Source organism: Papaver somniferum, unplaced genomic scaffold (genome assembly GCF_003573695.1).
Source record: "Papaver somniferum cultivar HN1 unplaced genomic scaffold, ASM357369v1 unplaced-scaffold_132, whole genome shotgun sequence".
Classification (NCBI taxonomy): Eukaryota; Viridiplantae; Streptophyta; class Magnoliopsida; order Ranunculales; family Papaveraceae; genus Papaver; species Papaver somniferum.
In genome coordinates, this window is record NW_020622381.1 from 275,594 (window position 1) to 347,682 (window position 72,089).

The 72,089-nt window shown below is 35.3% G+C and overlaps 4 protein-coding genes and 1 pseudogene across 9 annotated transcripts; 1 reads left to right on the forward strand and 4 right to left on the reverse strand.

The window, feature by feature from the left end:
• Window positions 1-10,690: 10,690 nt before the first annotated feature.
• On the reverse strand, window positions 10,691-16,162 carry LOC113333160. Of its 5 annotated transcripts, XM_026579668.1 has the most exons (7): window positions 16,022-16,114; window positions 14,825-15,002; window positions 14,392-14,635; window positions 14,062-14,146; window positions 13,818-13,872; window positions 11,553-11,691; window positions 10,691-11,072 (listed from the first exon to the last, which is right to left on the reverse strand). In XM_026579668.1, exons 3-7 carry the CDS (start codon window positions 14,569-14,571, stop codon window positions 10,956-10,958), a joined length of 576 nt encoding a protein of 191 aa, XP_026435453.1. In that variant the 5' UTR covers window positions 14,572-14,635; window positions 14,825-15,002; window positions 16,022-16,114; the 3' UTR covers window positions 10,691-10,955. The 5 variants fall into 5 exon arrangements, with proteins under 5 accessions (XP_026435453.1, XP_026435451.1, XP_026435455.1 ...); XM_026579666.1 differs by lacking the exon at window positions 14,825-15,002 and having other exon boundaries at window positions 16,022-16,162; XM_026579670.1 differs by lacking the exon at window positions 14,825-15,002 and having other exon boundaries at window positions 10,691-11,057; window positions 16,022-16,159.
• A 145-nt stretch (window positions 16,163-16,307) lies between these two features.
• On the forward strand, window positions 16,308-27,637 carry LOC113333161 (annotated as a pseudogene).
• Window positions 27,638-27,940: 303 nt separating this feature from the next.
• LOC113332701 (WUSCHEL-related homeobox 8-like) lies at window positions 27,941-30,410 on the reverse strand. The gene is made up of 3 exons (XM_026579221.1): window positions 30,041-30,410; window positions 28,850-29,374; window positions 27,941-28,279 (listed from the first exon to the last, which is right to left on the reverse strand). The coding sequence occupies exons 1-3, from the start codon at window positions 30,291-30,293 to the stop codon at window positions 28,197-28,199; spliced, it is 861 nt and encodes a 286-aa protein (XP_026435006.1). The 5' UTR covers window positions 30,294-30,410; the 3' UTR covers window positions 27,941-28,196.
• Window positions 30,411-59,297: 28,887 nt separating this feature from the next.
• Window positions 59,298-64,873, reverse strand: LOC113333095 (SWI/SNF complex component SNF12 homolog). 2 transcript variants are annotated; one of them, XM_026579585.1, is made up of 4 exons: window positions 64,617-64,873; window positions 62,479-62,556; window positions 59,926-61,515; window positions 59,298-59,686 (listed from the first exon to the last, which is right to left on the reverse strand). In XM_026579585.1, the coding sequence occupies exons 3-4, from the start codon at window positions 61,494-61,496 to the stop codon at window positions 59,614-59,616; spliced, it is 1,644 nt and encodes a 547-aa protein (XP_026435370.1). In that variant the 5' UTR covers window positions 61,497-61,515; window positions 62,479-62,556; window positions 64,617-64,873; the 3' UTR covers window positions 59,298-59,613. The 2 variants fall into 2 exon arrangements, with proteins under 2 accessions (XP_026435370.1, XP_026435369.1); XM_026579584.1 differs by lacking the exon at window positions 64,617-64,873 and adding an exon at window positions 64,227-64,357.
• A 418-nt stretch (window positions 64,874-65,291) lies between these two features.
• LOC113332776 lies at window positions 65,292-70,691 on the reverse strand. Its single transcript, XM_026579291.1, has 6 exons — window positions 70,264-70,691; window positions 69,495-69,708; window positions 69,113-69,195; window positions 67,088-68,899; window positions 66,785-66,959; window positions 65,292-66,142 (listed from the first exon to the last, which is right to left on the reverse strand). Exons 2-6 carry the CDS (start codon window positions 69,577-69,579, stop codon window positions 65,508-65,510), a joined length of 2,790 nt encoding a protein of 929 aa, XP_026435076.1. The 5' UTR covers window positions 69,580-69,708; window positions 70,264-70,691; the 3' UTR covers window positions 65,292-65,507.
• Between the last annotated feature and the right edge of the window lie 1,398 nt (window positions 70,692-72,089).

Here is a 72,089-nt window from a genome sequence, read left to right on the forward strand (position 1 = left end):
TCCAGTGAAGTTGATAAAGTACGAACAAATATTCATTAAGCTTAGTCATTATATTTTGAGAAATTCGTAAACTAAATAATTAGTTCTCGACTCGAAATTCTTGCATATGCAAGCTAGTCTAATTAGTTATGCGACAAACATCTCAAGGATAGAATAGTGAATATAACTTGAGAAATAGGTGTTTCAGTCTTCACTTACCTTTTGTTGATGAAGTTCTACAAAAGCTTCGGTTGATCTTCGCCTTCAAATGATAGAACGTAAATGATGACTGGTTCGTTTCTCAACTACACTATCCTAGACCTAGACTTAACTAATTGTAGACTAGAAATCAAGATATAATGTTGACAACTAAATTTGACAACAATTTTGAGATAACAACACTTGTGAGTTTGACCGAGCAATGATCTAACAATTATATCCAAGTATTATAACTCAGACTGTCTAAAAACGACATTGATTCATCTTAGCGAAGAGTTTGTGCGATATTAATAATGAGAAGGTGGTATGGAGATGCACCAACTGATCTTGATAATAGGTACCAAAATATCATCAACGAATACTAGCATAATTTTTTTAGATGTGACTGAAAGACTTCATTCATCAAGGCTTGAAAAGTGGATGAAGCAATAGTGAGTTCAAATGGCAAGACCTTGAACTCGTAGTAGCCTTGATGGGTACTGAAAGCAGTCTTGTCACTTGTGTATGTCCTTCTCGTGCACTCTGATATGGTGATATCCTGATCTTAGATCAATCCCAAATAACACTTTAGACCCATAAAACTCATCCAATAACTCATCAATGCCGGGAATGCGAAATATTTCCTTGACAATGATGTTATTTAGTCTTATACAGTCCACACAGATCCTCCAAAGGTTTTCTTTCATTCTTATTTACTAGGAGAATGGGAGAAGCAAACTGACTATGACTTGACTGAATAATACCTGAATTTAGCATCTTTTTGACGAACTGTTCTACTAATACTTTCTGTATATATAGGCACTTGTAATGCCTTTAATTTGTAGGTTCTGGCTTTGGAGGGATAATATGATCCAAACTTTAAAGTTCAGGTAATTTTTTTGGTTCATCTAAAATATCTTCACACTCCTATAAGAATGAGTGGTAAAATTGGTTCAGGTATTGATGAAGGGAAAATTTGTATATTAGTGAAGAAGATTTGACCAATAAGATCATAAGAACTCTTCATAAAAAAATTCGTTACTGCACTGCCACTCATCATCATTAATGAAGGCTTCTCAGTAGCACATTTTAACGTAATCTTCCTACCCACCCCCCACCCCCACCAACTCCACACACGCCTGCTCGCGCGCACACACGCCTGCTCGCGCGCACACACATTTGAAGGATATACTCAGTTTATAAAGATAAATATTACACCACAGATTTTTTTCACCAATCTGTACCATGAACCATATCACAACCTTCTAGAGGTGACAGTCTCAGATCCTCATTAAACTTGTACCCTCACATAGTCCACTAGAGTTGTAAGCAAATTTTAGGGCTAACTTCTCTTTCCCATTGGACATCGTGACCGACATATAAGCAATGAGTCCAATTTATATTTAAGTGTCTTTGCTAGGGCACAATTAATGAAGCTTTATGTGCTCCCACTATCCACAAGAACAAAAATATGACATTTTTTAATGACATCGGGAATCATAATTGTGTCACCACTGGCATTACAATTAAGGCATATAGAGTGATTTCAATCTCAAATTCCACGTGTGATTCTATCCGCCTCCTCATATATCTCATGTACCACCTCAATATCTGGAGATTCTGGTTGTTCTACTTGCACGATGAAGAATTGTTGCCTTCATTTGCATAGATGTCCAGGTTTATGACTGCATCACAATTATAACATAACTCTTTTTCTTTCATTAACCTCATCTGCTCTTGAATCAGTGTTTTTATTGGTGGGCTAGACTTTGAAGGTGTAGTAGCTCCATACACTGGAGTAAATGAAATGGAGGTTGAAATAATTGGTGAAGTAATAATTGGATTAGGAGGAAAAGTGGAGGTGGAGTTGGTCTATCAGGGGGAAATGAATCAGCAAAGGATTTTGTTAAATGGCTTCACAAATTTAGCTTCTAAATTACTTTTATGCTTCTGCATTGTAGCTAGGAAAAATGCTTGTGAAAGGGTATCATAATTAAACATTAAAACATAATTTCTCATCTCATCCTTAAGACCATTAATAAAAATCAAAATGAAATGCTTTCCAGTCAAGTGAGGATTATCAATAATACAAAACAGAAGGGGTTTTTGAGTCACGGATGACCGGAAAACATTTTGAGAGATAAACCTGATGATCCGACCATTCCAGACTCATCCCAGCCAATCATAAATTCATATCTTTTAAGTTAAACTAGGTTAACTTTTTATTTTATTTACCAAAATGTAATTATTAACAACCATAAAAATCATAAAATTTTATTAATTTTTATGATTAAAAAGGATGATGATAAGTAAACTCCACCTTATTTTCTTTTCCCCCGCATAATCTAAGTATAGTGATTATTGTCTTTAGCTCTTCTTCTGTAGTCTTTATCCATAAAGAATCATGTCGAACATCGATCTGTTTGAATTTTAGTTGCAGGTTATCAACATATATTCACATATCAACCACACAAGATCCCTGACTCAAAATCGGGTAGTTAGGTAATGTCTTTCATACTACCCCATGATAATTTTTGGGTGAACAACAATAGAAGATAACACAATTGAGAAATATATCTTTCACTTTTATATGCCGATCATTCATTTCTTAAAATTAAAAACCTATGTTGTATGATCAAACATTATTATTTTTACCGCAAATGAAACAAAAAAGGTTCCATTAGTCATGGCCATAGGTTGGCTGAAAACTAATTGTTAGTATCTCTCTTATGTTTGTAGATTTTAAACACCAATTTTATGTAAAAAGAATTTGTGTGCATTCGTGTTTAGTTATGCATATTACATATTAAATACACAATTATAGAGTATTTATGGCTTCCTTTTATTAGTACATAATAATATCTAAACATGTGGATGGAAGCAAAAATAACTCATACAAGTTCAACATAGTTTAGTTACATTGTACATAGAATAAATGAATGTCGTGTCGTTGCGGCACAGGTTTTTTCTAGTCACTTAACATAAGGGCTTCAAATTGCTCGAAATAATTCTCTAAGGTAGTGATTAGAGCCAATTTGTTAAATAAACTAACGTAATTATCATCGATAGGATTTTCAAATTGAACATAAACACCCTCGGATAGGATTTTTCATATACCGATTTGACAATTAATAAACCATTTATCAGCTTTACCATCCGAAATACATCAATATGCTTGAGCTGAAAATATCTCGCACTTTTCTGAACCCAACCTGATTAACGCCCATCTGGCCGTTGATTTCTTGGTTCCTAAGCGAAGTGACGTCTTATTGAGTTATTGTTGACTTAATTTAACCATTTTTGTTTCCAAATCGACAAACTTTTGTTGATGATTTTTTGAATATCTGAGACTTCTTTAACTGGACGATTTTTGGTACCACCCATTGTAACAATGAAATGGCTTTGATGTAAAATTTGAGATCAAAACTTCGAAAGAAATTGAAGAAATGATGAAGCACCAAAATACATCTTCTTACACATTTATAATTTATACCATAAACACCTTGTCACCATACGGAAGACCCAAAAAAAACCGTAATATAAACTAACTGTCCAATTATTACTAACGGTTAATCCTACTGATACTCTTAAACTCGATAAAAAACAAAGGACCCCCCAGTCACATGACAAGTGCTCTACCGAAGTTGCAGATAATCGCTTCCAGGGCCGTCTCACACTTTCTGGAGGCTCTAGGCGTGCCTCTGAATTTGGGCCTTTTAAGTGCACCAATATATTATAATTTTTTTAAAAAGAAATTTAATGGTCATACCTATATGAAACTAACAAATAATGTTTACAGACACAACTTTTGAAGCATATTTTTACTCATATTCTTATATATTATTGTAATACATATCACTAAATGTAAGGATATGTAATATTTTTTACGAAACAACATTCTACTTTTACGCTCCTATGAAAGTTTATCTATATAAAATATAAAAAAGAGTTGCGATCTTCGTTTCTTGGGATTTAGAGAATAAACAACATTTCAAATTGATATTTTTTTTATGTGGATTATTTGAAATGAGATAAAAAAAATTTAAATGTTTACCAAAAAATCTATAATAACATTATGCGAAAAAATATTTAAACGAAAATAAAAAGAATCATATTGTACTAGAAAAACTATATGTAATAAGATTTTATCACGAATTGTCTTTTTAATACGTTGCATATAGTAAATACATTAATGAAGATAATTGAAGGCCTTATCGCGAGTACCGTCTTCTTTTCTTTTTTAACTATTTTTTTTTGTAATTAATATTTTTTCAGCAATAACTACTTCTATATATTATCATTTATTTAATTAAGTTGTTCATTGAAGATAACTGCAATAATTGATCTCTATGAATAGATCTTTGATGTATTGTTTTCCATGATATTTATATTCTACCATTTTTTCATTGTGGTCAATCTCATGATAATCTTCAAAAGTTATGCTTATAACGTTCATGTTCTTGCTTGAATAAGTAAAGATGAATAATTTTGATAAATGATCCTTGTCTTATATCTTCATGTGAGATTTGTAAAAATCCGAGATAAACATTTTTCCAGTAAAAACATCGTCTTTGTTGTTCTATTTTGAGAATGGCATTAAATGGAGGTGAGTTTTTAATTGAACTAGAGATTAATTAACATATTTTTGGGGTGAGTGTGTGTGGAATTTAGGAGAGAAAAGTCCCTTTAATCTATTTAAGGTGAAATAAACTAAGTTGTGAAACTTAGTGGAATCATCATTGACGACATGATAGAATTCTTAGTGTCAATTGTTCTCATAATGACTCAATTCACGAGGAACCCAATTCTCATCACCTTTGTCAACTTTGTGACAAAGAGGGTGATAAAAAATAATAGTTTACTACTAATGACATATGGCTTTGCGAAACATTATCTTAAGGGGGAGTTAATTAATATGTGTGCTCATCGTCCCATCTAGCAAAAATTGACATGTAAAGGCTAAGAGGGAGTACATATCAAAATAAGAATTAGTATCACTATATGTTTAAAAAAGTATATTGTACTTAAAAATGACAAGCGATAGTACTCATAGAGATAACGATTATACGCAAAATGAAAGTCATCCATGCAAATTATGAAGGGTAGGAATATCAAAGTTATTATCTATCACTGCCGAATCTTCAATTACTTGTATTCAACGAACACATGAATAACCATAGAAGAATAAAGTTGAACTTTAAAGAAATCAAGAAAGTATCATGACGTTTGTACCGAAAGTTAAACTTGTAAAATTCCATATGTATTTCAAAAGTTTTGTCATTAAAATTGATAAAAGGGAGAGATTTTCAGAGAGAATGCTCGGTTGAACCTCCACGCATTGATATGGACAGTATGTTGTCAAATTTAGATGCTAAAACTATTTCTCGATTTATAACCTACTTAAGTTAGCTTCGATGTAGATTAAATTAGGTAGTAAACTCTTAGGTTCATCCCAGTTACTCGTGAAGATTACATGAAGAAATTCATCAAAGGTTAGTAAAAAGGATTGATTTTTCTTTCAGAACGTTTTCCTTGTATCTATCTATCATAGAAAAATCAAAGACTTTAGTAAATAATCAAATTGCAAAAAGATGGTTCTTATCATAGATTAGATGTTTGGCTAAAGTTTAGTGAAGTTTCAATGTCAAGTTCATGTTTGTCACTTTTTCGAAACTAACATCGAGTATATATTCTCTCATGAGTTTTGAAAGTATAGGTTCACAAAATCTATTTGAAATTTATACGTATTAGATTGCGAACCTATGTTTTAAGTTCGAAAAACTTGAAGACAAAGAAATTTTTCCGCACCCGGCTTGGTTTGAGTTCGCAAACCTAGTGGAGAGAGAAAGATTCCTGAACCTAATTAAATTTACTTAAATTCGCGAACCTAGTGTTTGAGTTTGCGAACCTTGATTAGAATAGATTCTCCCGACACTTTTCTAATTGAGTTCGTTAACATAAAATCTTAGGTTCGTAAATCTAAAGGTACAAAGCGTCCAAAAACTTGTTTCGACAATTGTTGTACTTTCTGTAACACTTGCACTTTTAGTATGGCACATGCTCAAATATGCGTCATTTGAATGAAATGAAGCGTTATCTCAAGATAATTTTGCGTTCTAAGAGGAATATTGGCCAAGGGTCAATATCATTTCATCATGATGCATTATGCAGGGTACATTAGCCAAGAGCTAATATCGCATTATCATGGTGCATCACTCCAGTGGGTGACTGGACGAGAGCAATGTTGCACCATGATGGCGTATCATTCAAGTTGGTCGTCGGGCCAAAACTGGACTTTGCACCACCATGGCGCATTACTCAGGATGCATAGCAAAATGACCATGAATAGTGAAGCAAGCATGTCCACTGGTCCCCAAATTTTAGTTGTAAAAATATCAATAAGACATATATAGGGAGGGGTAGTTGGTTGAAGGTGCATATAACATAGATGCACTAGTAAGATTCAAAGCTTAGACGATAAAGCCTATATGATGCGAAAGCATCATTATGGCGCGTTACTTACTCGAGAGATCTTTTTGATGCTTAGGCATCATTGTTGAGGTGTTGAGAAAATAAGGATGCACCACCACGGTGCAAAATAAAGAAAAAGCCAATAATGCACATTCTTTCTTATCATTTGTAAAAGAGCATTGGCCTAAGCAGACTAGGTTATGCTTGGATTTTGGCCTTACAATACGAGTTGGTTTTAGTTGCTTGTCCCGAAGACTTATGAGTTACAATATGTGCTTCATCCCTTCTTCGGAGGGTACGTAAGCAGACGCAATTAGTTGTAATATTAGTGGTTCATCATTTTGTAGATCATATCATCTAATTGGGGATATGGTTGCGATATTTTGGTAACTCGTATCATCTGGCTCGGTATCACGATGAAAGAGATGATTGTTGCCATGCTTGATGGGGTGGATGCTCATGAGCCAGACTGATACACCCTTGGCTTGAGCAAGACCAGTGCATATTTTTTGCTCAGTGCCAAAGCGAAGCAAGGAAGCGGAAATAAGCTTGCAATGGTACGTGCGCAAGTCCAAGGCATACATTATGACTGGACGGTACTCAAAAGTCAATGATGCATACCAAGAATGCATCAGCACCAGCCTTTAAGGCATTATACCTTTCGCAAAATAATGGTAAGTTGGAACGATGAGAAGCTAATTATGGAAATACACTTAAGGTAACATGCTTGCGAAGCATGCTTGTAAAGAAAAATGGACATGCATTTTCCCAGTGCAACCCTGGAGTTTTTCCTACGATGGTATCCTCATCAAAAACAAGCCTAAATTTCAATCTCAATTAAAATAATCGATTCATCCAATTCTTGACGGATTGATCACTTATTTACTAAAAACTCTCTAATAGCATAAAGTTTATCTCTAACCATCAAAATACATCAAATAAACATGAAAATTGCATTTTTCTAGTTCCTCTTAATTGCTTTGATACGCACCACAAAGTACTTTTGATCTGAATGGACGATCAAGTTTCGTAATATTTGTTCAGTTGCGAGAAAGAGATCTTGATTTCAAATAATTGATACTAGACGTGTTGGTCTTTTCTAATTTTGATAACTTTTGTTGTACATACTTTTTTTTTCTATTAATTGTAACATCAAACTAATAGTGAGAATTTTCTGCAGGAATTGCTCAACTGCCACGATCCTAGCAATGTCACAACCTTTGGGAATAATTATTGTTTTAGTGGCGATACATGGAGCATGCTTCTGTTTGTTAGAACAACAATATACAATAGAAAAAAATATGACTCAGAAAACCTAGTCAATATCAACACCAGAAGGATCAAGACACAATGATGTGTGTGGCATATGATCAAATGAGAGACCTATTGCAATCATTCAGCATCATACAATGCACTACATCTATAGAGAGGCCAACTAGGGGGCGGATGCACTAGCAAATCGGGCAGCAATCAGAAGTCATCGAGAATTCTTTGAAACCACCTTTAGGGTATAAATATAAATACTTTAAATCAATATAATATTCTTTAGAAAATAGTAGGACTTTGTCAAAATATGATCTTCTTTCAATTGTATTCATCATATTTTGAGTCTCTCGTATTTTAAATGGACTTACCGGGAAGGAGATACTTAAATTAGTTCAAAGAGAATTGCTATAAATATAGTGAGTTCTAATGTTTTTTTTTTTTTTGATACTAAAAAGAAATTTTATTAGATAGTAAAGTTAAGTCACCATTCATGTCAGCTTATAAAGCTCCCACAATAAAGTTTGGTGGACACTGAATCCAACTTCTACTGATTTGAAACAAGCGTGAATGTCTTACCAGCTTATCTGCTGGTTTATTATTTTTCCTATTAATAAACTTGCAAGTCCAGAGTGGGTACTTTCTAAATAAACTAATAATGTATAGGACTAGGGTTTGAGCTTTCCATCTAACTTTCTGATATTCTCCTTTGGCTGTTGTTACTACATTTTGAGCATCGAGCTCAAAACACACTTGGTGAAGGTTGAGTTCTTCCGCCCATAGCATAGCCTTCCTCAGCCCCTCTATTTCTGCATGCTTCGTGTCTAGGTGTCCACGTTCATGGATGCAATGTCCTTGTTCAAATTCACCTGCAATATTGCGAAGTATTAGACCCACCTGTGCGATTTTCAGTTAAAAAAGATTTAAACGAGGCATCACAACATATAAAGTAAGTAAAAGCAATGGGGGGTGTCCAGGTATTCTGTGTAATATTAGTTAGGCTGTTGTGATTTCTGAGTTATTGCGTCCTCTCCATTCCTGACCCTGTTGTTTGATTGAGGTATTGTATACTGCGAATAACTTCCACAGGGTTTGGCTTCTTTCCATCAAAGACACATCTACAACGTTCTTTCCAGATTCCCCACCTGGCATTGGCCATCTTAACTACCTAGTCTTTGTCTATTTTGGTGAACTCGTTCACAACTGGTAATCCAGTCATGCACAGTAGTATCAACAACTTTCATTCTCCTTCTAGCTCCAGGTACTGAAGTCCAAACAACACGAGCAAATGGACACTCCTATATTATGTGTTTAGTTGTTTCAATAGCATGATTACACATGCTGCAATTATCCCAACTGTAATACGTTACTCTTCCCATGCGTTCACTTGAGGGTATTATATATTCTCATGCTTAAAGTTTTCCTGGCATCATCTGGTGAGAACAATTGGTGGATGATTGAGACTTTCCAAGCTTTAGTATTTGCATCAATTAGGTCACTTACTGTGCTATAAGTGACTGCTAATTCAAATTCGGCAATGGAGACAGGTGGTTCTTGTTTCCCTATGATCCAGTTGTTCTTCCATGTGATTATCTTTTTCCCATCTCCCAAAAGCCAGAAGCTGTGTTTTTGAACAAAACTAATCTCCCCAAAAATACTTTGCCATGCCCACGTTCTGTTCTTCTTTTTTGTTGCGTGAAGAATTAAAGTATCAGGCAAATTCCTCTCCTTCAGAGCTTTAGCCCACATCTGATGAGAATTATGACACAACCTCCATACAAATTTTGCTAAAAGAGCTTTGTTAAAGCATTCTAGATCTCTGAAGCCCATACCTCCAACTGCTAAATGTAGTGAGTTCTAATGTTCTTATATAAAAGTGTAGAAATAAAAATAATGACTAACTGAAATTGGAAAGTAGTGCGGGCTAGTTACAAAACAAACGGCTTTCAATAGAAGGCTATTATTGGGGCGTCACACTCCAATAGAGGGGCTTCACTTGGATTCTTAATGTCCAAAAAAATGGTTATGAGATATCCTAACATATATACAAAATGTCTAGATTACCCTTTAACTAAAATAAAAACTTAAAAACCGTATAAGTGATTTTACGTCCAGGTTTGGATTAATTCCAACCGTAGAATTTTATTCGCACGTAGTTTTACGTCCAGGTTTGGATTAGTTCCAACCGTAGAAGCTCATTTTACGTCCAGTTTTCTTTTAATTCCAACCGTAGTCCGATTTTATGTCCAGTTTTCTTTTAATTCCAACCGTAGAAGTGATTTTACGTCCAGGTTTGAATTATTTCCAACCGTAGAAGTGATTTTACGTCCAGGTTTGGATTAATTCCAACCGTAGAATTTTATTTGCATGTAGTTTTACGTCCAGGTTTTAATTAGTTCCAACCATAGAAGCTCATTTTACGTCCAGGTTCTTTTTAATTCCAACCGTAGAATCTGATTTTATGTCTAGTTTTCTTTTAATTCCAACCGTAGAAGTGATTTTACGTCCAGGTTTGGATTATTTCCAACCGTAGAAGTGATTTTACGTCCAGGTTTGGATTATTTCCAACCGTAGAAGTTTATTTTACGACCAGTTTTTCTTCCCATAAAAACTGTGTCCCAAAATTCATCAAGTATACAATAAAATTCATTAATTTAATTTTTATCTAATTAAACTAAATTAAAATTAACTAAATAAGGGTTGTTTAGTCATTACAAAATTATTTTAGATAAGGGTTTTTTGATATTACTTATGGGTGACCCGTTTTTTGTCCTATTAGGTGACGCCCCTTTAATGGAATGTGACGCCCCAATAATAACCTTCTTTCAATAATAACCAGAAAGTATGACTATCAACAAGAATGATTGTAGACACTATGTCCCAACACTACTTGCATGATAAAATTACAAAAAATTAAAATTTCTGGGCCTCAACAAATTGAGGCTCTAGGAAACAGCCTAGCTGCCCTAGTCCACAAGACGGCTCTGACCGCTTCCAGCTGGATGAGTTGCTGAATCAAAGGTATACACACAAAGAACGTGATGTTATTGGTCCTGGACAACTGCACCCACTCTTTCCTTGCCATCACTGGCAGAACACACAGCTTTCCAAACACAGACCAACATCTTCATCGGAGGTCGTAATTTCTGCAGAAAAAAAATCTAGATCTATAAAGTAAGCAAGAAATATAGAATTTTAAGTCAGCTGGTAGATTTTTTTTTCCTGAGTAAGAAGTTACTAAAACCACGAAGTTCGAATGTTTCGGCTCATGTATACCAGTGGGTAAAGAAGAACCCACCATGTACAAAGGAAGAGTTTTAAATGGTCAGCTAAATGGTTTGAGTTGACTGTTTCATGTTCCCGCCAAATCACATGGTGGGTATTGCTGGCACACTTTAAACATGCTTGGTATTTTAATGAAATAGCTCTCTATCCGGGATTTAGGTTGGGGGAGAGTTGACTGTTTCATGTTCCCAGCATTTAGGTTGCAAACATGTGGGAACTAATCAAAGATTTTTGCATCTCCAGGTGGAAACACATGTCAATTCTGCGTAATTCACAAAATTGTTCCTAAAAGTTCAGCAGGAGAAAAAGTAATGATTGATGACATGGATAATTAAAAAAAGGAGGAAAGAGTTTACCTGGAACACTAACAACAGCTCTGCTTCCCCACGCACGACCAACCCCAAACTCCAGTAACAGGTAACTGGAGTGACACACTCACTCAATATGGGTTTTAACATCCCTCCACTGGGAACAAAACGGTGAACAACTCTCCCGCTACAAAAACAACTGTGCTTAGTAAAACAAACAAACAAAAAACGAAAAAAAAAACAGAAACAATATCCAAACTTGGTAAGTAGACACGGACCCAACGTTGCGCAAGGGGTCTACTGACCCCACTAAGGGATTGAGTCTTTGGTTTTTCATATAAGCCCTAAGGTTTCTCATGATATTACATAGAAACACTTCTTTTCTTTACTTTTGACCCCAGTAAACCAAATATGTTTAGTCTTGCCCCTACTATCTCAAGTTTCTAGGCCCATTACTGACTGTAGGAACAATATGCACAACCATGCAATTGAAAGCAAAATACAACAGTTCAGTCTAACAAAAGGGATCAGCTGAATGAGCTATTTAGAGCAAAGCTATCTATAATTCCATTCATTTATCCTCCCCAAAGTAATCACCATCTTAATTCAGAAGACCTAATGCAGCAGTTTTGCAGCTTCACCTCCCAGCATCCTAATATCTTCTAATATCTTCCATGGTTCAACCCACTGCTGAGCAAGTCATCGTTGCTTAGTCAGGTTCTCGTTGACACCTACAAGCCACCCTGCTCAACAGCGCCCACACAACGAGATGGGGTAGAGCAGTATCTATAGGCCATGTAATTGAGTGTTCTCTATACAGTGAAAATCTACAGTGAAAATCTACAGTGAAAATCTACAGTGAAAATCTAATCACTGTACTGTTGCCTTTTCAACAAATTGTAATCAGTTCTAATCAATCTTAGATTACTTTAGACTAAGCTGGATTAAGGTTTGTTCAAGTGTTTAAGTTTATCAGCTTTAGCTTAAGGCTTATTTTAGCTTTAGGTAGTTGGGTGTCCTATAGCCAAGTAGTGAAGTGTCTATCCAACTCATGATGGAAAAGCTGGAAGACACATGGCTATAAATAGACTCTCTTCCAGCCTCTTGCATATAAAAAAGAATTTCTGTTTTCTCTCCATCATTTAAGCATGAAGAAATATGAGTAGAAGTAGTAGTGATCATGTCATCCAACTATTTCTTCTTATAAGATCAGTTCTCACTCAATGTTAAAGCTGCAGAACATGGTGTTGGTACTACGAAGAGGTTTATGCTGCTGTTTATGACGTTGTCTATGATGCTGATTACTTCAGTTGTAGTATGAACTGTGTGTACCTTATACGGTGTTGTTTAAGTTGTAGAACATGTTAATACTAGGGGTAAATATCTATTTCGGCACAAGGTTATGGGTATAATCATTACTAAAGTTTAGTGATGATGATTAAAGAACTGAAATTTTAACACGCATAACTAGATTCGTGGAATCATTCTTCTTTGCCCAACCAGTCATTCTGTGAGAAAATGATACTGCGAAAATTATGGGTTAACAGAACCTCGTCCAGGTGGCCTACATTAAGCAGTCTGTTCCCTAGGACAATTGTAACTAATCAAATTCAAAACACCCTATAACAAAGCAAAGACTCAAGAGAGAATATGCCAAATCAGAGAAAAGATTATCATCAAACTTCGCAATAAGAGTATACTGTTAGCTTTTGTGGTTTCAGCAACAAATCACATTTTGTTATAGTAAAACCGGATTAGTGTTTATCCTAATCAAGTGTGTATTTAAGAATCAGATTAGGTATGAAAGTCAAAACCTGTTATGCTTTGAGGATATGGAACATACAGATAAAGTACTTCAGGTATTACCCATAAAGTGGCATCCTAGTAAATAATCTGAATGTGATGGCTGAGTGAAAGATACATGTCTATGTCGATAGTGAGTTGGTCTCTCTTCTAATCTTGTTTAAAAACTAATTTCTGCCATCAGTGAAGGATAGAGATGTATAAGTGGAAGCCTACCTCCAGCTGAAACAAAACCTATCATAAAGCTGTTTATCTATCAAGTTCTTGTCTACTCTTCTACATCAAAGTCAGGTATATCTGTCTTATGATCCGTGATTGCATTTATGTAGTTGTAGGATATAATGATCCTAAGAATGTGCAATAAAGTATCAGGATGAAGTAATTATTTTTATATCTAATCATGTTGTAGTAAAGCATCAATCATGTTTAGGTGTTGATTTTCTAACATATATTTCTCAGTTTCTCGTTCTCCTAAGCAACGTAACTTCTGAGGAAACACATATTTTTTACCTTCTGAAGTGTGTTTCAAGTTGAACTCCAAGTCCTGGCATAATCAAAACAGACTCTGGAACAAACACAAAGATGGAGATAGCATAATGTGACATTGCTCAAAAAAGAGACGGTTGAATTCACTTTCAATTCATAAAACTTCATATGCTTGTGAATGCATTTCCTCCTTCACAAGTATGCTGCTCTATAAAAATCAGAGAAAGAAGGCCTAACAAGATGAGTACAACGAGTTTGCTAAATTTACCTTTCTCAATTGAGTTCCAGTGCAATGACTTGACAATTATGATACCAAATAAATTGATCCAGAAGAACAATACACCTGGTGTTTCCTGCCATTACAAGATGACCATGTTAATAACAATTACCAGTATCTGATAACTTCACTGCTGTTTTCCTTAATTGGAGAGAAATATGCGCACACTAAAGCTAATTTATTTTATAAGTAATCTATCATCTCGAATACCTCGAGGACAATTCAACTCCTGAGACATGTTAGGACATTTCCTCCATCAAAAGAATACTTATCAAAAAGATAAATATAGGAGAGCAAAAGGAAATAGAAACCAGCAATTACCTGAAGCAGTATGAGAGATACAACATTCGCCAACAACAGAAGAATGGTGACGTATAATAGGAAACACTTCATAGTACTCTGCTGGACCACAATATGATGGGAGTCGATCACATTGCATGACCCAGTTTGCTCATCATGGTAGTAGGAATATCTCCCGTTGGAAATAGTGGCAACAGCCATTCTTAACCGAATCTAAAATTTTTTTATATCATTCAGCTCATACTTTACTAAGCCGCATCAACAACTGCGAATTAGAAATTGTCAATCTCTCAATACATTTGGGAGAAAGTAAAGCACTTGGTTATTTTTTTCTTACATTATATTTTTTTTGCTTTGACATTATATGGATGCACAGAGCCACAGACTGATATGAGAAAGGAATGCAGTGAGTCTTTTCTAAATTTTATCCGTGAATAACTAGAAATGAGGATACCAGGTTACGAAAGAATACTGTAATTAACAAAAAGGCCTTCAGTACACAACTCAGTACAATGGTGGAGAGCAATTTATGTGAATTACTAAATTCCCTCCTTTTGTATTGTTTATGCATTTCAACAGTGCCAGGAGTGAACTTATGGTAATATTTTAAACTCTCATGTTGAGTTAGTTCCCTGCTCAAATCAGAAAAGAATACACTAGATCATTGTCTCTGAAAGTAATCAGAAGCCATAATACAGAAAGACTGGTAAACATTCAGAAATTACTCATACGTATCGTATTACCAAGTATGTACCCTTTGACAGTCTCTATTTATTTATTTTTAATCTAATGAATATAATTCAATGTATAATACATTCTTTTGAACTAAACCTTTCTCAAAAAGAATAAAGAGAATGCCATAACAAAGAATAAATACAAAAAGATCCACCCAAAGAATTAAATTATGCTACTTATGACAGCTACCCCTTCAACTACCATCATTGTGCCTACAGACAATAGTTGAACCATGCCTAATCAAGTAATCGCTGAAAAAAATAGAAGTGTCTAGAAAACTTACTTAAGAACAGTTTACTTGAAATGACATACCTGGCTAAAAAATCAAACAACTGACATTCGCGAAACAAAAAAACAGGTGAAATCTTTTACTGTCCGCTGTCATAGTTGATAAAGCTTGTAATACTCATTTCTACCAACAGGCACATGCCCACCAATACAATTTATGTTCATCGAAGTTACAACATACAGTTTGATCACAAATAAGAACTGTTGATCATATTAGACCCAGAGATGATAAAGGATGTATTAACTGAGAAGAAAGGTTGCATTCAAAAACCACCTAAGGAAAGCTATAACCCTCTTATTACAAGGGAATCACAAGCTTGAAGAAGATAAAACGTTCAAACATAGAACGTTTGTTAATCCTGCTATTCATTTAGAAACATTAAAGGGTCTGATTCTTTTCCTCACCTCTTCGTCTAATTTGGTGTTATTTCATTATCATCAGCAGGATATATACCAAACTAAATTGCTAGCAACTAACTACGCCCCACCTACTAACCAGTATCACAAGTATTTGCGACATTAAGAATTAAGAGGGTTGAGAGACAATGTATCGAATACTTAACCTACCATTAAAAAGAATAGAAAGAAAAATCGCAAGGAAGATTAGAAAATTTGGGCAAGAACATACCTTCAAAGTGCGGCCATTAGTAGAGATCGGGACTGTTATGCGAGAATAATGTCGTCAAATTTTCATGGAATCTGAAGCAACAGTGATTTGGGATTGGTTTTTCTTTTTGACTAATTGAGATAGAAGAAGAAGAGGGTGGAAATAGATAAGGAGGTGTGGAAAACAGAATGTTGGTCCCAATAAGGGGCGCCCGAAATGCAAAATGTGGGTGCAGTTTCTCAGCGAACCGTATAATGGAAGGTGAAATTCATTTTCCCTCCCCAATAAAAAATTTCTAAGATCTTCCCGCCAAATGTAAAACCCTTAGAATACAAGAAAAATCCCTCTCTTTTTCTCTTTCTCAGAGCTTAAGCAAAACAAAACCCTTCCTTAATCTCTCCCCCACTCTCTATTTCTGTAGAAAATGGAAGAGTCTCCTGCAACTCCAAAACCAAACCCTAACTCAAGGAATATACACCACATAGGTGGTCTTAAGTTGAGTTCCCACTTCCCATACAAGCCATATGGTTCACAGTTAGCATTTATGGGTAGAGTGATTTCAACCCTAGATCGAGGTAAAAAACAAGGTCATTGTCATGCACTGCTTGAATCTCCAACCGGTACTGGAAAATCGTTATCACTTCTTTGTTCTGCCCTAGCTTGGCAACAGAATTATAAATCCAAGAATCTTTATTCCAATCTTTATCAATCTAGACCAGAAGATCCTTCAGAGGTTTCTGCTGATCCTCTTGTTTCTGGTGGTGGATTTATACATGAACCCCAGCCTTCCAGTAAGTACATAAATTTGTAATTTGTTTGAGCTTTTATTTAAATCTGATGCCAAAATTAGGTCATCAATTTTTGTTAGAATAGTTCTGTGGAAACCATTTTGTCAATACATAACCGACAAATCTTCAAATTTTGCTTGTTTCATGATTTCTGATAGTAATCATGATATGGTAATGGTCATGAGTTAACTTCTAAAAGATGTGAACTTTCTTGAGATTGCTAAGCAAACCTTTTTGTATTTCTTAGCTAAATTGCTGGTATGGGATTTTGTACAGGTAACTTAGAGTCGGGTTCGTCGGCAAAACCGCCAAAAAAGAAGAAGGCAGCACCTACTATCTATAATGCAACGTAAGTTATGGTTTTCTGCTAACCACAGGGATGATACCGTTTCTTGTTGTTTCTAGACATCAAAATGAATTACTATTAGGAACGTCTTACTGCTAACGTATTACAAGAATTTAGTATTAGGAACGTCTTAGTGCTAAGGCACTACAAGAATTTTGTATAATCACGTTCATTACACTTGCTTTACATGAAGCATCACCCAGTAAAGCTTTTGAGTTATCTAGTCCTTTCCACTTGAGTTTCTATCTTCTTAACAACTTTAGTACTAGTGTTTTGGTTTACAAATTACAAGGAGATTTATTTACTTTGTAAGGAGATATTACTAACCAAGCATGATTCAGCTTATCCCATCATGAATATGATTAACTTATCTGTCAACCTTTGCTGATAAAGCTTTATGGGTACTTGACCAATTTTAACTTTTGTTTCGTGTTGATCTTCAAAAGGAGGACACATTCACAGATAAGTCAAGTAGTTCGTGAATATCGCAAGACATCATACCGGGTGCCAATGGCTATTCTGGTAAGATAATCTCGTAGTCTTTTTATAATTGTACACACATGATACATGGCATCGGGAAGGATCATATATGTATTTGGAATTTTCAACTTTTGGCAACATACTCATGTTTGAGGAAGTCATTGCAGAGAATCAATCCTTAACTTCCTTTTTCTTTTTGACACAAACCAATCCTTACAGTAGGAACATCATAGGACTTCACGCTTTAAGCCTTCAGTGCAAATAATGTATGGCTTCATACATCTTATAATTGAAGAAGATATATTATATACTTGAGTGATTGGAGTATACGGAAACTAACATTTCTATAATATTTGAATTGTGCATTCCTGCTCTATTGCCACTTCAGAGTCATATAAAGTTTTTGAGAATTTGTCTGCTCCATTCTTGTTTTCTTACTCGAATTACCCACCCCCTTTACCCTGTTGAATTTTCAGGCATCAAGGAAGAATTATTGCACGGATGGAACTGTGTGTGGGAAAGAGAAAGTTGACGAGGAATGGTGAACTTCTAAACTTCATAGTATCCCTGCATTTTTTGTTTCTACTTATCTTCAATTAATGTGTGTCATTTCCAGTAAGTTGCTTTTGAAGGAGGATCGAACTACAGGAGGAGGATGCTTCGAATTCAAGTAAGTTCTGTTTCACTATTTCTTTTTAGGGTAGTTTGGTCCATGTGGTAGTGTTTTCTGTATCTGTAACATGTATTACTAATGAACCAAGTAACACCCTACCTCTTTGACGAACAGAAATGCTCATAAAGTGAAATGTCATCCATCCCTTCAGAAAGGTGGCTGCAACGAAGCTCATGATATTGAAGATCTAGTGAAAGTTGGATGGCTTGTTAAAGGTTCATTATTCTTCTATTGTAAATTGTAATATGTAAGAATATTGGCTTTGCTTCCCAAGTCCTTACCCAGATTTCTTTTGGCAGGCTGTTCATACTTTGCAGCACGTTCTATGGCAGAAGAAGCTCAACTTGTTTTCTGTCCATACAACTACATCATCAATTCAGCCATCCGGAGGGCCATGGAAGTAGATCTTAAAGACTCAATTGTGATTCTCGATGAAGCTCAGTATGCTCCTAGCTCTTATAGATCCTTAACAATTTGCTTGCACGGAACTTTGTTGACATATGTTGTATAGCATGTCACTGTAGGTACACATCTTACATTTAGTTGTAAGAAACAATTCACCACTTGCATGGTCTTGAAAATACTCGATTTAAAAGTGACTGCTCCACCATCATTATGGTTGTCTGGCTGGCTTTAGGGTTGGATCTCATTCTTTTTTAAAAAAAATTTTACCCCACGGCTTTCACTCTCTTTTCTTGTGAAGCCATTAGTTGAATAGATCTGCAGCTTTAGTGTACCAGTGTCATGAGCTTGTAGGATGCATGCGTTTGCATTCATTATTATCTGCTCTCAGTCTTCACTATGATCTTGCATATACAGAGCTTAAAGACACTGGAAAAGGTTCCACATCTTGCCTGTATATGATAGAGAAGGTTTTTCTTACAGGCGTTGAGAGTTGTACTGCTGATCTCCTAAAGTTCACTATGTTTACACCAAAGATGAAGCATTTCAAAATAAGGATCTCTTATCGTTCATTAGTTCCAAGCTCATGTAGCTTTTTAATCATTTATATCCATTTTCTTACTAGCTAAATAAGTTTTGGTTCGATGCTAAATTTGGTTTGCGTTCACTGTATAACAGCAATATAGAGGACATGGCACGCGATGCTGGTAGTGTGGATGTTGAAGAGGATGTTCTTTGTAGTAAGTTATGCGTCCGTTTGGTATTCCCTCTATGCAATGCCCTTTATAGAAAATGATATATTCTTGTCAATCTGTATAAAAGCATTGCAGACGGAGTTGGGGCAACTTTGCTTTTCAGATTCAATGATTTACAAACCTCTATATGAAACAATTCAGGTACACATTGCATTATGAAATTACTGAAGGATTATTTCATTGAAGGACACATGTTCAACACTGAAATATTTTGAACATGTAGGGATTCGTAAGTTGGATGGCGCACAGGAAAAGCACGTTAGTGAAGCATGAGTTTCAGCACCACTTCTCATGGTGAGTTAGTGAAATTACTTGGATACTGAGCCCCTTATCCAACTTCGGAGCTTGGTGATTGAGGTTGTTCAGGTGTCAATATGTATGTGGATGAGTTTGTTATAGACGCTATGCTGAATTCCTTTCCCACCTTGCTGGTTGTTGATTGTTATATCAACTAACTGCACATATCAACCCTTAGAATCGTGAAAGAACTTACCTATACACAATAGACCTCAGTGCTTGTCAGCTAAAGCTGCTACTAAATTTTTTAATTGGAGGTTGTTGATATTTAACAGTTCCAGAACTTCCAGTATTTTCCACTTATTATTTCTGTTATATTGGCGGGATAGTTGGACAGGTGATAACGCTTTAAGAGAGCTTCGAGAAGTTGGCATTTCTCAGCAGCACTTCCCAATCTTGCAGGAGTGTGCCACGAAGGTAGTTATAATTATTTTTGCTAGCTGAACTCTTACCTGTTTGATTTTCTAATTGATATTTTGGTCAAGGCAATCAAAGCTGCTTCTGATGCTGAGTTAGGGTCAGCTTATTTAACTGGCCTTTCAATGATAACACTTGAAGGTACTAACTGATTCATTAATAATTAACCTCTAGAACTTAGATCTGATAAATTATAATAATTAGACTGAAAATGTCATACAGGACTCTTTTCTTCTCTGGGATATTTTTTTGCTGGAGGAGCACTCAATGCACTTGATTATCAGCTTGTTTTAAGAAGATATGTTAAGAGAGGGGCTGGTAAGTATCTCAGAGCTCTCATTCGATTTTATAGATGTGGTTGGTTAATTTTGATTGCAATTCTAAATCTGCGAAATCTTGTTTTTACATCATGAGCGAGACTAACGATATGCAATACCTAGATCTATTGTAGTGGAGTTACTAATATCATTCAACATTGATATTTATGTAACAAAAATATGGTTTCAACATTAATAACATATGAACCATCTAGTCAGGTTACCACTACCATTTTACTAGGGATCCTTAAGCATAGTCTGAAAGAAAGGACTGGGGTCCCTTGGAGTTTTATGGATGACGGATGTGTTGGTTTTCGAGTTCAGGGTTCTGAGTGTGTTGGTTTTGCAGATTGCTTTTATTCATTCAAAATAGAGGATTACTAATTTGCAAAGTTAAAATAAAAAAAAAATATATTGGTAGCAGCCTTCTGTGTAAGCTTATTGAACAGTTTGGTACTTTCGTTTTGCTAATCACATTACGCATAGGACAAAAATCTGGTGAATGAACATATACCTTGAGCTTGTGGTGCTTGAATCCCGCTGTTGTCTTCAGAGAAATTGCTGATCTTTCCATGACCGTTATTCTTACATCTGGGTAAGCCTCCAAATCTATACTGTCTACTGTCCGAGCGTTCTCAATTTCTCTGTTATTAAGAATTAGTATGCGTCAACTATGCAAGAGATCATTGCTTCATGCATCTATGATTAGTCAAAGTTTTTGCTTTAGATTCATATTCATTTACCATCGAGATCTTCTCACCTGGTAAGCACTTTGAGTTCAACTGTATCCAACTGTTTCATACAATTTTCAATGCGTCTGAAATTTGTTGTGCAAGGTGCATGTATAATGATACTATTCATCTCATAATTCATGTCAATGTTAAACGCGTGTATCACAAAGCACGTAGAGCACGATACCTTGTTTGTTCTAAGTGGTGGCCTATATAAAAGACATTCTCAATTAGATCTGTAACATTAGTGTGTTTTCTGCACTTGAGCAAATTTTGTTTAGGGATATATTTCGCTACCACTCTTCCCTGTACAGAGTGTAATCTTTATTTTTTAACTATCAGAACTGTTGTTGAGACCTATCTATGCCTACATTTTCCCGTAACACTATTTACACTGTAGTTCAAGCTAGTTTTTGAGTATCTCCTCACTTGTATGTTTTGTGATTTCAGAACGCTTTCACCCATGGATTCATTTTCATCTGAACTCGGGGTTCAGTTTGAGACTTGCATGGAAGCTCCACATGTGATAGATGTGGGATCACAGGCAAGGATACAGTTACTTCTTGATTATAGCTGTCTCTATCGATGCACATCATGCACCATTTAACTTATTACTTTCATCCATTATAGCTGTGGTCTGCTGTAGTTTCCACTGGTCCATGGAATTATCCATTGAGTGCAAGCTACAAAACAGCTGATGCATATACTTTTCAGGTATATATGATTACTATAGTAAATTTGACATGTTAAGACTGCTATCCTAACTAGTATGTACAGTCCTAATATTCAATGATTTTAATTTTGAAGGATGAACTTGGTGCTTCTTTGAAGGAAATTTGCAAGATTGTACCAGGTGGTGCTCTTGTTTTCTTTCCTAGTTATAGTTTGATGGACAAGCTTTGTAAACGCTGGGGTGAAACAGGTCAATGGTCTCGATTAAACGCTCAAAAATCCCTTTTCGTCGGTAAGTTTTTCTATAACCATAGCTTTGAAATGTTGTTTACTTGGTTGAACAGAGCAAAAACAATTGGGCCTTAAAAAGTTATCCTGTAGGAGATATACTACAATTTTGTTTGCTTATTATGTTGCTCGTGTTGATATGTTCTTTTAGTTTCTATGAGTATAGCTGATGGTTGTTTTCATTTTCCAGAGCCTAGAGGAAACCAGGATGACTTTGAGTCTGTTTTGAAAGGTTATAAGAATTCAATTAGTCAAGGTAAAAAACCAGCTCCTTCTAAAATCAAGAGGGGGAAAAAACGTGACCTACACCACTTTTACACACAAGAGACCTCTAATGGAGGAGCTGCGCTTCTGGCTGTCTGCCGAGGAAAGGTGTGTCTCTTGATTTCACACAGTTATTTGCTTGTTTATCTTCTGTTGTAGAATAGAAGACTCAGAAGCGGCTCAATACGAATTGCACTTTTTGCATGTGATGACCCCCTTAATTATCTACTAGGATTTCCTCGAATTCTTGCTTCACCCTTTTTAATAAAAGGTGTCCGAAGGTTTGTCGACATCATCTTTATAGCGAATCACTGAAACCGTAAGGGGCCCTGGTTGATAATATTTCAGCTCGTAACTAAGTAGATTAGAACCTTCAGTTTTGAGTTCCCCAAGAAGTATTATCCCCAACAGATAAAAAAAATGGAGTTATGTGCTATACCACAGTTGGGCTGTGATGTTGATTTTCACCACTAAATGTTGAAGTGGGTATTTACAAATTAAAGATGGTTAAGAAAATGGAGTTATGTGCTGGGTGTTGTTCAACAAGAAAACCTTCAGTTTGGAGTCTAAGATTTATTATTTGCAATTCAACTTTTTTCAGGTCTCCGAAGGGATTGACTTTTCTGATGACAATGCTCGAGTGGTTGTATCCTTCCATTCTTTCTTCGGATCATAGCTATTCTAGAAAACTATAAAATATCCAGTACAGTTTCAGATTTTACTCAATCTGGAGGCTAGTCAAATAAGTGACCCCGATGAAGAATCTGGTCTGTGTTTGTTGCAATTCTCTTTAATTGTTTGTTTTATTAAGCATCGGCATCTTTCTGGTGTACTTGTCTGTGCATTCTATTCAGATTTAGTAATCCTTGACTATCTTAGGTAATCGTTGGCATCCCATTTCCAAACACGCAAGTATTTTTCAATATGTATTAGTCAACACAAGGTATCACTTACCTGGAGCACAATTTTCTGATGGATACAATTTTGTTTGCAGGTATGATATTCAGGTTGCACAGAAAAAGAAGTATAATGACACATACAGTTCATCACGGAATCTTCTATCTGGGAGTCGTTGGTACTGCCATCAAGCATTTCGTGCTTTGAATCAAGCTGCAGGTATGTATCATGTTTGTCTTTCTTCACTATTTTAAGTGTTAGATCTTAACTCTTAACCTATATATTCTTGGATCTTTTGCAATACCTGGAGGAGGCAAGTCATTGAAAGTGCAGCTACTAATTATCAATTACATTGTGTAGGTCGTTGCATACGCCATAGGTTTGACTATGGAGCCATAATCTTCATGGGTATTTTCCCTCTTCTCTTATCATTTTGTTTTGTATGGATGTATATGACTTAAAATATGATATACGGGTTAACCGTGAAAGGTCAAACATGCACACCTTTTTGATTCCATGTTTCTGTTTTTATTTGCATTTCTCGCCATTATAAATAGTGATAGATTGCTTACTCGTACTCTGGCCAAGGATAGTTGGACATCAAAAAAAAATTGATATACTATACATCAAGTACAGTTGCTACTCATACCTGCGTTTTACTACAAATCTTTCCTCTTCAAGTATGTCAGATTTTTTAGCTGTTATCTTGTTACTATCGAAGTTAGAAAAAGAAAATATTTCTAATTCATATCCTACAAACTACTTCCTGTTGAGGGCAGATGAACCCCTTCTCATGGGAATTTTATAGCAAGTTGATTCACGAATCATAGAACAGCCTCCTTCAAACTAGTAGCCCAGAGTAGTCTTACATTAAAAATGTATATGTTGCACAAATATGGCTTATCCATAAATTTCTGGATGGAGATTTATTTTGTTTATGTATTAGTATAGTTATACCTAAAAACTGTCCAATATGCATCCATTGTTACTTGGATTATATTATTGAAGTACAGAAGAAATTATTTTCAGAGAAAAATAAAGCTCAAACCCAAATTTACAATAGATTTGATTATAATAGCCGATAAAAAAAAAAACTGTTTTAAAAGTCTGATACATCTGCATACCCAATGTATTTATCATTATATTTCTGGATCCCAGCTTTCAGACACCATCTTAATCTCTGTGAGTTTCTTCTCCCACTTTTCTTGTCTTGTCTCCTTGGTGTTTCCAGCATTGCCAGTATTCGGAACACTGGACATGGCATTGGTTATATACTAAGTCCTGAATATTGCTAGACAAGCATTTTAGTTGTTCTTCGGAGTCCAGATTTGTAGTTTTTGTATCATCTGTTCATATTGTCCTTTATATATTCCTAGCGTACTTGATTGTTCAAGCAGATGAACGGTATAAGGAAGAAAGGAATACTGCATATGTTTCAAAGTGGCTCAGGAAATCCATTAAACACTATGACAACTTTGGCCATTCACTGGAGGGGTTGCAATCATTTTTCAAAGACGTGAAGGTCCTATGCCATTTGATATATCACCATGCTTTTAATTTCATTGTCTGAAATATCAATTTTTTTGAAAAACTAGTTTGTCTCCTTTGCAGGAATGGTCTAGACAAAAGTATATTGATTCGACGGAAACTTCTGACAACAATGTAGAAGACAAATCTTCTACAAAGATAAACGTGCGGAGCAAATTAGCAACAAAAAAGGGCTACGAGGAGGATATTCTTTCTAATACTTTGAGCAAAGGAGCAGGAAAGCAGAAAATAACTGAGAAAGTAGTTTCCAAAAACTTAGTAGCAACCGAAAAGGGACGCCACTTGCCCAAATCTTTAACTCAGGTAAAAAACAATGATGCTCATCACAAACTAAATCATCAGGGGAACAGCTTGGTGGAGACTATAAAGTTTGCTCGTGCCGATGAAACTAAGACGGCAACATGCAGAGAATATATTGACTTGGAGTGCAGTTCCCAGAAACACTCGAGGTATATTATCTTTTTAATCACGCTTTACTGCTGGTAGTGTCTTTCAGATAAAATGAGAATAAAATTGCCTATTTCATTTGTGCTTACATTGAGGTGAAAAAGGTTGATACACAGTGGTACTTTCTAAAAAGGCCACAATCCAGCAGCTGATACTTGCGAGGACTTCTGTCTCACATAGGCTGTTAAAAACAAGACATTTATTTTCTACATACATCATCCTCTGTTAGATTGAAGCACAACACTGAAGCTGTGTGCATAATTTCCATATCTCAGGTTTGATGGTAAATCTGAGGCATCTTCAACCAGTAGCCCTGAATCACCTGCAGTCGAGGGAAACTCTGGTGTTGCCGACACAGACAGCAATTCCATGTCTAGTCCTGCAGATATAATATATAGGGAAGGCCACATAAGTTCTACTGTAGTTGAGGCCACCAATGACTTATGGGATCAACAATCCGCCCATTTGAGATCACTGGAAAATTCAAATGGAGCCATTTCCCAGGGTACATTTGCAATGGAGATTACACCTGAAAGAGGGATTAATAATGACCCTGTCAATCTGAAATCAGATACAGAAACATTTCTGAGTATGAGCGTCAATTCTCATTCACGGAAAAGGAGAAAGCTGGTGGGTTCATTATTTCCCAATTCCCAGACGGATCAATTCCGAACTCCTGATGACAAATCCAACAGTAGCATGAGAAGTATTGGTGCCTCTAACCTTAGAATCAAGCTTGGCTTTGATGCAGACTGCCCAGGATGTGACTGCGAGAAGCTCGATGTTCCGGAAAGGGTTGTGCTTAACAACTCTAATGCATCATCTTTGTCATCCAATACTGCTACAGATAAGATCCTATATATCTGTTGCTCCCTCTGTAAAAGCTCATTAGGTTTACCCGAGAATGATTACCTTGTCACATGTTCATTGACCTCATCTTCCAAAGTTTACTTGACATCTGCTTTAAGAAATGGATTAGACAGTTTATCGATCAATGAACCAGAATCTGTCCCTGTTGTGATATCTGATGTGTCTTCTGTTGATCGACGACTTTATAATAGACTTCCTAGTGATGATGCTCCAATGCAATACCTGGTCTGCAAAAGATGGATGCGTGTTCAGTACTGTTTTCTGCCCGTTTTGTACCGCTCCCAAGAGTCTCCTCGGTCTACATGTCATGGCTACTGATGCACCAAACATGCGGTTACTAAATAAGGTACTTTATAAGTTTCTTTTGTGAACATATAGTAGATGGTGCAAATCTTCATTTTGGAGGTCAAATGGAATTTTAAAACATTACAATAACCTGTGCTTTGGTCTGAAATGGAAACTTTCTTTGGTTTTATTGGCCCTAATGTCTAGTGTTCGTTTTTCTTTCTCCGAGGCTTGAAAAGCGTGTGTTACTTTTTGTATATACAGATTATGTTTTATTTCAACAGCTTGGAAATCAAGAATCTTGAAGCGCCTAAGAAGAACGAGGTTAGCTCTTCTTACAACTCAGTGTGCTCTAAAACAAGTCTGTTTAACAAAATTTTGCCGGAACTAAATATGGGTGAACTTTCACATGTTTTCTTTTTGTCTAGCCCTGCTTGCCTGCTGGTGGTTCAAATCATGGTCGGTCTATTGACTCAGAGCTTTGCCAAGTTGCTCCTGTCTGGCAGTGGAGATTTTTCAGATGTAGCTCAAATTGATAAGTTTGCATATGTTAAACAAGAGCAGGATTCTGGAGGGTGGAGGACAACAAGATCCAAGGTCTGGCATCTTCTATAGAGATTTTTTCCTTCTATTTGAGTTTTACTTTTAATTTTTTATCCTCTGCTAGTTATATATAAACCTTTAATCTTTAATTAATTTGATTATCTTGCAGCTTAAACTACCAAACAGACGTTTTCGCTCTATGACGTAAATTATGTTCCAAAATAGATGAGCTTTGGGGATTTTTTGAGGTTGATGCCACTGATTATTATTGTTCATCACTGCCAGAACAAAAAGCAATCTGAAGGATGAGATTAACCGAGTATTATGTTCATCCAAATGCATTGTGGTTAATTTTGGGTTAGGATACACTGTAAATTATATTTCTTTATGCTCCTGAAGCGTCGTTGCTACTGGAATATGCCCGTGATGGTTGCAGTCTGCTAGACCTCTGCCTCTATGAACAGGAGATTTTTTGGTATTTCTGTTGCAGATGCCTTTCAAGACGCAAAATGGGTATACTCTCGTTGCAAACTGTAAATATACACGAGGAAAGAGCCTCTGGTTATAATGTTTTTGTATGCACAAGACAGTTAAATACTAATATATGTAAATGTTTATTGCCATCATATCCATAATAATAGTGCAAAGGTTACTCTTGAAATTCACTTCGCTTACTGCACTGATAGATATGTCATGTTAGTCTAAGATAACATTTGGTCTTACAGGGGGACAAGCCATGAATTTCTATGCTACAATTTTACCTATGAATTCTGGCCTTACAAGCATTTCAGGTTTTAGACCCATATTGACAGCATCAATATGCTTCACATCCTCTAAAAACACACATTTGGTCCATATGCGAAAAACCATTTATATTTATATGAACTAGCAATTGCATTCTGAAGTGAGGCACAAACAACTGGAAGAAGATTCTGATCATTATAAGCCTTAATCAGCATACTATTAAACTTAACATACAAAGTCTTAATTAACTTATCTCTGTATGATTAGTAGAAAAAGACTAAGACACATAACAAACCTAAAACCACATATATATTTGTCAAGAAGATTATCCTTCAGCTTTAACTGTTCTATATTGCCCATCAATCTCGAGTCATAATCAGCTCGGATTCCTGTCATTAAACAACATCATGGACGTTAAAGATGCAAATGTCATCACATCAGGTCATAGTTTTCTCCATGCCTATTCGGACTGTAGTTTCCAGGCATTTCCATCTTTCCCATAAGTTGATCGATCCCTGTTTTGACAAAAACAATTCATAAGAAGATACTATTCAATAGCTTATCATATACAAGGGCATGTTGCGGTGCTTATTCTAAAATAGCTTATGGTGCTTATTCTAGAATAGGTTATGGTGCTTATTCACTAATAAAGAAAGATGGACAAAGCAAAGTAAGAAGAGATGTAGAGTGATCTATAAGTGAATCACAAGTAGATATGGCGCAACGTCTTCAGAATGCCAAAATGGTAACGAAAGAAGAACTGAAAGATCAAAACTTGATGGGTGTAATAGTATCCTACAAATCATTTTTCTCCTTTCCAAAATTATTCAAGATGTGATGTTCCTACATTTGTAATTGTACAAGTAAGGTGTTACACCTCGATAACAACATGCAGGCTAATAAACATGATTAAGAATTGTTCTTCTGGGTTCTAACTTCTAAGCTAAGAGTACTTATTTCACAGTCACAGGGACTTCTCTTTTATTGAATGACATTTCCATCATTGGAAAAGGATATTGTACCTCAAAATTAAAAGCAAAAAATTAAGACAGCTACTGTACTGAGTTGTTTAGGAAAGAACTTACTCGGGTTTGACAGTACATTTTCGTAAAAGGATACATGACCTAGACTGCCAGAACACTTCGATCCACTGTCAGAAGGAAACACAGAATCTGCTGCTTTATTAGACTGCGGATCCAATGAATGCAGATCAGAATTGTGGAAACATACTTCTTCCACTCTTCTCATAGATGAGTTTTCGTGTGGGAAAGTTCTATCAGGTTTTGCCTTCTTTTCTTCAGGGGACTCGACCTCGGTCTCAACCTCCGACTCTGCGCTATTTGGTGCATTACCCAGTTGCTTGCGCTTCGACCGTGCCCGCCTATTCTGAAACCAATTATAAACATTTGTTTCTACAATTTGGCCATGTTGAGTCAATTCACTGGTAATGTCTTTGATTTTTTGTTTACTTGGAGTTCCATTTCCCTGCTCAAAGATACGCTCAAGAATTTGCAGCTGAATAGGTGTTGGAGTCCAACGTTGCCTAGTCGTGATCTTGTGACTACCAGATGTCATCATTGGATCACAATACAAATTTCCAAGTCGCATTCCTAATAAAATTAGAGCTTAAATAAGCCGATAAACATTACAACAACTAACTAGTAAACTAATCTAGTCGACTAAGAGAACAACAAGAGTACAAGACGATAAACCACAAACACCGTGCCCCAACTTAGCTACTGTCAAGTGTTAACCAGCAGGAAGCTTACAAATAAATATCTAAAGGAAAATTGAGATGAAATGTATGCAATAATAAAACGCCAGCTTCGTAAGAATCAGCTAGGATGACGTTCTGATACAAACAAGATCATGTGGGTAGCCATTATAATTTTGCCATATGTATTGAAATTATTTCACAAAATGACTTGATCAAATCTTTAAATATGATTTAAGATTTTTAACCACATCCTCCTTTCAATTAATGAGAAGTAATAACATTATTCTCAAGTCAACAAGCATATAGACATGGATTGAGATACACAGGGCCAGGGGTTGATACAGATTACCCTAATTCAAATTCCAACTCCATTAAGATTACCAAAGCTTTTCATTTCCACACTTGAAGGGACACCTAGAAAGTTTGTTACTTTATAATAATAAGAGCCCCAACTCAAAAATTAATCACAGAGCTCTTCATTTTGGCCAAAACCCACAAAAATGGACTCCAAGACAACAAAAAAACAAAAGAAAAGGAGAGAGTGAAAGAGAACCAAAACCTGAAAGATCTTGCTGAGCAGTAATGGCTTTATGCATCTGAACAAGTTGTTCACAAATAGAGGCATAAACAGAAATTTGTTTCCTTAATTCTTCAATTTGTTCATCAGTCATAACTTTAACATAAATTACTCCTCCATTATTCTCCTCTTGTACTTGTTGTTCCTGTTGTGCTGCACCTGCAGGTTTATCCCACTCCATTATTCTCCTCATGTATTCTTCTTCACCATCACCGTTTCTCATTATACCCATCATTTACAGTCCACTACTCAACACACTCTTCTTATGAAAAACAAACTTAGAAATTGTCTAGAAGCAGAAGAATCGACACTGAGAGAGAATAAGGAAAAAGAAAAGAGAATAAAAAAGCAGTCAGAGAGTCAGACATGCAGAGTCCTAAGCTTATTTTAGCGTTCTCCTTTTCCTTTCCTGTGTCTGGATGGGCGTATTTTAGCGTGGTATTTTCCTTGTGTCTTACCTTACCGGCAGTATATATATTTCTCATGGGATTCTTCAAATTCCCGAGATATTCATACATCATCGAGAATTTCGATCATCCAAACGTATCGTGGTCGTACCGTACAATATCAAGGATATCTCGTCTTAATAACTCGTATCAGCGATATCTAGGATTCTATAGAGTTAAAATATCATCCACTTGAACTGACAACTTCCTCAATGGGTATAGACCAACAGATAACCATGAAAGAAGTCAATCCGACGGTACGTATGATAGGACGATGGTCAGACGGGATCCCTAACGAGATGTTTCGTTGATGACTTTTTTAAGGATATCGGAGACACTAACTAAAGTCACGCTTGCCGTTTTGGAGGGATTGTTTGTTCCATTTTACGCCTAACATTTATCGGCAGAGACAAATATGCTCGGGCAAACTAAATTTACCTATTATTCAGAACCGAGTTGAGTTTGTTCAGAACCGAGTTGAGTTGGTTCTCCAGATACTAATAATAGACCGACCAGTTAGCATTTTATTATTATCGGCGGATAGAACCATTTGAAATCGATAGGCTCCTGTTCAACGCGCTAGAAGTGGAAGTCTGAAAAGGTTAACACTTTTACTTCCAGAAGTTATTTTAAAATTGTGTACTCAAACTAACTTCCAACGTTTTTTTTTCTTATTTTATGTTTTTTTGCCAATTAACAAATTTTAATTCATTCAAATCAAAATAGTGATTACATGTTCGCTTACAAGATTAACAAAAACATCAAGAGAAGCAAGCCACGAACTAGTCATCAAAGATTGAAGAACTCACCCCACAACGACGAAGAAAAATCTCCCCAAAACGGCGAAGAAACATGTCGAAAGACACAAAAAATGACGTACATACATCTTATTCAATAACTATTACCTAAACTGGAAAAGAAAAAGAAATCCTTACTCAGATCTGGTCTAAAAAGACCAAATCTGAGCAAGAAAGACGAAAAAACTCTTGGGTTTTTTTTTCTTTTTTTTTTGAGAAGGGAGGAGAAAAGGAAGAAGAAAGAGAAAAGGATTTTAAAATGTTAGGCCCAGTGGTCGTGGTTGTTAACGCTTTTTGACGGATCTGAGTATGTTTCGGACAAAAAATGCCTTATTTAGGAAATTCGTTTTTTATGCGTTATTTTAAAATAATAGGTGTTATAACGGTTAAATAGAAAATAAAAATAAATTATGACCTGGAATTCCTATCTAACAGTTATTTTCAAAAAAACGGTTATACCTGGCATGAAAACGGAAAAAATGGTCTAAAAAACTCGCGTTAAAATGTTATTTAGAAGGAAAAAATTCCGGAGACCCTCACGACCGTCGTATACGGGTGTGACCGTTTTTGCATAAAGAAAAACGGGTGTTTTTCAAACCTTGATCCAAATAGGCCATAAATCAGTCCAACTGATACACGGTAATTTAAAAAGAAAAAACGATAACTTAATCATCTTTGTCCAACCATTGAGACACCTTCCACTACTCTAAATGGGAATAACCAAGCAAAATTTTGACTCGGAGCAGCCCAAGGCCCCAAGCTACTCAGAAAAAGAATTGTCCCATTGTGAAGCAAAAGTTTTTTTCATCCATTGACACTATTCGATCATTGAAATGATCGAATAGTGTGAAATTTTTTTGGGCTTTTTGATAAAGTACTCCTACTTTTCACTTTACAGTAAAAAAATGCCCCCGTTTTTTACAAACTTTCTAAAATGCTCTTTTCTTGACCGTTTTATCCAAAAAACGGTAAACGGCAGTTAACAGCCGATATTACTTAGGTGGCAGCGCAAAAAAGTCTAAAAATCCCTTTGAACTAAATAGAGTTGAATCTACTTGAATCGTTGAGTTGAAACGCCGATTCGACTCGAGTCAATAAGAAACACGTGGCATCCATCTAACCATCAATGTAAAAGAAAAATCAACGACCCACAATAAGATCTAATCTCCCGACGGTCTTATTCCTAATTCCATCTTCTTCAACCTGTATAGATACAGATGATCTTCCATATGTTTCTGCAACTCAAAAAAATTCACTATAAGCTAAGAAAACTCAGAAACAATGATGGGTGGAGGTGCAAAAGACTCTCCAGGTAGTAGTAGTAGCAGCAACAACAACAACAATAAGGTGAGAATGAAAAAAAACATCATTCATTGTGCTATGTGTGAACAAGGTAATCATGACGCAAAAGTGTGTCCTTGGCTATATTCCATGTGCAAGCATGTTCCCTGTAATGGTGTAAGAGCATTGCTTCAATCGACAACAAATGAAAACTATGGGAAAATGTTCTTAAAGTGCACAATACCTACCTGCAATTATTTTGAATGGTTTGAAGATGCTTCTAACAATTGTAAATCCAAGTTGGTGTTGTTACCTTCAGATAACAGCTGCCAAGCTTGTGGAGAAGATGATCACTGCATTGAAATTTGTCCACTGCACCATCAACTTTGCTTCTCTTCAACCTGCAATTTCAGAATGTAGCTGAAGATATGCAACAATCAACATAACAAGGCAATAGCTTACCTTACCTGCCAAAAATGTGATGCTTTTAGATGGGCTACAGATGCTATCTTCCTTGTTGCAAAGGAGAAAGTTAGAGATTCAATACAACAAATGATTGATTTAGGTACAAAATTAGGAAAATGTCTTAACATGTAAACATGTTTCATTTCATATGTAATATATGATTTAAAAAGTACTATTTCATACATAAAGATGTTCCAAAATAACATTGTTGTCCAAAATAAGAAAGATGAAACTTTAATACTAAAACGTCATAACCCTATCTACTGCAAAGCACATAGTGCCATTCACTTCTTTGTCTGACTCATGTTCTGTTTCTTTGAAGTTGTAGAAGCTTTAGCAGGAGCTTTCTTAGCTTTAGAAGAAGATGCAGCTGCTGTTTTTCTAATGCCAGATGGTTGAGATGATTGCTTCTTCTTAGGAGAAGGTCTGTCAAAAAATGTGAAGGTAGCACCATCTACTTGGGTTCTTTGCCTCTTAGCTTTTGGATTCTTGCCAACATCACCACCTTGACATGTACTTTTGTTATGACCAGTTGATTTACATCTTGAACATGAATATGACTTTGTAGGTGCTTTAGGCTCATCCCATGCTCTCCTCCTCTTAACTCTAGGCCTTCCTGATTTCCTGATCTTGTTAGCAGATTCCAATTCAACCTTTTCATGTTCTTCCAACTATAAAAATAACAATGAGTTACAAAATGGAAATACATTTAAGAAGATCTAAATAACATGCATTTGAGTACAAAATGGAACTACAAAATGACTGCAAATACCTCAGGCCAATCTTCTTGAGGAGGAAATGGAAAGACAACTTGAGCATATGTGGCTCTGTATGCAGCAACTGTGTAATAATGAGAGCAATACCTGCAAAAAAAAACAAAACAACAACAAGGAAGTTAAAGTTGACAGCATACAAACTTAGTAAAGTTGAGATGCAAAAAACAAATTCTGATAAAGTATATACTTACTTTGTCCAATCAGGTTTGGATGGCTTCAAGCAACAAACAACATGTTGACAAACAAACCTTCTGAGTTGCCATTGTAGACAACTACACTGCTTTTCTTCCAAGTTCACAATAAAAACTGCCTTGCTACCCTCATTTTTAACTTCATACAATTTACCACTCACACATGGGTCTACTTTAAATGCACCAACCAACTTACACAATTTACCAATCAGTTTCATAGCAGTAGGAACCAATCCATTTGGATTCCATTTTGCACTTTCTTTTCTCCTTTTGTGAAACAACCTCATAACCAACTGATTATAAAGAATTCCTAGTCTACATATTGGTTTGTCCTTAAGGTTTTTTGCCATGGAATTAAATGACTCACTAAAGTTGTTATTTAGGTGTTCACACTTACTAGTGTCATCAAAAAAGGCTCTAGACCATGACTCAAAACCAGCCTTTTCAAGGTACACCACAGCAGCATGATTCTCCTTCTTCATATCTTCCATATGTTTCTGCATACAACAAACATAAACCATAAACAAATTAGCAGGTTATAACACATATACAAACCATAAAAAAACCATAAACATATCAACAGTAAGAAATGTTTTTGAGATGTTACATAGAAATGTTTCTTCTTGTAGCATTTGGCTGCATTCCACAGTAATCTATACAACTTTTGTCCCTTAAAGTGCTGCTTGAAATTGTTATACAAGTGCCTGAAACAACAAAAACTTATAAAAAGCTAGCACACTCTAAGAAAATTAATGATCAAAGCAAAGAAAATCAAGAGAATCTCACCTCCAACAATATCTGTGATGTGAGTCTGGGAACACAGCAGGAAAAGCTTCAAGTATCCCCTTTTGCCTATATAAAATGAATGTCAGTGGTTGTTCATGGCTTAAGAGTAATGGCTTCAAGTCAGTGAGGAACATAGTCCAATTCTCAATTGTTTCAGCAGGAAAAACACCAATTCCTAATGTGGCTAAACCATTTTGACCATCTAACCCAGTTGCAGCCATCAACACACCACCACACTTACCATTTAGATGACAAGCATCTAACCCAACAACTGATCTACACCCTTCCTTCCATCCTTTGGTAGCTCCAGCAAAGCTTATTGTCATTGACTCAAAAGCCATGTCAGTATTACAATATGAGAAAGTTGCAACTGAATTCTTGTTGGAGTCACACACCATCTTACAAAACTGAGAAACTAGTTTGTAGCTCTCTTCATAACTCTCATACTTAGCTTCCATCACTAAGTTCTTAGCCTTCCATGCTGTATTATAAGTAATATCAATGAGATGAGAAGTCTTGAAATCCTCTTGAATTTGTCTTGTTCATGGAATTACTTTTCCAGAGCCATTCTTCAACTGTTCTTGTATAACTTGAGATACTAATGGAGGGTCTGTAGATCTATTCATTATCTTGTCTTCTACAATCCTTTCCTTGCAAGTATGGTTAAGTTCACAGACCTAACCTTACATGTAGACTTCTTTGGTAGTATTGAAGCAAAAACAAACCACTCACACTCAACCTTTCCTCTATTGTCAAACCTATTTTCACACCAGACCCTAAGTCTTTTTTTGTCACTCTTTTCAGCCTTAAATTCACATTCATTTTTTACACATAAAAGCTTAAGATTTCTTTGGAATGCATCTTTATCGGGAAAGGTAGTACCTATTATCATTTGTGAAGGATCAAGTGGTTGAACAAAATCTGAGTCATCAAAAATCTCACCAGGTTCATCCTCAAACTCAGGGTTATCATCTTGGAAATCGTTGTAATACTGTGGGTCTTCTTCACCCTCTTTACCTAAACAAGTACAAAACAAAAATCTCTAGTTAGTTCTACACCTCCATCAGTCATATAAACAAGCCATAACAAAACAAAAACAATAATGGGAGCCCAACAATAATATGCTACAACCATAAAAGCAAGAACATTAAAGTGCCATGTCAGTCTTCTACCTTGGTCATTTACTTCTGCACCATCATCACTTGCATCATCATTATCTGCATAACAATAACTTGAATCAGTTAGTACAACAATAACTAATGCATCAGTACATATTAAATGCACAAAAGTACAAAACAGTAACTCAAGTGTTTAGGTTATAAGCACCTTCAACTGCATTTTCACTTTCAGCATCACTTGAATCTTCATTGTCTTCATCACTATTATAAGCAGCTGCAGCTTCAGGATCTTCTACAGGATGACACTCATCCAGTTCTTTGTTCTCAAGTTAAATTACAGTCTCATCTATTTTATTTTCTTTCATTTTCTTTAACCAATATTCATCATCAAAAAATTCATCATCAACTAAAACTGGTTCCTCATCTATTTGAGTTGGTGTACTACTTGATCCTTCTCTCAAATTATCACCAACAACACTTGCTTGAGTAGGTTGTGAACTGCCCTGCCCAAACAACTTCCTAGCAGTGGCACCACCATCACTTTGATTCTTTTCACCTCCAAGTCTTGGGCTTCTTCTCACTTGAGCTGACTTTGATACTGATTTCTTAGGTGTTACATCCCATTCTGGATTTTTAATCTTGACAACCAACTGAATGAAACCATTGCCATTTACCACAGCATTGTCCCAAAACCAAAAAAAGATTGATCATTCTTTAGAGTCCATGGATGTCCATGTTCTGATATCCACATTAAAATAACTTCATCTATATCTTCCAAACACAACTTCCTGTGAACCATTTGCTGAAACATCCTCAGATTCATCTTATCTCTCTGTAACTTTTTGAAAGAAAAATCAATCTTACTGTCAGTACAATAAAAACTTATGTCTCTAAACTTGCTTTTTCCCTTATCAATGTTGCCACTGAAATATACAGAAATACAAAATAATATTATAAGGCATTCATACAAATACAAACCAAATACAGACTCAATACACATACAAATACAGACCATATACACATACAAATACAGACAAAAATTCTAACAAAATTAAACAATTAATATTTTTTTTAAATAAAAGTGTTTCATCAGATTCAACTGCAGATTCTCCACATCATCATTTGTATTCAAGTTTAAGTGACAGACAAAAACAAAAGGAAGATTCCCTTTGTTTTTCACAGACAAAACAAAATAAACAGATAAAAAATGATGAAAAAGTGAGGTTTTCAAAAAATAAAGTTATGGGTTTCACTTCATATTGATCGAAAAAATTCCAAATCATTTGATTAAATCATGCAAGTACAGATCTAACAAAATCAAAACTTAGGATTTCAAAATCTCTTACCTGGACATCACCTTTTCCTTTCCAGTCGTCGCCATCGATGAAACCATTCAATTTAATCTTCAATAGACTGATCAATAAAATCAGAAACATTTATCGATTTAACTAACCTATCGATTCAATTGAATCGCCAAATTTTTTTCTCTGAGACAGAAGAGAAGAGAAGAAGAAAGAGAGTGTCGGTGAAGATATTTCTCACTTGGATATTGGTCTTTGGTACCATCCAAGTTTATTCCTTGTATTTGATAAAGACTCGCAGATTTCTATTTGCTTGAGTAAAGATAAAATCAAGAGAAGAGATATTAACTTCTCGATATACTTTTACCTAGATTGAGTCTAAATGTCTAGTTGATTCTCTAGAAAGTATATTGGAGTTAGTCCATACAAATTTCTAATCGAAATATTGGGTGTGGTTGTTATACCCCCGCATTTTCAATTAGTATCAGAGCAGGCAAACACGTTCAAGACCTCAAAAGTCTGTGTTTGTAGCGATCTGACTTTATCGACAGAGGTGCTATCTCTATTAACGTACCACGAGTCTTCGATGACTCTAATTACTTATGGTGGAAAATTTCTATGCGAGCGTTTCTTCAAGCGCGTGATTTTCAATCATGGGTATATGTTGTTAATGGCTATGATGATCCCGTTGTTGCAGTAGGTAACGTTAATGTTCCAAAAAATATTGGCGAATACGATGCTGCTGATATACTTGCTGCGAAGCAAAACTCCGACGGTTTGAATGCCATCTTACATGCCATTACCCCAAATCTTCAGCACTATGTGTCAAATTGCACTAGGTCTAAATATGCGTGGGGTATCTTAGAAACTGTATTCGAAGGAAATACCAGTGAAAAAGAAGCTAGGCTTCAAAACCTTAATTCCGGTTGGGAAAACCTTCGTATGGCAGATGAGGATTCATTTGATGAGTTTAATCACAAAGTGTCTGAAATTGTTAATGCATCTTTTGCATTGGGTAAGACTATTCCTGAAAAGGACATTGTGATGAAAATTCTCAGATCGCTGCCATCTAGATATGATTATAAGAAGCATGCCATCGTTGAGGGAAATAACCTTGATAATCTCTCGAGAAATACACTGGTTGGGAAGCTTAAGATCTTTGATCACGAATACTCGTCCAAATCTAAGGATGTTGCGTTCAAAGCACTAAAAGACACAAAATTACTTGATAGAAGTAAAAATGTGTATATCTCTGACGATGATCACTCTGAGACAGATTCATCAGATGAAGATCTTGAAAAATCAGTCTCGATGATCACAAGACAGTTTAGAGATCTTATGTTGAAGAGAAGTAAAGGGTTCTCTAGAGATAAGCCAAAAGCATCATTCAAACCTCATAATCGTATTTCTCCTAAAAACAGGGACACGGATGAAATTGATGACGAGGATATGCCTCAGTGCTTTAAGTGTAAAGGATTTGGTCATTTTGCAAATGAGTGCACAAATCGTAGAAAATACACTGGGAACAAAGGTCTTGCTGCGACACTTGATGAGATGTCTGACAACTATGATTCTGATGAAGAAAAAAATCAAGTGTTGCTCGTCTATGTGAAAATATTGATTTTGATAATTGTAGCAATACATACATCAATCTTTATAATCTTCTAGAAGATATCCCAATCAAGATGGAAGAATCAATTGACCCGTCTTTTGGAAACCCTTTGCTTAATGTTTCAGGATCTACTTTGTGCCTAGAAGCTTGCGTTTCAAAGGCCCATGAACCATCCTTTGCGTTGACATGCTCCTATTGTTCTCTCAAGGGACATGAATTTTCAAAGTGTTTCAAGTAAAAACACAAGATGAGATATGTCAACAAGCTTCAAAAAAGAGCAGATCGTCTAACCAATAAACTTAAACTCGCGGAGAAATAGCTAAGGTATGTAAGATCTTATGCTCTTCGAAAAGACTAGTTTCCAAAGAAAGATATAGACCATTAGAGAGGAAAACCTGGTCTAAACATGCAGAAAGGAATAGCTCCATTGATTCCGTACAAAAGGGTCATGGTGGACAAATCATTGTTCACCACAGCACAACCTGATGGTGTTGTTTTTGTGCATCTTGTCTCATGTGCCTGTTCAAAAGAGACAAGATCTTGCACACCTCAGGCTTTAAAATAAATAAATAAATAAAATATATATATATTTTTTTTTTAGCTTTGAGTTGTTTGTCCTTGAGATTTCTTCATATCACTATTGATATTGGAAGGGACCGATTTGCCAAAATAAGAGGGTTATTATCGACAATTCCACTATTTATAAGGTTGTGAGTTGGACGTGTACGAACCTGTTTAAAGGTTTCAAATACCTACATTCCTTTTTCCTTCTCTGATATTCTTTATATCTTAAGACTGCTTGTTGAAGTTGAATTGTGAACTCCTCTTACACAACCGTGCTTTCATGGATACTCCAAGCATCATGTCTTCAGATGGAAAATATATCAATATGATTGTTAAGCCATAAATCACAAGGATAAATAAAAATCTCCGGTGTCGCCATCCTTGAAAAGAAAAAGAAGGAATGTGAGGAAGTCAAGGGCAGTTCCTTCTAACTCTCAGAAGTTCTCTAATGTTCTTGATGAGTTGAAAGAGACAAGAAAGGAGATTCGACAAATAAAGGCTTGTGTGTTAAGATCTTTGGAAATTCAGAAGGCCCTGGTTCGAAATATTCAGCCAAGACGGTTTGTTGGTATTGACTCCTTCCTCCACGAATCTTATGTTCCAATGGCTGTTGACGACAAGGAGTTCGGGAATGATGCAGAATTTCTCAAAGATATCAATGTATAGAAAGTCTTCTTATGAGAATTTATTTCTTATGTCTTAGGAAGAATAACTAGAGTTTGGAATAGCCATAATTGTGAGCACACATACCTATGTCCATCGTTTTTTAATCTTTATTTTTTTAGGTTTATTTATTTAAATTCTAAAAATTGTTTGGAAGATGATTTTTACAGTATTAATCTTTATGGTTTTATATATTGCAATATATTATGGGATATGTGTGTTTGCGTCCATGAACTATTATTTTCCCATATGATGTCAAAAGTTATCTCTTTTATATGTCGATATGCAAGTATTGATACAAGATCGATGAACTTTTGATAAACAAAAGTTAAGCCTATTATGTCAATTATTGATGGAAGATAGGTTAAAATCTTTTGTTTACAAGGATTATGTCTATTGTATGTCATTGTGCAAACAGTGATGGAAAATAGAATGAATCCTTGTATATGCCGCGGTATTGATCATTCCCCGATCCATATCTTATGTGTATACTGCAATGCTCCATAAGTTTTTTTTGTGATGAGCATAAGACGATTGAGTTAATCATTCTTTTATGGTGAACTTATTCGTAGCTTTGTAAGCTCTCGTATGTCGAGCATTTCCAACTAGATTAATCGGAGATTCGTTTGTGGTTATTTTGGTTGTGTATTCCGGTTAAATTAATCATGGTTTCTCTTGTGGTTAGTTTAATTGAGATTTTTGGATATATAAAATAATTTCTTTATGGTTTTTGGTGTCTAATAAATTCCTTCTTTTCTTGTAAAAGTAAGGTCGCTCTTGTTGTTCTCTTAGGAATGACATCAAATGGGGGAGAGTTCTTTGAACTTGCACTTAATTTCCATATCTTTGTGGGGAGTGCGGCTGTGGAATTATTTAGGGGTTATCTTGTATATTTATAAAATCCTTTATGAATGCATTTAGCCTCGGCTTCATGATTGCATCTAAACAAGTTGATATGTACTTTTCTTTGGTCTTGAAGCGTCTTCGTGGAAATTTCATTAGGATCCCGTTTTTGTACCTTTGCCATTTTTTTTGACAAAAAGGGGGAGAATTAATGTGTATTTCACACTACAAATACATATGATTTACGTGCTTTACGGGTCATTATGTAAGGGGAAGTGGTTTTCATGTTGAGACGAAAGTATTGACTAAGGGGGAGTGATACATATCACCATAGTATTGTTGTCGAAGTTGTGATATGAGAACTTTGATGTTGTGTAATAATACCATGACATTGTATAACAATGATCGAGAACTTTTGTTTTCTCATTGTTATGGCTACAGAACTTCAACAACTATGATGCTGAATTGAACATCTATGGAATCATGGGAGTACTTGGAAAAGACGAAGTTTTCAAGTAACGTTGAATCACCAAGGAGATCAAGCATGTGGACGAGAAGCTACAAAGTTTTATTTATTTTGTAATCCATATGTATTGATAGTTTTGTCACTAAAATTGACAAAGTGGGAGATCGTTAGAGCATTGCTCGGTCGAACTCGCATGCGTTGCTATCTCAAGCATGTTTGTCAATATTAGTGATTAAAATTATATGTCTTGATTTCTAGTATACTTATGACTAAGTCTCGGTCTAGGATAGTTAGGAATAGTTGAGCTCCAGACTCCATGGCGATTATCTTGCAAAGACGAAAAACTACTCAAGGAACCAGTGGAACTTCATCCGACCAAAAGGTATGTGGAGACTTGAACTCATCTTGTCACTCAAAAGTCTATCTACTCTATCTCCTACTCTTGAGACAAAAGTCGTATAAGTATGATAGTTTTCATACATACACATTTGGTATTTTGAGCCGAGTTTACTCACTATCTTTTTCTCAAAATACGTGTTGGTAAGATTTTGCTTTAACCATCTTCATCTTTACCCGTGACGAAAGTCATGATGACGTTTCAATCTTGAAAATAGCTTTGATGACGATAGTCGATTCTTTATGTCTAACGACTGTATAACATTATATAAGAATGTTTCAATGATTGAAATGTAGAGTTGAGAATATGTAACCACATATGGATGTAAGAATATAGTGTGCTCGCACATTAGTGTATAAATCCATGTGCCGGAAACCAAGTGCGTGCATATGTGTGCATGCGATATTGGTGAAGGAGACAGGTTGGGTACGCGTACCGGCAGAAATTCACGTCCGTGAAATTCTGCAGAGTTTGGAGTTTACGAACTCTAAAACCAGTCACCTTAGGTACACGTACCCGTACGCGTACTGGCGGAACTTTTTCACCCGAAAAAGTCTGTTGAGTTTGGAAACTAAAACCAACTCAAAATCCGGTAGCTAAGGTACACATACCCGTACGCGTACCCAAGCTAGTTATTTTTCAAATCGGTAATTCATGGACTTAAAACAATAATTTATAAGGAATGCAATCTTTGCAAACCGTGGGTATATTGTTCATGAATTGATTCAAATGAATCAAACCGATTTTGTTTCAATTGTGTTTATGTATAAAGACCTAAGCAATTGAACAACTCTTGAACTAGTTCTTATGAGTCATTTGAACTAGTTATGAGAAAGGTGAATATGGTTAATATGAGAGCACTCATATGGCTAACCATTGGTCAACCATCCAATGTACACGTTTAGGTACGGTTACTCAAACCTAAATGAATACATTTCATTTGTGTGTGACAAGCTAAGTTTCGATCTAACGGTTGAAAGATATTATCTTGGATAAATCAGGTTTTTCATCTAACGGTGATTATTGAATCCTTTGTTACCAAGGTAACCTAGATTGCAAACCCTGATTTGAAAACTATATAAGGGGACGTATAGCAACTGTGCAAAAATAATCCCCACACCTCCTGTGTGATACTAGTTGGTTTGCTAGAGTCGATTCTCCTTTAATCGTATGTTTCTTCTCGAGACCATGTCGATTAACGACTTAAAGACTTCATTGGGATTGTGAAGCCAGACGAAACTACTTCTCTTGTAGTTGAGCGATCTGATCTTGCCATTTTCTATCGTACGAGTTCAATTGAATAATTGACTTGATATTATATTTTCGATAGGGCAAGATAAAAAGAAATCACAAACATCTTCGTCTCATCGTTTGTGATTCTGCAATATCTAGTTTCGCTACCATACGATTTAGATTATTGCGAGGTGATTGATAATACTAGGCTGTTCTTCGGGAATATAAGTCTGGTTTATCAATTAGTTCTTGTTCAGCTTGATTTTTATCAAAAGACAGAACAAAACTTTTAGGTTTATCTGTGGGAGACAGATTTATCTATCGTTGTAGACTTTTCTGTGTGATACAGATTTGTTTACTAAAATCTTCGACTTTGGGTCGTAGCAACTCCTGGTTGTGGGTGAGATCAGCTAAGGGAATCAGGTGCGTAGTATCCTACTGAGATCAAAGACGTAAGGAGCGCAACTGTTCCTTGAATCAGTGTGAGATTGATTAGGGTTCAACTACAGTCCAGACTGAAGTTAGTTTGTAGTAGGCTAGTGTCTGTAGCGGCTTAATACAATGTGGTGTTCAATCTGGACTAGGTCCCGGGGTTTTTCTGCATTTGCGGTTTCCTCGTTAACAAAATTTCTGGTGTCTGTGTTATTCCTATTCCGCATTATATTTTGTTATATAATTGAAATAATACAGGTTGTGCATTGTATCGATCAATTGTGAAATCCAACCTTTGGTTGTTGATTGAAATTGATTGATCCTTGGATATTGGTCTTTGGTACCATCCAAGTTTATTCCTTGTATTTGATAAAGACTCGCAGATTTCTATTTGCTTGAGTAAAGATAAAATCAAGAGAAGAGATATTAACTTCTCGATATACTTTTACCTAGATTGAGTCTAAATGTCTAGTTGATTCTCTAGAAAGTATATTGGAGTTAGTCCATACAGATTTCTAATCGAAATATTGGGTGTGGTTGTTATACCCCCGCATTTTCAATTAGTATCAGAGCAGGCAAACACGTTCAAGACCTCAAAAGTCTGTGTTTGTAGTGATCTGACTATATGGACAGAGGTGTTATCTCTATTAACGTACCACCAGTCTTCGATGACTCTAATTACTTATGGTGGAAAATTGTTATGCGAGCGTTTCTTCAAGCGCGTGATTTTCAATCATGGGTATATGTTTTAATGGCTATGATGCTCCCGTTTTTGCAGTAGGTAACGTTAATACAAAAAATATTGGCGAATACGATGCTGCTGAGATACTTGCTACGAAGCAAAACTACGACGGTTTGAATGCCGTCATACATGCCATTACCCCAAATCTTCAGCACCATGTGTCAAATTGCACTAGGTCTAAAGATGCGTGAACTTGAACAAGTGATGTTGTCTTTGTTTTCATTATTAATCCTAAAATAAGTAAATCTAAAACTAAAACAGGAAAGTCTAGCCCATAAATATTACGGTCTAAAGCTAAATCAAAATACAATGAAATCTTATCAGCACGACAAGCATATATAATAACCGTTCTGCAACGTTTTCGTGGAGTTGAAACCAATTTTGAAGTTGTTTCCAAAACTTTTTTTTGCACTGAAGATGAGATATGTTTTGATTGCTTTTGTGCCACAGAGCACCAACCATATCTGCACTAACAACCTTTTTTGAATAAATGTGGTTCACATCTTTTTTAGCAGCAGGTATATTAAGAGCTCGCCGGAAAACTCCTTTGAACTTCTGCCCGCCGAGAAAGATATTTATCATTACCCATAAAGTATACAATAAATATACCACTAAAAACATCCACAATGTCAAAACATAAGGTAGGATCTCAATAGAAACAAATATCGTTAATCTAGCATTAAACCCATGATCATGTAAAAGTAAAAATAACAAAAAGAAAGATTAACACAATTAAATATAACACTAACACGGAAACATAAAAAAAAGTCGATAACAAATGAAGAAGTTGATATGTGCAGAGTTGCCGGAGATTGAGAAGTAGCCGCAGCTTTGGTGAAGATCAGACCTGGAAAGTATTGATAGCCTTGTTTTCTCCCGAACAACAGAACAATGGACTAACAATTACTAATCAGTCAAAGAGTTAAAAAAAAAAAAAAAAAGAAATCAAGCTCGAAAAACATAAAATCAAAAACTAAACACACTCAAAATCAGCAGCAAATAACAACAACTTGTGAAAAAGGTTAACACGATCTTGGGATGATGGTTGATCTGCTCATATCTGCTCCAAATGATCCGATCTGAGAAGAACTACGCCTCACTCCTTTAGGGTTTTCGTTTCACCGTGGAAAGAAAGTATAAATATAAAGCTTTTTTTCACTTCGCGTTAAGCTTGCATACCCTAAAAGTTATATTAGGGATCCAAATACATCATGACTGATTGATTTCCGTAATTACCGAACATCCATCATGTGACCCCAATATAGTATAGTGATCTAAAATTCATGCGTAACTTAAAACACGTACCCTAACCTAAAAATATCATTCTAATATAAAATTTATGCCTTGTAGATTTAAATAATACCACGTAGCTCAACAAGGATTTTTTTAGACATATGGTCTACATTCTCTGGCCTTTACAATTCAAAAAGATGTATTATCCTTGGAGGCAAATTTATTGTTGAATTAAATCAACGGTAACTTAAAGGTTTTTTTTTTTTTAAAATATTGTATTATATCTAAAAGTGAAAAGCTAAAATAAAATGTTATGTTGATCTATTTTTTCATACTGTTAATTAAACCTATCATTAAGTGTCTTTTTTTGTTGTAAATTTGTAAGGACAAAGAGGTGTTTGGCAACCATAGATACAAGTGCTTATGTTCTTTAGGAAGAATTTCTCAGCAATCAGAAGCAGAGTTTTTTAATTCACACAAAATATTTCTTTGTTTTTAGAATTTATTCTGAAAATGAGTGTCCAAATTAATTTTTGACTTTTCGATTATCAAGAATAATGACTTATGTTACTTATCTTGCCGCCATGTTCTTTGGCAATACCAAATACGGGAGACAAAATTGAATAATTTACAGAAACAACCAAAATAATGATTGGATTAATTAGAACGCGCAATTAGGGATATAATAATAGGATGAAATAGGGATTTAAATAGTAAATCAGAGTCACCCCCTTATCCATGTATTTTAACTAATTCCTAATCTACCCTTCATTAATTACGTTTAGTGATTAATTTTAATTAACTAATCTATTAGATTATTTGATAAATTATTAGTATAAATAAATCATAATCACTTCACTTGGGTGAGAGTAGAAGGAAATTTTTTGAGATAATAAAAATTTGGTTAAATGAGTACTCCCAACATACAAAATGCCGACAAATGTTACAAAATGTACTGAAAATGGGTACTCCAAACTTATAGTGCCGGCATTGTATGTTATTTATCGAGCACGCTGACACCATTTTTCGGCATGGTTTTCATCACTAATACAATGCTGGCAATGTAAAAAAAAAAAACTCATTCCCGGCATGGTCATCATCACTTCCGACATGGTATTTATCATTTCCGACATGGTATTCATCATTTCCGACATGGTCTTCATCACTTCCGACATGGTCTTCATCACTTCCGGCATGGTCTTCATCACTAATATAATACCAACGATGTAAAAAAAATGTTTTCAAAGTGAGGAGCCGACAGCGAAGGAGAAGAGAATTTGAAAGGGAGTGGGGAATATTTAGGTTTGATTTAGATTTTGTTTGTTTTAAAGGGTATTTTAGTATTTTCACCCCTAAAAATCACCCCTTAACAGAAACTATTGGATGGAGATATTAATTCATATCCCCCAATTGTGCTTTCATTAATTATGGTGGAAAATAGGTGGATAATTCATTGAATATGAAATACTTTTCTGTACATTCAATAGGAGTTGTTGTAATGAGTTCTACATGTCAACAAAAACACACACACACATGAAAATAAGCTCTCGTTTCCCTTTTTATATCTTTTAGATCATTTGATTACATATTGTTCATGTTTGAATTTGGTTGATCGGTCTATTTTGTCTACTTTTGTTTAAAAGTATCATCAAGTGTCTTTTGTTTTAAAATTTTAAGGACAAGAGAATGTTTGGAAAGAAGGCACAATTGGATACTCAAAAAAAATAAAAATAAAATGTTATGAAGTAATATAAGAAGCCCTTATTCAAACACCTTTTAAAATGGCTAAATTATCCTTTAGTATCCCCCAAAGGTATTAACAGTCGGCATTGATTAGTATTTCCCGACAGTGCTGACTGACCTGTCGGTATTGGACTCATAAATAAAACAATACCGACTATAACAGTCGGTATTGCATTCAACCGGCCAAAAACCCTATTTTCTACCTCAACCAATAGCGACTGCAGGTTCATGTCTTCCTTTGATATTTCTGATCAATGAATGAAGCTAAGAAAAGAAAACAAGGTTAACAGTCTTATTCAATTTTGCATTAATACAGAGGGAGGTGTGTTTGTGAAACATAAAAAATGACGAAGTGTATTATTAGGAAAGACAAGACGAGACTCAGTTATGTCTTTGTTTGGTTATTTGGTTCAACAAATTATTTGTTTATAAAATTTTCAACTTTGCATGATAGTGCTCATGGTAATTTCATGCCATCCGGTATACTGTCGATCACCCTTTTGGGATCTGATTTTTGTGCATACATATATTATACTAATCTGATTGTGTTTTGTCAAAAAATCGGAATTCTGGAGGTGCAACTACCCGGTTTGCTTCTATTCATTTGAACCTTTGTAACCCTAATGATTCCGTTGATTATATTGTTACTGAATCTTGGGGTGATAAAGCTTTCAAAGAAGTTAAAAAGTACTGTAAGCCTAATATGATTTGGTGATATGATGATTTTGTTCCGGCAAGAAACAGATATGATTTTTTATTTTTATTTTTTTTAATTTGGTGCATAATTGGGGGATACCAGATTAAAAATGCCCCCTTAGCCAAAATCCAACCCTATATAACCGTGAGTATCCCTCAATTGTGCCTTCTTTGGAAACCAGAAATACAAGTGATATTGTTTTTCAAAAACATTTCACATAAGTCAAAAGTAGTATTTTTTTTATTTCACATAAAAATAGTCCTATGTTTTGTGTTTATTTTAGAATGCAGATTCACCACTATTATTGATAATTGAAAAAAAAAACAGAGAAGAAATTTGATGTGAGAATCACTTGAATTTCAAAATTGCACAAAAAAACTTCCAATCGAGCTTAGAGTGTTGCAGATGAATGAAGATATGCCATATCTGTCTTAATGGAGTTTACTTGATGAGAATTTACCAGCGCAAGTAGAGAAAATGGGTATAAGAAAGCAGGTTAAAAAGTTGTATGGAAATAAATCTCTTATTGAACTAATTAGTATTTTACTCACTCTCTCTTTAGAACTTCCCTTTCTCGCTGAGAAAATCTCTCTCCCTCTAATGTGAGATTTTTTGAGAAGAAGTTCCGGAAAAAAGTATCATAATAGAGGTTTTAGAACATATCTCGTATGTGCATACCTTATCTTAGGTATCGCTAATATTTGGAGTTATGAATTTGCTTTTTACTTATTGTGTGAATGTTAAGGGGGTTTATTATTCGTTTTTAGTATGTAATTGTTTATCTTATATGATATTTATAGTATATAACTTATTTATGCATTACTAATAATAAAATAATAAGTAGATTAGTCAGTGGGTTAAACCATATAAAGTACGCTTTATGGGTGAGGTTTGAGTCATATGCAACTTTTTATGTAAAAAAAAGAAAGATGAAAGGTACCAGCATAAATTAGTACTCGCATGTTAGAAAAACATTAAACTCTAACTTAAAACGAATTCGAGTTTCTTTTTAAGCTAATAGAGTATATACGTTATGTTCATATTCTCTATTATAATCAAAATTCTTCTTAATTTTCTAATATGCTTCTCTATCGTAAAAAGCATAATAATAACTCCTTTAGAAAATCGTTTCACTCAAAACAGTCCAGGTTGCGAAGTAATAACATGATTTCATAGCAAGAAAGAAACTTGTATGGACATTAATACCCTTATCGTACATTCCAGCATCATCAAATTTTCCATTCACTGCTACTACTTGTTATATCTTATTTCCTCGTTTTCTGAGATTTAGTTGTATCTTCAAATCTGAAATAATTACATTTTCATGCAGGAATACCTTTTTACCGCATCTTGTTCAGATTGTACGAGGAAGTATGGTTCAATTTTATTTTCTATAACGATTTGAAAAGGCCAAGATTCGATATCTGACTGAAGAGTTTTTCCCCGTGCTAACCTTTGGAATTCAAAAATAGTGTTTTTGGGATTCTAGGTTTTCGCTTCTTCCCCAACAAACACATTCTCACCATCAAATCCAACATAGCAGGGTGTACTTGTGTCACCCAATTCATTGGGAATGGCTTCGAAAGTTTTATCTCTCCATACTCCAATGCGTCAGTTAGTTGTTTCTAAATCAATGACAATAGCATGATTACTACTAGATGATTGATGCAAATTTATAACATGATTCTTCTCGATACTAGATTTTAGATTTTTACAAGTACTCTTCACTGGAAAGTACTACGTTTAGAGGAAAGTGATTTTTTGTATGAGTACTTCTGTTATTATTTTGATTTTCTTTGATCTGCAATTCTTTTTTTTTTTCAATTTCAGTGAACATTATAATCTGAAATTGTCCAATTATGTTTCATATTCGCAATATGCTCATAATTTTACATGCTTATTTCATTTTTCCCGAACCTTATTTGTTTGTTGATGAGCTATGTTTTGTCCATTTTTCTTTTATCAGGAATGGAGAACACAAAAGTAAGAAACCAAAAGATGAAGGAAGTGAAAAAAATTGAGTCGGAAGTCACTTTGCTCATTCAGCTATAGAGCGCTAACCGTCGTCGCGCAGAATGCCAATCACCATTCACTGCATCCAAGGATGTTTACCCTCATTTGAAAGAACACGTCAAAGAAAGGTATTTATATTATAATTTGAGTGTTTACTTATTACATTTCACTGAGTTTAATAAAAAACGTAAACACATGAAATATTGTAAAATAAGTATTTGGTGGATTTACACCACACCTACATCACCACCTTTAAATTTCCTTCTTTATCCTTCTACAATCTCCATTATTTTGTAACCTCCACAACTAATATGGTGCTTGGCCTAAGAGACACCAGTTCTAGTAATGAGAAATCTCTTCTTCTCTTCTCTCTATCTCTTTTATATAGTTGTTTATTTTTGGATTAACTTATAATATGTTGTCAGCAACATAACTCTAATCACTAAGTTATGATCAGTTATTTTTAACACAAATATTTTTCGGCAAACTAACAGACTGATCAGCTTCCATCCATATATTTAATAAACCGGCCTAAACATTTAAATCTTTAATAAAGTGGCCTTTTTATTAAATATAACAGCTAGACCCACCAAAGTGGTCAAAACCGTTGATTTGGTCAATTATCATGTTAAAATTACTAACATATCCTTAGAATTCAGTCATTTCAAACCCTAACACTAGTTTGTCCGAGAGAAGAAAAAGACACAGAAAAACCAGCCGCTCTATTTTCCTCTTCTCTATTTTCCTCTTCACCGTATGGTTTGTTTGAGATATATGAATAAGACAACTTATTGTTTGTAGAGATTTAGTTGTTAATTAAATTTTAAGGGATGAACATGAATGAATTGAAATTAGGTTTTTGATTTGGGTGTTAGAGTAGTTAAATGGTGGTGCTGGATGTTCGCGTGGTGATGGTTGATTTGCAAGTTTTGTTGCTGATCTTGATGATACACAACGGAAGTAGAAAAATATATACTGATCCACTAGGATTGATTTCAGATTTGAAGATGATTTGTTGAAGGTGTTGTCGATGTTATTGTTGCTATTCTACTTTTTAGGGTTTCGATTGGTTTATAAGAACAACTATCAATCAGGGAATTGAAAGCTTAACACTTCTCAGATGATAACTTTTTATTTTTTTTTTCTTATTAAGATAGATTAATTCAAGAGATGTAAATAATTTTTTGGTAATGATTCGGTTCTATTGAATTTGGTTTTTATTTCAATAATGATTCAACTGATTTCTACTTAAAATGAAAACTTACAGGAGAAGAACGAAGAAGATGATCATTTTTCTCTAACACGAAGGAGTCACGAGTTGACTCGTTTCCCTATCTGATTTAACCAGGTCCTAGTTTAGATGATCCATGGGTTTAAGTGTCTTTTATCTTATAAGATAATTGACACGTGTTAAGTTAACTGCCATTACTGTTTTTTGATAAAAACGGGATGGAAAAAGTCTAACTCGGCCATTTTTTATAATGATTAAAAAAACGGCAACTTTCTTAATTATAGTTCAAAAATTTGGTCACTTTATTAAAAAAACCCATATTTTTATGTGTATCAGTTTTACTATAAGAATCTTTCTTTGTTTATTGGTTTGATTTTCTCATAATTAAAACAATATTCAACTACAAAGAATATAAATAATTGGTTTTTCTATGATAGAGTTTGCGCTTTTTTTTTATAATCGGTAAATAATTTGGTATCGGCGAGTTTTGAACTCAGGTGGTATCATCACCCAACGACTTTACCACTACAATGTTTTCTAATTGTGTTATTGCTATATCTTATGCACCTATCATCTATCAAATCTATAATATAAAACATAAGGGATTTTTGAGCCTTGGACGGTCGGATAACATTTTGATAGACAAACATGTGATCCGACCATCTCAGTCTCATCCCAGCCAAAGACATCTAGCGGTTTTGGTGTTTGTAACCCCTTCTAACTCTCTTATTTAGTTTCTCTTCAATTAAATGTTACAATCATTAAATGGTGCCATTACAAAAATAAGCTGGAAAAATAAATGTAATGGTGCCATTACGAAAATAAACTAAAAGAATAAATGTTACAATAACTTTCAACCATATCTTTTAAAAAAAAAAATTCCTGCCTTTAATAATCTGTAAACAACGTATTATTTTTAAAAATAATAGGAATAATTTTCATTCTACTCACTGTATAGAGGGAAAAATTCAAAAATACAAACAATAATTTTCATTGTACTAAAAATGACTCACCAAAAATTTCTTTACGTATTTTTTACAATCGAATAAATCAACCTTCATCGACCTGCAAACCACAAATAATATTAGTTAGAGTTATAATATGTAAAACCCAAATAACAAAGAACTTTAGAAAAAAAATTACTATCCTCAAGCATTTATACTCGAAAAGGAAACATTACAAGAATATCTTGGAGAGTAAAAATATGTTCAAAAACTATCGCAAGTTCTCAACAACAACACCTAAAAAAAATTGTTATACTTTCTCTGGGAATTTTTTTGTCTTCATTAGGGTCTGACCGTTTGAGATGGATTACTCTAGATCGATACATAGAGATGCAGCTGGAAAAGGGAAGAATGGAAGATCAGGATTTTTTTTCTCTTCATTAAGGTCTGACCGTCTGAGCTGGATTACTCTAAATCGATACATAGAGATGCAGCTGGAAAAAGGAAAAATGGAAGATCATCATCATTTGTGTGGCGGGTCATGGACAAATGAGAAACATTTACATTTTTTGAGATAGTTGGAAGATTGTTTTGTTAGAATAATGCTACTTGATATTGATCCTCCTCATCATGACAACAATAATAAGAATACGAATAGTTCTTGAAAATAAGAGAAACTCAAAAGAAAACATTATAAAAAAGAAGAAAATCTTTGGTATGTTTTTACTCTAGCGTTACAAAGTGAGGCTAATATTTAGGACATGCACGGGTAATTAAGGATTACAACTCACCGTTTTCCTCTTTTAATTAGAAATGCTTACCTAATATTTTTCACTTGCTTTCATTCCTGCAAATACTCCCCTAATTATCCTCCCACCATCATGAAAAATACTTACCCATAATTTCACTTTCTTTTCTATTTACTCGCCAAATTAAGTCTTATGATAGTGTATGGTAATTATTAAAATTATTATGATATACAAATTATACCTTTTCATGCCGTGTCGTTACGGCACGAGTTATTTCTAGTTATTTTTACATATGGTAGATGCATAGCAATATTTTCTTAAGTTTCAAAAACTTGTGATTTCTTATTATTTTTTTAACAATATTGAAATCTCCTATAGCAAATACTTCTATAATTTTGCTTACCATTCCCCTTTCATCTCCTAGAAATATGGACTTTTAAGTGTATATACTAATGTAATAGGGAGCATGATTTACTGATAAATTTGTATGTATTGTTATCGTTATTTAGTTTAACTAAGTGACTCAGTAAAATCTGTGAACAAGGGTATTAATTTTTTGGATGATTCAATTCTATTTCATTAACAAGGGTATGTTAGAATTGATATTTATTTATTTTTGTAAATAATAATAAATAAAAAATCTTATTTAATGTTTACATAATATTTTATTTTACAAGAAATCATTCCACCAGAAATTGGAATACCATGTGACACGATATATAACCGTTTCGACGATTGGCCCTAGTCGCAGCCTGTAATAAATTGCTAGTCAGTGTCTATCATTAATTCTTGAAGTAACATGTTACTGATGTTGAAAGATCTTTTTTGTAAAGGGCGTATCCATGTGCATACTTGTAAATTGAAATTACGCCAACCTGAAGGATGACGAAATCGAAGATTTATTGAAATTATATTGATATTGTATGTATGAATGATATTTTGATTTTTTTTTGATTTATTTTAATCACTAATCTAGTAAAAAATGGATTCCATAAACAATCCATGTGATGTTTGCTGACTGCCTGACTCCATAAGTAGTCCAATATATAAATAATAAATTCATACAGTAATTCCAATTATTATGGGTTCCAACAGTAATTCATAAGAAAAATAGACTCCAAAAGCGATCTCCGGAAATAGCTGGACACCATGAATAAACCATGAATTTTTGGGTTCCTGAAGTAGCACATGGTTACCAAATATTTTTCTTAATGGATTCTTAATATCTGTCTCTAGTTTATTTGTATTAACGAATATCGATTCCTGGAGTAATCCATCCATTTTAAATAGACGATAGAGAAATTTGTCTCATACAGAATGGAACAACAATAATAATTTTTCGAACCGATAATATTTATACCCTTGTAGAGGTTTTGGAATGTGAAATATCATTCCTGGTTAGAATAATATGATAGACAGCACTAGAGAGCGTGTATCATTACCTTATGGTACGCAAGTTATTACAATGGACGACTTGTATTATTACGGATTCCAGAAGAATCTATTGAGTGTTGAAATATCTGGCGTTACCAGCTTGAAACGATAAATGAGTATTTTATGGAGTATTTAATACTTCATCTGTTTTGTGCCAGAAGAATGTTGTAAAGAATCTTAAGGCTTTCTTTTACGCGGTGTGCCATATGAGAATTCAAACAGTCGAATCACATGTTATTATTAACTAGAAGTTTAATGACCTTACATTTTTCATGCTCAGGCATGGTCAGTTTGGACACCCAAGTTCTACCCAAGGTAGTCAATATCGGTTGTACAGGACGATAGTAAAGGTTTTTATAGGATATCGAAAAAAATCTTTACAATATTGAAAATATCGGCGATACGAAGGAGAAACGATAAAAACGCGTGTATCGTCATGTACGGACCGATATATCGGTTTCACCTGTATACCGATAATATAGGTTTCACTTGTACACTGATACATCACTAATGTATTTTGTCTTTTGATTATAATTTCTTGAACTTTTAGTTCTAGAAAGTAACTCCACTAATTTTGGTAACTTCATATATGATTATGGTGGATGTAATTACTATAAATGTGATGTTGATGGGATAACAGACATTCAATGTTTGGCTTTGTTGTTGATGGTATACGGATTTAATCAACCACCTCTTATTTTGTAAAGTTGAGATATGTTTGTTACAATTATTATTTTTTATTATGGTTATATCGATATATTTTTTTATTTGATAAATAATAAATATTAAAAAAATACTAATGATGTACCGCCTATAAAACAGATATTATCATTTGTATAGGTGTATAGGACCCGACCGATATGATATCGATACATGATATTAACTACCTTGGTTCTACCAAGCTGAGTAGAAAAATGCAAAAACTCATAAATCCTTTGCAGAACATAAAGCTTCTATCAGACAAGGATGTAAATTATGTTGTTTGTTTCTTGATACATTTAGCTCTTTAAGTGGCATTGACAATAACATCTTGGTAACCCGTTGAACCATCAACGTTCCTACAGAGGATTTATGGTGATATTTGTAGGGCTTATTCCCCTGTACCATGCGCATTTTTCAATACTCTGTTGTATTGACAAAAGCACCTACTAGATGGTCAGTTTGAGCGGAACGCTAGCTCATTACCCAATTCATCATCAAAATGTACATCAAAGTACATGAGATAAATAAGGTTGATATTGTCTGTGAGCAATTTATATCTAGTGCCAAAAAATAAAAGGTTATTTTTATTTATAGCAAAACCCAAAATTATTTTTTGCTATCAAATCATTGATAGTATTCTCATGAAGGCCATTATTGGGGCGTCATACTTCAATAGAGGGGCTTTACTTGGATTCTTAATGTCCAAAAAAATGGTTATGGGATATCCTAACACATATACAAAATGTCTAGATTACCCTTTAACTAAAAGTGATTTTACGTCCAGGTTTCTTTTAATTCCAACCGTATAATTTTATTTGCATGTAATTTTACGTCCAGGTTTGGATTAGTTCCAACCGTAAAAGCTCATTTTACGTCCAGGTTTCTTTTAATTCCAACCGTAGAATCCGATTTTACGTCCAGTTTTCTTTAAGTTCCAACGGTAGAAGTGATTTTACCTCCAGGTTTGGAGATTTTACGTCCAGGTTTGGATTAATTCCAACCGTAGAATTTTATTTGCATGTAGTTTTACGTCCAGGTTTGAATTAGTTCCAACCGTAGAAGCTCATTTTACGTCCAGGTTCCTTTTAATTCCAACCGTATAATCTGATTTTACGTCTAGGTTTGGATTATTTCCAACCGTAGAGTGATTTTACGTCCAGGTTTGGATTATTTCCAACCGTAGAAGTTTATTTTACGGTCAGTTTTTCTTCACACAAAAACTTTTTCCTAGAATTCACCAAGTATACAACAAAATTCGTTAATTTAATTCTTATCTAATTAAATTAAATTAAAATTAACTAAATAAGGGTTGTTTAGTCATTATAAAATTATTTGAGATAAGGGGTTTTTGATATTACTTATGGGTGACCCGTTTTTGTCCTATTAAGTGACGCCCCTCCAATGGAATGTGACGCCCCAATAATAGCCTTCATTCTCAAATAAAGGTCTTTTCCCTCTCTATAATGAAAAAAAATGTTATAAACCAAGTTTATTTACTAAGATGCTCTTTGTGTATAAGATTAGGGTTTACGTATCTTGGGAACCAAGTATTCTATCTATATAAATAGAGGCTTAACCCATTGTATATATATACACATGAATAAGAAATCTCTCTCTCTTTTCCCCCTATTTCGTGCCTCCCTCTCTTCTCTCTTTATTTCACAACAAAAAATAATACTCCCTCCGTCCTAGTTTACTTGCCAAAATAGGATTTTGCAAAAACTTGAAACAAATTCAAATTACTTCCACATACACCATCAATCTTTCAAACCACTTGTTTAATATACAAGTTTTTGTATCCTAGTTTTTATTTCTTTCTTGATAATTAAATAATTTTAGTGGGAAATATAGTAATTTTTTGGTACACTTTTGTTAAAAAAACTCAATTTTGGCAAGTAAACTAGGACGGAGGGAGTAATTCTTTCGGAAAATGGGTCATTTGTCCAAATATTTTTAAATCACGGTTCAAATGGACGAGTAAAAATTAGTTTGGGTGAAATGGCAAAAAAAAAATAGCAAGGATTAAACTGGTTTTATCCTAGCTTAAATTTAAAAAATAGGAAGGATGAAACTGGATACATCCTGTGTAAATTAAAAATAAAATTTTTTTTGAAAATGGGCACGATGAAACTGGTTACATCCTGCCTATTTTTACATTTTTGTCCATTAAAATAGTATCAAAATTTAACTGTCCATTTCACCCAGAAATTGTTGATTTTGGTCTTTTTAACCAATTTTGTGTAATTCTTTTACAACTAGGTTGGCTAGATAGCGAGCCATGTGCAACCATCACCCGATAACAGAATGAAGTGAATTTTACAGTACTTCAAACCACATGCAGCCGTATGGGTTTCTCTATTAAATACTTTTTAAATGACACTTAATGGTATCTACAAAAATGACCAGTTTAAAAAACAAAAAAAAAAGTCCCAAACAAAGCTGAATTCTAATGCAAGCAACCAGCTGACAGTATTAAACAGTCACTGGAAATATAAACTAAGGTAGGGGCGTAAATAATACCCGAAATTACTCGGCCTTGTATCCGTCCGAGCCCGCCTGTACCCGAAGTAGCCCAAAGCCTGTTATGACCCGTCATGGACCACCCGGCCCGACCTGGATTAAATTATTGGGCGGTCTCGGGCTTTGCGATTAATTATGATGCCCGGCCTGATACCCGGTATGGTGCCCGGCCTGAAAACCTTCTATGAGCCATTAATCATTTAATATCCTCTTAAAAAGACTTAAAAGTTACAATTTTATAATTGTCAATTTTGTGTCAAGAAAAATAAAATATATAATTGTTTTTACTTATAACTAACATTTTCAAAACATTAATGGTAATATATTTTCTTATTAGAAAGTTTATTGTACTCTAATTAATTATTTATTATAGACTAAAATTAAAAATTTGTCAGTGTAATTTAAATATAAAATAATACTATCACTTACGATATGCGATGTTGGAAAGGAAAGGATATTGTATTTAATATCGTTCATTTGAAAATTTAAACTTAAAAAAAAAAAGTGGCTTGTCCGGCCCGATCTGGCCTGCCCGTATAAAAAGCGGACTTTGGGCGGTCTTTGGGTAGCAAATTATCTACTTGTGCCCGGCCTGTCCGGCCTAAATTTATTTACGGGCTCACAAATATTAAGCCTGGCCTGCCCGGCCTGTCTTAGTTTTTGGGTCGGACAGCCCGGCCTGCCCGAATTTACACCCCTAAACTAAGGTCCCGTTTTTCCTCGGATTGTTCTTTTTATTTTTTTGTATTGTATTGGCCTAAGCAAACAATTCAATGTTCCTGGCAACAAACCTACGTAATCCATTAAATAACAATGGGTATTATATACTTTAGTTTAGATAATAGTCCCTCCGTCCTTAATAAGATGATCTAGTTTGCACAAATTTTAAGACAAAGAAGAAAGTGAAGTATATTTAACTATTTTTTACAATTGTATTTTTATGGGCAATAATTAGTAAAATTTAAAAACAATTTATCTCTTAAACTATACCACGGTTTTTTATACACTTTATACCGTTGAAAAGCATTTTAAAACACCCGCGCAACGAATATAAACATGATTATCAAATTATTCATATTTCTTATAAAAAAATAATCAATTAAAATGATAGTTTTAGAAATATCCCTTAATTAGTGAAATAGGTCATTTATTTATGAGACAAAGTTTAAAACCAAATAGGTCATCTTATTAGGAACGGAGGGAGTAGTTTTGGTTGGCATAATGACGCTATCACGGTAGGGTCCATACATGAATAGTTCAATCCACGATTAGCAGTGTAATCACTTCTTACTTCAGGTAAACCACGAAAAGTACACCAAGAAAACCAAACTTAAACATGTTTTTGTTTCCAAAGACAAAAAAACATGGTTTTGCCAGGAAATGCGGGGGACCCTAATCTGGTGGTTAAACACGATTAGATTGAAGCAATGGAAATGAAGTAAACCTACTAGCAAAATAAACGAAATAAGTTCCTTCTTGGATTCTTTTTGAGAACAGCAAAAGAATTACAGTTGAAGCATTTTGGTGTACCTAACAAAACTAACGGCCATTACACAGGATAACAATAAGTTTTTTTTTTCTTTTTTGAAAGAAAACAATAAGGGTTTCATCATCGTCGTAAATATATGTGTATATATATATGTGTATATATATATATATATATATATTATACTTGGCATGACTTTCTTTCAGGTCTATCTATAGTTATTGAATTCCCACAATGCTAGTTTAACCACTTCATCTTTACCTGAATTCACTACATGACAATGACCAGATGACAGGAATCCTAGAATGCTAGTTTAACCACTTCATCTCCTGATATGCCACTATGACGTAAAATTGTCTCCATGATACACCTCGTGGCCGAAAATCTGCCCCAACTTTACTGAGACTGAGAGTATATAAAAAGAACAGAATACAGGGTAAACCTAGTTTCGAACAAGACGCACAATAGGAACAATATTTACTTTCACTCCCACAGTCAAATGTGGGTAATCTTTTCTTTCCGAAAGGATGACATTCTGGTTTGTTAGTCGCCACTGCAATATAACTTGTAACACAGACTAGACTAAAAATTAACGCTCGATTAGAAAGAAGATATACTCTTACACAGCTGACACTGATAACTTAAATGTAGGTTCTCCGACAATACACTCAGTTCTAGGTTTCTTCTAGTTCATGTACTTCCAGGAACATCACTGCCTGCTGGTGGCTTGCGGTTCAGGTAACGAATAACAGCATCTTCAACCCTATTAGAGTTCAAACAAAAAGAACACTTCAAATAAGTAGATGGAAAACAACGAAAGCCAACACAACAGGTTCCCCTGGAGAAGTGACCACAGTCACAGACATGTTTTGGTGAAAGAGGATGAGTTCTATCACATAAATTTGAGAATAGGACATGCTACAGTTCCCTAAAGTTTTAAATGTAATAAACCTTAAATAATTATAAAGATGATTATGAAAGAAAAGGGAAAATAAAGCATACCATGCTTGGTTGTAAAAGTCTGCACGTCGTTCTTTTTCAGCATTACGGCTAGCTTCCCCAGCAACAAGCTTCAAATCCCTGCTTTGAGAAGCAATCAGGGCATTAATGAACTCCACCGGAGACTGACTGAACCCCAGAAAGAAGGCTCGTCTTCTTCGGTGCTCATGAATTTTCTTAATAGCTGCACAGATCGCTTCGTCACAGGCATCAATCTCCTTATGCTTCTCTGTATTTGCCAAGAAAGCTGACATCTCCTTTTGCAGAGGGAGGGGGACATCAACTAGGACATCATAGCAAGCACTCCCTGAAGGATTATTCCCTGAAAGCTTGATTTTATGTTCCAAATGTACAGGCTGAGGAGGGGTCAAGTGCTGCGAGATTTTCTGTGAAACCATAGCAAATTTCATCTTCTCTTCACCAAATACTTTCCGGAGAGCAGGGTCACATGCAAATATAGATGGGTCATTAGGGTTCTGCAATTTCCTGGCTTTAACGTAATGCCAAATCGCCGCTATGATTCTAGGGCGGGTCTCGACCTCAATCCCAAGAACCTCAGTCAGAGCTGGCGAAAGCTTAAATTTCTCAGGGGAATAATTCATTTCCAATCGTATATTCACGATAAATTCCTTATCCCCTTTCCTTTTAACCTCAAAGCCCTCTTGAGGTACTGGTGATCGAGCCTGCTCCCACATAATGGTAGGATTATCAGGATAGAGCGCTTGGTCTAAAGAAATAACAACTCTTTTAAAATAGGAGGAGAACTTCGGAAACATAGAGCTCTGCTTCTGGAGAGCAGCAGAATCTGGATCTACCCCATCTTCTAAGATCCTACCTATTATCTTCAGCGACCAAGTAGGCGGTTCAGAGTTCAGCTTGTCTGGGATTGTTCGGATCTGATTCGTGAATGTGTTGAAAACATAAATCCTTAGGGTCCTTTGGACACAGGGAGGGTTTTTCAAGGACTCTTGAATGTCAATCTTCTTTCTTGCAAGAGCAGCATCAACTCTAGCCTCAAACTCAAGCAGCTGGGTGTAGAGTGCAGATTCAGGTAGAAGAGCCGCAACCCTATCCGGCAACTGTTTCTCTGGGAGCTTCCGTTTCTTTCTTCGTGCAGCTGGTGTTAGCTCCATAGTTCTATAGGGGCTAACTGTGTTCGCTGTGGTGGGTCCAGAAGGACGTACAGGAGGTTTCTGAGGAATGCGCTTAATGCTTCCTGTACCAGGAGTGGAGAGAGAGGGAGATGAAACACCAGCATGACCCATTCCAGGGCTTTGGTTTTGGGCTTGAGCCTGCATTTGAGCGGCATGATATTGGGCATATGCCTGAGCATTACGGGCATGAGCCTGAGCCTGAGCTTGTGCCTGCGCCTGAGACATAGCAACTTGTTGTGGAGTCGGATAAGGTATCTGAACTTGGCCCTGAGGATGACAACTATTTGGCCCCTGGGATTGTGAGTGAGGATGAAACTGAGAAGGTTGATTTATAGGCATAGATGACGAAGCTGCTCCAGCATTCCCCAAAACAGTAGGACCCACTACATTCCTAGTAGGGTTGCTGTTGTTAGCGGACATTGCAAGTTAGTGGTTCGGCCTGCCCACAACCATAGAGGAAATAATTAATTTGTTGTCAAACACGGAAACTGGAACAGAACAAATTCTATGATTCATAACCTAAGCAGTATATTTTCTTTTCTTGATCAGAAATAAAGAACGCGGATTCTCTCGGTGACGCAAACCCCTGAAAGTGGAAAGCTATTAAAAATTATCCAAATTTCCAGACCCTCAAGGAAATCAAGATGTATTACCAATTCAGAAGAATCAGAACATAGATTCCGCAGACAAGCAAAATATGATGCCTAAGAAAATAAAAAATGCATAACACTATAGACTAAAAGTGATAAAACAGAGTTCCAATTCGTATCTTAATTCTCTCATAAATGATCTGGATTCACTAGCTTAGATAAAGAGGCCCCAACTGAGTCGGTGTTTCTGTACAAGCAAACAGAAGTGACTCAATAGATGTCAGACTTCTCTTTGAAGCAAGACATGCAGAGTTCATCAACTTACTTTGATATAAAATAGGGACTTTCTCGATAATCCTAGTTATCTAATCATCAGATTAACCTACCGGCTTAATGAATTCAATATTTCTACCGTTAGTAGTTAAATGTTACCGACAACAACGTTTAGACAGGTTTACTGCAACTGTCGGATCAAATCTCTTACTTGAAAAAGATTTGGTTGTACATTAGCACTTACTGTAAAGATGAAGAGGCATTTGCCAACACTATATTTTTTGAGTAGCAAAAGTGCAAGATTCCACCCATGACCAGGAGAATACGATACAAAGACAAACAAGGAAATATGCCAGTAGAAATATGAAGGATAATAAAATGAAAAGGTGGAAATAGTTAAGTAAGACGGAAAAGCATATTAATTTAATAAATCTCATAAAAGCTAATCGTTGAACCTGAAATGCTATCCTGCTACATATAAATCTGTGAGTTATGAGTCTATGACACGTCTAGATTTGAGTCCAAAATGAGAAGCATACCTGAAATAACAGAATGCTTTCTCACTACCACATAGACAGCAAGAAAGATAACATTTGATTATCAGCGCTTCAAGCAAGCTGCAACAAAAGAAAAGGGTAAGGAAGATTAGTATCTGAGTGTGACTAATTCAAATAGTGGGGAACAAATAATTGGATAAGTTTCTCGATAATGTTTACTTTAGGCTGAAATACTTTAATGAAAAGGAAGGGTGGTTAATTTCAAAAGATTTGAAGTCACTAACCTTATTTATGCACTAGGCATAGTCTCAAATATTTATTCACAGTTCAAACGAATTACCATGAGATATGCAAGTAAGGGGGAAACTGAAAAAACTAATTTAAAAGAAAGAAAGAAATATATATATATATATAGCAGAACACCAATAACAACATAAATCAGAACAATGGATATCTATTACTGTCTGCATCCGTTATAAACTCTGCACAAGAGGCCACGAGAAACCAGTTGAAGGTGGTAACTGCTAAACTTAAAGAGTTAGTTTCTAACTATGCCCTCTAGTTTAATCGTTTCTGTCGGATCGATATCTGAAATTTTGCTACTAATTCAATCTAAAGCTGGAAAGAGACTTTTAATGGCAACTGAAGGTGATGGAAAATAGTATTAACAAACAAAAATCCCGTAAACAAGAACAACCACTAATGTCCTTGGGTGGCTCTCTTCAACTCCAACTATATCCTCAAAATCTCTCACTAAGCCGGACTAATAATGAGTATTTGGTACAGAACTATCATGTCAAAAATTCCAAAAGGGTTTTAGGGTTCAATTAAAGTAGTTGAACTTGTTCCTCAGATCTTCCTCAGCTAGGCCCAAGGAGAGAAGCAGGGCGAGTTCCTCAAAGGAAGCTGCCCATTTGACATTAAAAAAACATCATTCCTAATAAACAAGTTAAATGCAAACACAAAGGAAAAATAAAGAAAATCATAGCTAGCAGTAACTAGTAACGTCTTAAACAGTAAACTACCACTATCATTCAATTCATCACCAATTTTCTCCATCATTGACTCATGTGGATAACGAATAGTAGGAGGCCACATTTCTCATTTGGACTCCCCAGAAGAAGACGCCATACTATTCTCATCGAGTTCCTGGACTCCGGTATATAATCTGGTTACCAACTCAATCCTAGTATACAATTTGATTCACTATAACAATTGCGATTGACGAGGAAAACAGCTCATAAGAAACAACTAATCCAATTTGGCTTTTTAGAAAAGATAGAGATTACAAAGTATCAGCACCACCAGCAATTCACTGCTAATCGTTCATAGGTCTCAGTAATAAAATTTCATTCGCCAACATATCAGACATAAGATGAGCAAATTACTGCATTAGGCTAGAATATCAAAAGTAAGACAAAATTAAAACAAACTAAATCATTCAATTGCAAACCACATGGTGATCACAGTGAATATCAAACCCACATTTTTCACAGTGGTTAGAAAACAGTCACCACTTGAAAGTTCAAATTTGCATAGTAGCAACGAAGTCTACCCTCAGATTCTGAATATCATTACTCTCAAAATTAACCTATTTATTATGCATAAAAACCACAGAATTCAAGAAAAATTCGTTATTCAAGATCGAAAACGAAAACAACCCATCATTCAGAATGTTGGAAACAAATCTAAGAAATTAACTAGCCAACATAATAAATCAAATCTATAAGCGAATTCCTTCAACAGAAAGAAGAAGAAGATGGAGGAAAAGAAGAGAAAAAATCACTCACCTTTCGAGGAACAGGAAAAAAACGGATTGGTATATTAGAGGAATTAGTGAAGTAGAATTGATCAAAACACTCGACAGCAGCAGCGTGAAAATGGGAAGAACAGTAGAACAAAATTTGGGGATAAAGACGATATAGGGTTTTTCATTACAAAACTGTTGAATTTACAAATATATCCTCAACTAAAAAACTTGGACGGACGTTTCACCATTACTCGCAAGGAACTCGGCCGAGTTTGACTACGATTTCCGAATTTTGATTCACGCACAGTAATTAAAAAAATTTCAAATTAACATAACAGTACAATCCTAGAGAAAAAGTTCCCAAAAAATGCAGCATCTTATTAGATTCAACGTACAACAATTTCAAGTGAAAATCAACATGGGTACTTACCGAAATTATATTCCAAGTTCAGCTGAAACTCAACCGAACCTTATATACTCAAATCTCAGTATTTTAGTCTCGTGCCCAGAAACGAATTTAAGGATGTCAGTAAAAGATACACCGCAGGGAATTAGAGAGGGAGAAAGACTGAAAGAGTGAATACTAAGGGTGATTTGACTGAGATCTTCGTCCGATTTAACAGTAGCCGATAGCTGAGGAGACGATTTGGAAAACCCTTAACCGGTTCACCCTTTTGGCCTTGCGTCAGGTTTGTTCTAATATTCCGTTAGTAAAGGTAAGGTGTTTATACAAATACATGACCTCCTATATGTATTGTGGTGGCACTGGTTTTTGGACTTGTTTGAGCTCAGTCAAAGGACAATGACGACGGTCGTCTGTGGGCCCACAACTGCGATCAAGCAGACTCTTAAATACGGCGCGTTGTTTTACTCGACACCAAATTGAAACGGCACGCTGCTTGGGACGTCGCCACTCCCCTATACAGGCAGTATTTGTAAAGTCCTCCTTGAGAATTCCAGCAGAAATTTTACAATGTTTGTTTTGGGCAACCAAACTGGGAAAGTAAATATCAGAGTTTTGAAAATGAACTATATGCCCACAGGATTCAATGAACTGTGAAAATATGTATCAGATTCCTAGCTTCCACAATATTATTAGCAACAGTGAATAAAAAAGAATCATCGGCAAAGAAAATCCTATGAAGTAAGTGTGATACAAATCCTAATTCCGAAGTTAAAATGGTTAACGCGAGAAAAAAATTACAAGACCTGTATAAAGTTTAATCCCTCTATCAACAATATAACCTGGCATATACTACTAACTCTGTATGTATCCCTCCTAATATACAATGCCAACATACAACATATACTACTAATTAATCTACAACAAATCTTTCACAGTTTCTCCAATCAATTCACGAAGAATCCAGTTCTCCATTTCCCTTCCGACTAATTCTATATCTTCATCCATACTACCCAACCAAGGGTTTCTTCCAAGATCACGGGCAATCATGCCGTCTAGTGAGTAATAATAATAATAACCATCAGAGTCAGGATATAAATACATGAAAACTGTCTTCCAAACAACATCCAACAATTTCTTCCCACGAGGAGGAGGCATTTTTGTCGAACCCATAAGTTTCCTCTTAAATTTTGACATGGTTAGTGAAGGTCCAAGTATGGTTGACAAAGCTTCATTAATTAAGTCAAACAATACCTTGTGATCCATCCTACTCATCCCGGTATGATCTTCAGTTGTATCTGTCTCGTCAGCTCTTTTTTCATATGATTCTTCTACCTTCTCAAAGACCCAACTGCTGATCGGCTTTGCAAGGGGGTCCCATCTTGTGAAAGACCATTGGGAGGATCCATCGTATAAACCAGAAATAACGAGGACGTCTCTTATGTAAACTTCTGCATGGTCTTCTAAATGAACCATCTCAGGCTCTCGGGGTTCTTGAATCGATGTGCATTCAGAACCGTCAACACCTAGCTTATTCAACTGCCTTCTGAGTTCTGCAAAATGAACAATGTGTCACTAAGCTACGGATAGCTTATGCCTTACTCATGATTCTTACAAGGGATGGGTATATTATATAAATCTAATGACCACATTGATGAAAAAAAGTAAAAAACTTTCTTTATGATCAGTATCAGAGGAGATATATCTGTTCCACCTTCTGTATGTATGCTTACTGGGGACTTGAGAAAGAGGGATGAAAGTAACAAAAAACCAAGCACCATTTTCTGAATCCCATCCATGAAGTAAATAAATATATCCGACAACTTGCTGAGTGTATCGTGTGGTAGGTGGTTGTGTGGAATGGTGGCCAGGTTGAGTGTGGAATGTGGGACAGTAATGAGGTAAGTGGTGGTGATGGTTGGTGTCGAGGAAGAAAACACCAATTAGAGGGACAATAGCAGGAATAAATTGGCCAAGACACGGCGTGCCTGGTTTAGGGAGTGAATGACTGGGTGCAATTGGAACAGTAGCACTACCCAGTCTGGTTATACTATATCTTGTAAAGTATCATTTTCTTTACTTCAAAATATATAAATTGGATAGGTGAGATTGTTCATGTAAAATCTCTGGTGTTCACTTCCTCTATGAATGCAGCAGTAACAATTTTCATCTGAAAACACAAACATATTTCTTACCAGTAAGGTTGGAGCTGATATCTCTGAAAATGTCCGACACTGTATGAGGGTCTTCTATTGAAGGGACATCTAGGGTAGAAACAGGGCTGGAGTGGTCCCACTTATTCCTATAGTAATCATCGCGAAGAGTGCTACAAAATGAAGCTGGACTCGGAGGTACCTCAGTTGAATTATCCTAGAACCCAAACAAAAACAACAAATGTATTAAAGGTGGATCACGTGACAATCTTGATTAAATCCCCTGTACTGAGATAGAAAATAATACTGGTAATAACTAGATAAAGAATGACTTATAAGCCTTACCAGAACATTTTCAAGGTTCATCAGAGAACTTGATCCACACATGCTATCATCCTTCACAGAATTAGAATCCACGCTCTCCATATCTTCCACAGATTGCATCTTTCGGCCAAACAGTCTGCCTTTAAAACTTAAACTATGTCTTAAACTTGAAACCTTCCCTCTGAAACTAAGCTTCTCTTTCCTGGTTTTACTCACTTCAGCTGAAAAATTTCCATTAATTTCGTGCTTCCTCCTAATGTGAGCCCCTGTTAAAATCTGTCTATCCTCCAAGAGAAGCTTTCCGAATGAAGATCCTGATGGGGCTGACATAGACCTGACCAGGTTCCTAGGAGAGTTTTCTCCCATGTGAAGTCCGTCGTCATAGTCATTCCCATATCTGAAAGACCTGCTTTGCATTTCAAGCTCATCTTTGACATGTTCCCAGTAGTTCCCCCGGTTAACTGTCTTCAAAATGTTACCTGTGGGTCTCGGTCTTCTCTCATCATAATCAACCAAGGGGGAAGCTCTTGAGCTTCCACCGACCACAGGCGACATGTCCCCAACTGGATCTGACTTTAGGACATTCCTCAGCCTCTCTGACAAGAATTTTGCAGTTTCTCTGCTGTTGAAATCTGGTGAATCTGGTTCACTTACCTGAATTTCACTTGCATACGATCTGAACGATTCAGATCGTAGTAAGTTCACTCCCATGTCTCTTGTAACACTTTCTCTCACTTGCTTCGCAATCTGACGAGCAATTTGTCTTGGGTTGGATGGCTTTTCACTGAAAGGTGTTTCAATCCCACCACCTCTAGCATTGTCCCTTTTTGTACTCTTCCCTTGCATTTCAAATCTCAGTCTCTCTTTTACCTCCTCAAGAAAATCTTTAATACTGCCTTCCTCTTCCACAATTTCAGATGAACCAGTCCAAGAATCTTCACTCGCTGCAACCCTATCATGGCCTGGTTTCAAGATAACTATTCTCGTAGGTATGTCGGACTTTTCTTGTTTGTCAGCCTCATTCATTAAGGCGACTTGCTCAAATTCAGTACTTCCGCTTCTCGAAGTGAACCATTCATTTTGGTATGCCTCAAACAGATCCTTCCTACCAGACTGTGAAACAGTGTCCTCCTTTGGGCTTGTTTTCATAAAACATTCATTTTGGATATCTTGAAACATGTCCTTCCTACCAGATCGTGAAAAACTTTCCTGTTGTGACAGTGATTTAAGATCTGGCTTCAACTTCTGAGCTTTGATTTCTTTAGGTTTCTGATCATTTGCTTTAGTTCGATTAATATCTGCATAGAGAGCCATCTTTTCCTTGTTGAGGTGTTCTTGGGCAAGCCATCGTCTAGGAATGTTACCAAGATCAACAATCTTTGTATTTTCCCATACCCTTGCCGCTTGCCATGCTTCAAAATCTTTTTTGAATTTCTGTAGTTCCTCCTCTTGAGGATGTTCTCTAGGCTGGGGCTTTTTTGACTTTCTGCCTCTTCTGGACTTTCGAGAATCCCGCTCTGGACTTGGATAATGTACACTGTGCTCTGCCTTGGATGATTTTAAGCCAAGAGGACTATGGCGAATTGAACCATTAGGCTCCTTTCTTGGTAAATTTGGCGCTATAATCTCAGCTTTCTTCTCCTGTATACTGGTTGCTGATTTTGTTTCAGTTGGTATTGTATCCATACCCATCAAACGAGCCACAACGTTTGGAACGTTGCGTTTGGTGTTTAGCTCTTTGGACATCTCCTCCTGGAGCATCTCCCTTACTGGATCTTCATCAATTGTAGATGAGGTGTGTTTAGAGGAGTTTGTTATGGCATGGAATGCATACTGGAGGTTCAAAGCAAATAAGACACAAATAAGATTATGTAGATTACCATTTTAAAAGAAGATGGAAAAAGTTGAGATATCAAGGTTTCCTCAGACAATAAAACACGTAGGCAAGACCAGAATTCATAGAAGGAAGGTGCCATGAAATCATGAGATAAAATTTTGATACATGCAGATGATAAACATAAAGATATGATCAATAGACTAACTTACGGGTTTGTTCTCGCCAAAACAACTGTAGCATTGTGATGCTTCTTCAATTGACAACTCCAAGCTATTTCGAGGAGCTTCCAACCCTGCAATTCAACGAACCAAACAATGATTACCCAACTCTAGCACAAGCTTATTCTCGCATTTGTTTTTGTTAACAAAAACGGATCAATAATCTCAACCTACAAATTTGGATGGCAGCAGAATGTTTCGCATTTCTAGCTATGATTTAGGCTTCAAATGTTTCAGTCAGAGAGATGGTTCTTCAATCAAGGAGGAGAAATGTATGACAATGGAAAAATGTTAAGGTCGTTCATAAAAAACAGACAATAAACACCGGGCAAGGTTTTGAGTCCTAATATCGAATCATATACTGAACGCTTACCATCTGTATTCACTTTTTGTCTCTGTAACTTCCGTGAAGTGCTGGAATGATGAAAGTCGAAGAGGTGCAATAAGCCCCCTCTCATTTAGTCAGATCTTTTCTTCCAAATCATTTAACTCATCTAACTCGTGCTGCTGCTATCCTGTAATCCCAATGTAACCCCAAAAACTATTGCTTATTTTCTATCTTAAAATTTAAGATCACTGCTTGGTACCTGTTAATCAAATGATAGAGAGTTCAAGTCAGCAAACATTTTGACTACAAATACTGCTTATCTCGGAGACAATTCATCAAACACATTTAGGATCAAAAAAGAAGAACCATAATCAGAGCATGTAAAAACTGAAATGTGATAAGAAAAACCAAAAAATTGATGGAGAAATGTGATAAATTTGACTTTATTGATCATGAATCTTTTCCAAACGAGGAAATTGGAAATTTGATGAACCACCAAAATTCAGTGACAAGATCACACAATTTAGCAACAAAAATTTCAACAAATACTTACATTCCAAGTTTTCATTATCCAATAATCATTCATTTCTTAAATTTAAAGCATTGAGAAGCAGATTAACTGTATAAATGATTATTCAAGCAAGCAAAAACATCACTCAACAAAATTCTCCATCAATAAAAACAACCAAAATTCATCATTCTCCACCAATTAACTAACTAAAGATCAATTTCCAATTCTCAAAACCAATCCAACACAACTGATCAAAGGAACAGAAACCCACTAATCTTATATGATTGAGAAATCCTTACTAACCCTTAAAAGAGCATATGATCAAATCTTTTCTTCTTGTTGTTCAAAATTTTCTCCAATTCTTCATAATTGAGAAAAAAAACATTGACCCATCATGAATGAAGAAGAAGTCAACAAATAGGAATTGTAAGATGAGGAATTTGCGTAAGAGAAATGTTAGTAGTATACGATAATGTTAATAATAATACTGAAAATGAGTTTATAGGAGGAGGAGAGATTTAATAATAAGCTGTAAAGGTTTGTAACTAGTTGGTGTTCGTGTTGTTGTTGAAAAGTCTAGTAGAGAGAGAAGAAAACATATGCAAAATAAAAAAGTTTTCATCTTTTGTGTTGTTACTACTAATAGTAGTAAGAATGGTAGAAGAAGATGATGAAGGAGAAGAACCCATGGCCATTACTAGAAAAAGAGTTTTTTTACTGAGAAAATCAGAAGATGTTTGCTTTTTAACAGAAGAATGAAGATGGATGCGAATAATTACGTGTTATACGGGGAATCACAATTCCTGGGTCCTACACCACAACTCTTTCAATCAAGCTCTAATTATTAGTCAATGTAATATCAGTTGTTCGCTGGCTCCATTTTTATGGAAACAATGTAGGTGACCGAAACTTCATGTTAACGAGTATTTAAGAGATTTGGAGTTGTGGGAAAGCGGGGTGACCACAGTGATCGGCAGAAAACCCACGTACATGATGTACGGGCTGTTTCAAGAGGTTACCAAATTCTAAGACATTATTGGAGTTGTGGGAAAACGGGGTGAACAAAGTGATCCATCTGCTGCCAATTTTAAGAGAAAACTCAGGTATGATGTACAAGTTGTTTCAAGAGATTACCAAATTCTATGACATTACTAAATTTACACAAAAAAACAATTCAACACTAAATCCATGCGGTAGTGATCTTGAAAATAAAGAGAGCTAGCGAATTACGAAATCCATATAAAGCAAAACAATTCTAATCACTTGATCCACTTAATTAGTACCAATTACAAGTGAAATTTGATAATTCTAGTAGTAATCTTGCAAATGCAAAGAGCCAAAAACAAGGCATTAAATAGATAACTTCACGTTAAACAAAAAAAACTCGTTCAAAATTGGAATCATAACGAATGCAGAATATGAATCCTAGGAGTTCCCACTTTTTTGTACCCTGTGTTCGGTTCTCGCCCAAGTAAGAATCCAAATTTAAGCAATATTTTCTTTGTTATTAGGCGCAAATAGATTCCCGGTAATCAAATTTTCTTTTTTAATTTGTTATCAGGAATATTAATTTTTCTTTCGTTAGAGTGTTAATATGTCAACAAAATCAATGATTAATTAGAACATGGATTATCAAACTTATCGAATAGGTTTAAAAGAAGTTAAACAGCGGAATGCAATTATTAAGTAGCAGAAGAATGAATGATCTCCTTAATTTGTGGCTTGGATGATCCACTGCACGACCTATGTAAGTAAGACGACTTGGTAGCTAGCTATAAATTCAATAGTAGGGCTGTTAGATTTTGGAATCAATAATTAAATTCAACACATAAGAACAAGTTCTTGTAATCTCATTACCCATAACAGGCTATATATTTAAGTTCATTGATCAAATGAAAAATAATCAAGGATGGAATCATGATTTTTGGTTATCTGGAGTTGATTGAAAGCAAACAAATACAAACAGCTCAAAGCCCGTTGCTTTATGCAAAGCAGAGTACTAGTAGTATATTCTCACATGAGATTAGGTGCATACATTATGCATTTTTGTGAGAATCCGTACCAAAAACTGTGGAATTATTTGATACTTTGTATTCCTCTACAGTATGCACAAAAAGATAAATAGGGAG

What these genes read in the sequence shown, in the direction of transcription:
- LOC113333160 (XM_026579666.1), bottom strand. Translation starts at nt 14,571, where the DNA reads ATGGCTGTTGCCACTATTTCCAACGGGAGATATTCCTACTACCATGAT. An exon ending in TATCTCTCATACTGCTTCAG is followed by an intron (nt 14,147 to 14,391) that starts GTAATTGCTGGT and finishes TTGTAATGGCAG; the next exon opens with GAAACACCAGGTGTATTGTT. An exon ending in CTTGAAACACACTTCAGAAG is followed by an intron (nt 11,692 to 13,817) that starts GTAAAAAATATG and finishes TTGTTTTTGTAG; the next exon opens with CGGGAGAGTTGTTCACCGTT.
- LOC113332701 (XM_026579221.1), bottom strand. Translation starts at nt 30,293, where the DNA reads ATGATGGGTATAATGAGAAACGGTGATGGTGAAGAAGAATACATGAGG. An exon ending in TGCTCAGCAAGATCTTTCAG is followed by an intron (nt 29,375 to 30,040) that starts GTTTTGGTTCTC and finishes TAATTTTATTAG; the next exon opens with GAATGCGACTTGGAAATTTG. An exon ending in AAATGTACTGTCAAACCCGA is followed by an intron (nt 28,280 to 28,849) that starts GTAAGTTCTTTC and finishes TTGTCAAAACAG; the next exon opens with GGATCGATCAACTTATGGGA.
- LOC113333095 (XM_026579585.1), bottom strand. Translation starts at nt 61,496, where the DNA reads ATGTCCGCTAACAACAGCAACCCTACTAGGAATGTAGTGGGTCCTACT. An exon ending in GACTTTTACAACCAAGCATG is followed by an intron (nt 59,687 to 59,925) that starts GTATGCTTTATT and finishes GAACTCTAATAG; the next exon opens with GGTTGAAGATGCTGTTATTC.
- LOC113332776 (XM_026579291.1), bottom strand. Translation starts at nt 69,579, where the DNA reads ATGAGAGGGGGCTTATTGCACCTCTTCGACTTTCATCATTCCAGCACT. An exon ending in GTTTTGGCGAGAACAAACCC is followed by an intron (nt 68,900 to 69,112) that starts GTAAGTTAGTCT and finishes TTGAACCTCCAG; the next exon opens with TATGCATTCCATGCCATAAC. An exon ending in TATCAGCTCCAACCTTACTG is followed by an intron (nt 66,143 to 66,784) that starts GTAAGAAATATG and finishes TTCATTTTGCAG; the next exon opens with AACTCAGAAGGCAGTTGAAT.